The sequence below is a fragment of the Pyrus communis genome, chromosome 7 (genome assembly GCF_963583255.1).
Source record: "Pyrus communis chromosome 7, drPyrComm1.1, whole genome shotgun sequence".
Lineage (NCBI taxonomy): Eukaryota > Viridiplantae > Streptophyta > Magnoliopsida > Rosales > Rosaceae > Pyrus > Pyrus communis.
This window is the reverse complement of record NC_084809.1, coordinates 14913860-14985948: the sequence shown is the minus strand read 5'-3', so window position 1 is coordinate 14985948 and position 72089 is coordinate 14913860. Positions and strand designations below refer to the sequence as shown.

Here is a 72089-nt window from a genome sequence, read left to right as displayed (position 1 = left end):
CATGGTCTAAAATCTCTCATATTAATCATGCTTACAACTATGCTAACCTCTAATTTACAAATATAATTCTTTGTACTATCACAAAGACATGGTGGATACATCTTTGTAATAATATTCATTCCTAGTTTTGGATCAAAGATGGATTGATACAAAGCACATTGTAATTGTAATTGTAACTTTTTCATGGACTGTGATGCTCTGCTCAGAATCTCATTTTGCATATCCGGTGACATTATCCTTAATTTTCCTTTTGAAATTTCTTCTAATAGAATATCATCTACTATTAAGTCTAAAGATAAATTCCTAAGAAAATCTTCATATCTTTCTTGTTTTTCTTTATCACTCAGATGTTGATGCTGCTCATTATTTTGATATTGCTCCATTTCAATATCTTATTCTAAGAGCTCAATCTTAATCTCTCTTTCTTCTATGGGTTCATTAGCCTCTTGTTCTATGAGTTCAATAACCTTTCTTTCTTTATTCTTATGTTGATCAGTTTCTAAACCTATTTTCAATTCTCTTTTCAAGATGTCACTTGCCTTTTGCTGCATTCTAAGAGTTTGGAGTTCTTGGTTCATTTTGGTAAACTTGCTAAGTAATGTCTCATGGTCTCTAAAAAGGGCTTGAAGGTTGTGTTCAAGAGAATGAATATGATGTTGGTTTTGATGGAAATTAAAATTAAAACCATCAAACTCTTGTTCTAGGCCTCTAATTAATTTTTTATGGCATAACCTCATGCTTGGCTGTTTGATTTGAACATTCCAAAAATTATTTAAGAGAACATGTTGCCTATCAATGAGTCTTGGTACCCTTGGCATATACCATAAAGTTGGATATCTGATTCCTTCAACAATAGTGCCATTAAAGTTAAAGGTAGGTATTGGTGGTGATGTTGGTCTACTTATGCTATTTTGGAATCTACTTAATGGTGAAGGTCCATGATGCATCATTATGCTATTGAAATGTGCTCTTCTAACTTGTGGTCTTGTGCTATTTGAGGATAATGGTCCACGATATTCTATTCTTGTTCAATAAATTAGTCTTGATAAGATATGAGCTAATGTATTGTCACTGCCTTTATTAGTATGTATCTTATTATAATGAGAAACTATATTGTGACAATTTGTTCTAATTGTAAATGCTTCATTATGTAAAAATAAAGAAAATGCCTCAAGTGAGTTAATTATTCCTAAAATTTCTAAATCTGTTGATGGTAATCTTGATTGTACATCACTAAATTTTCCTGATGAATACCTACAAACTTGTTCGTTAGACTTTCGTGACTCCTTATACTTTTTATGGTATAGTATACGTGCCTATCTAATGATGAAACATCTATTTCAACTATTTTGTAACTATCATCTAATGGTAATGATAATGGGTTAAGTTTAGTAATTTCTTCCTTTATATTTTGAACTAATTTAATATCTTCACTATTAAAATACTTTTGTCATGTTTTGCTAGTTTTACTATGTAATATTGCTATTTTTCTTCCTAAATCAGGGATAAAATTTCTTTCATAATTTGACAATCCTAAAAATGCTTTTAACTGTTTTTTATCTTCTAACTTACTTAGAAATTCTAAAATTTTTTTAGCTATATGATCTTGTAATTGTATTGTACCTGACTTAATATACAATCCTAAAAATTCTATATCTTGCTTTTCTAGTGTTATTTTATTTTTGCTAATCACAATTCCATTGTTGATAAATTATTGCAAAACTATCTCTAAATGTTTCCTATGTTCATTTCTATTTTTACTATGTACTAAAATATCATCTACATAAACACTACAAAAATGATCATATTTCTTGAAAATTTAATCCATCTTTCTTTGAAAGATCGATGGAGCATTTTTAAGTCCGAATGACATAACAAGCCACTCAAAATGTCATTCTAGACAAATAAAAGCTGCCAACTCAATTGGTTCTTCTGTTAATCGTATTTGCCAAAATCCTGATTTACAATCAAATTTACTAAAATATTCACTCTCTTGAATTTCATTTATAAGCTCATTTTTATTTGGTAGCATATAGCTATCTTCATATGTATCATCATTTAATCTCTTATAATTATAAACTATTCTAGCATTACCTCTCCTTTGCTTTGAATGTTTTCTCACAATAACTACTGTTGATCTATGTCTAGACTTAGAGGGTATAATTACTTTTAAATTTAACTATTTTATTTGTTGCTCAAACTCTTGTTTATCTAATAAACTACAAGGCATATCAGCTGTCTTAATGGTTAAAGCTGGATTAATTATATCTAATTTTGCTAATATTTTATTTTTACTCCAATGTAATTGTGAGTCTTCACCTATGATTCTAATTTATTGTACTAATTGTAATAATTCTTCTAAACCCTTTGGTCTATCTAACTGTAATATTTCTATACGGGTTCCTTGACACACCCCGACCAAGATCAGGGCGTGCTGGCCATCACACGAAGGTGACGTAACCATGTGCACGTGCGGAAGCTAATAGAGTAGTAATATAAAAGTACGAATAATTAAAACTAGCATACAAAGTACTAAAACAAGTGCTAGTATAAGTGAGATACAAGTTCAGAGCAAGACTATAGCAGTCCAAAAGAAAAGTTGCGACATAAGTACACCCGAAGGTGACCCTACGCTGGTGAGTATCTGTCAGAAATGCCGGACAAGCCCTCTGGGAAACCACCGAAATTGCTAATCAACTAGAACCTGGAGGGGCGCAAAACAAAAGCGTGAGTGGGCAAAAACAAAGCTCTTTGAAAACCATTTAGCAAAATACATTCTAACCCCTCGCCGTAAAACCTGTATACTTCCCAGAAAAATAAACATATATACGTATGTATAAATATGCCAAACATGCTCAAGGGTATATCAATCACGCTCAAGATATGCCATGTCAGACCTCATAATGAAATGCAAGTGCTCAAGTATAAATCACATCAATAGCACAACATCTGGCAGCCGGAGTCACCTAACGTGACCTGTACGGCTGCATATAGAGCTCAAATCTCAAATCAATAACTGAACCTGCCCACGAGTCGGAACCACCTAAAGTGGTCTGTACGACAGGCCTGGGTGTAATACATATATATGCTCTAGTGCTACGATCACGTGAAGATTGTGCGAATAATCGCGGGTCACCTACGAGTCGGAACCACCTAATGTGGTTTGTACGACAGGACTGTGCACCTAACTTGGATCCAAGCTGAGCGTGTGGTGCGAGAGGTGAACATCACGTGAAGGACTGTGCCCTACTCTGGGCGGGAGCACTAACACCGGGGGTGCAGGTTATGAGCTCTCTAATCATCTCAAACCACTACTGAAATGTAAACATGCATACCTCTTACCTGGCACTTACCTGTACGTCCACGGCACCCAATACGCATATATAAATGTATGCCACTACTAATGCATGTGATGGTGCATAAACAATAATAATATGGTGCATGGCATAACATAAATAACCCTTTTTAATCAATTTCTGGGAATATAAATGTATATAGGTATATACGGAAAACAAAAGCCCACTCATTGATAAGTGAAGGGTCGTAGCCCCCCTGCCTCGAGTGCGAACGCTCGTCCTCGGGGTACGTGTCACCTATATGCGAAATAACTATAAAAACGTTAACTTTAAAGCACATAACCAACTTCTCGTAATAACTTCTCATACATTGCTTAAAATGGACAAATGAATATACCAACGTGCTCTACACAACCTCAGGATCACAACCATATTTTTAGAAAAATTTTCCTCCGCCGCATGCGCCCCCACGCGTCGGCCAAGGCACGGCCACACGCGCCGGCCACGCGCAGGCACGTGCGGCGCACACTGACGGCGTCAACTGACGCCGTTAGGAATATTTCGTCAGTTTTGACAGATTCCGTTAACAGCGTCAAGAATATTCCGTCAGATTTGACGGAATATTCCGTCACCTTCTCCGGCAAGCCTCCGGCGACGTCACCGGCGCCGGAAAACTGGAAAAACTTCAAATCGTGTTTTCCCACTCGTTTCTCAACCATTTTTCATGATTCTTGGACCAAAACAAAGCTCTAGACTAGTAGAACATCATTAGACCATTTATAAAGCCTAAAAACTACGCGATCATACCTGTCCACACAATCCAAAACTGGCCAACTTCGACCACGGTGATCCCGACGTCCAAATTTGTCAAACGAGCTACTCCGAGGCTCCTTGGGACACCACCAAGCTACCTACGAGCTTAAAATTTCCAAAAACGTGCTAGATTAAGTTTGCATGAATAGTACCCAAAACGGATTACCTCGAATCAACATGAAAACGGTGAAGTTCTTACCTGAAAATGGTATGGCTGTGCTCTCCTCGACCTCACGAGCTCGAATATGGGTTTAGTTCCCTCGATCTATGGTGTTTTGGGTGGGTTTGGTGTTTGTCCGTACGGTTATGGTGATGGGAAGGGAGAGGGAGACACGGGAGAAAGAGAGACAGGGAGGAGACAGAGGGAAAGGGGAGAGTGACAGTATGTGTGAGTGTGTGTGTGTGTGGTCCAACACATGCCACACCACACAAAACAACCAATAACGTGACAAAAACGAACTAGGAGTAAAGTCGTAATTTCACACGTACGTTAATATGAATTTTGGGACGGGATGTCACAACCTACCCACCTTAATAGAATTTCGTCCCGAAATTCAAAACAACCAAGTAATAACCCCTAGTGGTCAAAGAACAATCTAGGATACAAATCCCTCATCCGATCTTCTGTTTCCCACGTAGCTTCCTCGACTGAATGATTCCTCCACAAAACTTTCACTAAATTCACCGTCTTGTTCCTCAGAACCTTCTCTTTCCAATCGATGATCGTCACCGGTTCTTCGTCATACGTCAAATCTGGATTAATCTCTAACGGTTGAGGAGGTATCACGTGAGCTGGATCAGCAACATAGTGTCGAAGCATAGACACGTGAAAAACGTTATGCACTCTGGCCAACTCTAGAGGCAACTCCAACCTGTAAGCTACCTCACCAACTCGTTCTGTGACCATGTATGGTCCGATGTACCTGGGACTCAACTTCCCCTTCTTTCCAAACCGCACGACACCTTTCCACGGTGAAAGCTTCAGAAATACCCAATCTCCAACCTCATACACTCTGTTTGTAGCATGCCGGTCCGCTAAACTCTTCTGCCTGTCCTGAGCTACTTTCAGGTTAGACTTAATCACCTGAACATTCTGAGTAGTCTCCTCGACAATCTCCGGACCCACTAACACTCTTTCACCAACCTCTGACCAACACAATAGTGTGCGACAAGCTCTGCCATACAATGCCTCAAATGGCGCCATGCCGATGCTCGAATGAAAACTGTTGTTGTAAGCAAATTCCATCAAATCTAACCGCTGGTGCCAAGCATCACCAAACTGCAACACCGAAGCTCGCAGCATATCCTCCAAAGTCTGAATAGTTCTCTCTGACTGTCCGTCTGTCTGTGGATGATACGCCGTACTGTAAAGTAGTCTCGTGCCCAAACCTTCCTGAAAAGCCACCCACAACTTCGACATAAATTGTGGATCACGATCCGAGACAATACTCACTGGGACACCATGATACTTCACAACCTTCGAGATAAACAACTCCGCTAACCGGCTCAAAGAATACTTCTCTCTCACTGGAATGAAATGTGCCGATTTAGTGAGTCGATCAACGGTCACCCAAATGCCGTCAAAGCCATTATGTGTACGCGGGAGCTTGTACACAAAATCCATAGTGATATTTTCCCATTTCCACTCTGGAACGGGAAGCGGCTGCAACAACCCAAACGGCTTCTTCCTTTCTGCTTTAACCTGCTGACACACAGCACACCTACTCACATACTCGGCTATCTCCCTCTTCATACCCGGCCAATAATAAAATGGTCGAATGGTATGATACATTTTAGTAGCTCCTGGATGCATGGCGTAAGCCGAGATATGTGCTTCATCGAGAATCTCTTTCTTCAACTCCATATTATTAGGCACGAACATTCTACCCTCTAGCATCAACATGCCATCTGAATCACGAACTCTGAGGTCTCGCCTCCTTCCTTGTTCTCGAGCTTGAATAAGTTCTTGAGTCTCCTGATCAGTTACCTGAGCTTCAAGCACCCGATCAACTAAGATTGGTCTAACTTGGAAATTAGCAAGTAACGCCACTTCTCGATCTTCTGCTTCTAATCTCACTCCCGTAGCACGCAAGTCAGCCAAAAAAGGAACACGACTAGCGTACAACGCATTAATACGGCCCTGAGACTTCCTGCTAAGTGCATCAGCCACTACGTTCGCACAACCAGGATGATAATCAATCGTGCAATCGTAATCGCTGAGCAACTCCAACCACCTCCGTTGACGAAGATTAAGTTCCTTCTGAGTAAAAAGATACTGAAGACTTTTGTGATCTGTGAAGATCCTACACTTCTCTCCGTAAAGATAGTGTCTCCACAACTTCAACGCAAAGATGATAGCAGCCAACTCCAAATCATGTGTAGAGTAATTCAACTCATGAGGTTTCAACTGCCGCGAAGCATAAGCAATCACCCTACCATGCTGCATCAATACACATCCCAGACCATTCAAGGAAGCATCGCTATAAACCTCAAAATCACCACTATCGTCCGGGAGTGCCAAAACAGGTGCATGAGTGAGACAATGCTTCAACTGCTGGAAACTCTGCTCACACTTATCATCTCACTCAAATTAACATCATTCCTCGTTAATCTCGTCAGTGGCAAGGCAATCACCGAAAAATCCTTAACGAATCTCCGATAATACCCCGCCAACCCAAGGAAACTTCTCACCTCGGTGACGGTTCGCGGTTGCTCCCAACTCTCCACAGCTACAACCTTCTGAGGGTCCACCAAAATACCCTGAGCAGAAATGATGTGCCCCAAAAACGCAACTTGATCTAACCAGAACTGGCACTTGCTAAACTTAGCATACAATTGGTGTTCCCTCAACCTCTTCAACACCAAAGTAAGATGTCGAACATGCTCCGCCTTCGACTTAGAATACACCAAAATATCGTCAATGAAGACAATAACAAATCTATCCAAGTAAGGCTGGAACACCCGATTCATTAAATCCATGAAGGCGGCTGGTGCATTCGTCAACCCAAATGGCATAACCAGAAACTCGTAATGACCATAACGAGTCCTGAACGCCGTCTTAGGGACGTCATCCCTACTAATCTTCAGCTAATAGTAACCAGACCTTAGGTCAATCTTAGAGAACACACAAGCACCTCTCAGCTGATCAAACAAATCATCAATACGAGGTAATGGATAACGGTTTTTAATCGTCACCCGATTCAATTGCCTGTAGTCGATACACAGCCTCAAAGTTCCATCTTTCTTTCTCACAAACAACACTGGAGCGCCCCAAGGCGAAGTACTAGGCTGAATAAACCCCTTATCCACTAATTCCTGTAACTGCACTTTCAATTCCCTTAACTCTGCGGAAGCCATACGATAAGGAGTTAAAGAAATAGGATTAGTACCTAGAAGCAACTCAATAGTGAACTCCACGTCTCGATCTGGGGGTAAACCAGGTAAATCCTCGGGGAAAACATCAGGAAAGTGTCTGACCACTCTCACATCCTCAACTCTGCTAGGAACGGCCTCATCTAGCACCACGTGAGCTAGGTATCCCTGACAACCCTTAGACAACAACTTTTTTGCTCGCAGCGCCGAAATAACGCCATGTCTCACCCCACTCTGCTCACCCATGAAAGTAACCACATGTAGTCCAGGTCGGTGAAAAGTAACTACTTTCCCGTAACAATCAATGTTGGCACGATAGAAATGCAACCAATCCGTGCCCAGAATCACATCAAAGTCCACAATATCTAACGGGATAAGATCGGCTGACAAAACAACACCCTCTACAATCACTGGACATCCTGGGTACACACAATCTACAACACATTTCTCTCCTCTAGGCATAGCGAACTCTAAATCGTACCCTAGAGGTGTGGGGCGAGGTTGCGTCACTTGAGCAAATGTATGAAAAATTACGGAATGTGTAGCTCCACAATCAATTAAGACTCTAGGAAAACAACCAAGAATGTTTAACGTACCCATAATCAAGTCTGGGTTGTTCTGAGCGTCCTGCAGAGAAATATTGTGAAGACGCCCTTGTCCCTGCTGACGCCCGCCGCGGCCTCTGCTCGCCTGAACACCGCGTCCCTGAGCACCACGCCCCTGGCTGGGCTGACCCGACTGTCTCGAAGACCCTGCACTGCTGGTAGCAATCTCACCCTGCTGATACTGTCCTCCCTGATACCACTGAGAACCACCCGCTGGAGCTGGAGGATACGGCATATAACCGCCAGAATACTGAGGATAACCACCCTGGGAATAGGGATCCTGGAGGTACTGATACGGTCCCGGAGCATAAGGGACATCATCACCCTGATAGTGGTAAGCACCACCTCGACCCGTCTGGCCATAGCTACTAGGACCCTGGATCTGCTGGAGCGGTGCAGGTGGTGGCATAAAGGTCTGTTGCGGTTTCTGCTGCTGACCCTGGGGACAATTTTCGCCGCTCTATGTCCCACATGTCCACACGTGAAGCAACCACTGCTACCACGCCTACACTCGCCGAAATGCCGGTTGTTACACCTACGGCAAACTGGGGCTCTGCCTCGACCACCATCGCCCTGCCTCTGGCCTCTAGCGCCACCAGAAAATCTACCTCCACGACCCTGTCCAATGGCACTGAAGCCACCACTCGAAGAACTCGAGCTAGCACCACCCCTCTTGAAGTTCTGAGTCTAGTGAGGCCCGAGCGATGCTTGACCTTTACCCTTGTCATCCTTCTTCTGATTGCCGTCCTTTTCCTCATCAGTGTCGCTCGACATGTTCTCAGAGTCCTCAATCTTCAACAAAATCTCATAGAAATCCTGGTAGAACTCACAGTGTGTGGTAGTCGCCATAGAACGCCACCTCTTCCTGGTGCCCAAACGGAAAAGACGAAGCATCTCTGCTGGATTACCATTAACATCAGGATGGTAGCGGGACAGATCAGTAAACTTGCGATAGTATTCATTCGCCGTCATCTTCCGCTGTTTCAGCTCGGTGAACTCCTGCTTCTTTCGATCGATGTACTCATGGGGCACATACCTCCTCTTGAACAAATCCTTGAAAACGTTCCAATCAGTCCTCTGAGCTGGAGTCAACCTACGAAGCTCCTGCTCCCACCAGGCTGCAGACACCGTATCCAGAAACCATGAGGTCGTCTCGACCCACCTCTCCATAGGAAGGTTCCCCTGATTATGCAACACACAGAAGGTCTTCTCAATGTGTTCCAACCACCGCTCTGCGCCCTCGTGGCCCTCACTACCCTTGAACTTATCCAACTTCAGATTGTACATAGTCTCCAGATGAGTCCTCTGGGGAGGGCGAATAGCTGTCTGAATAGCGGTGACAATAGCTTCCCCATCTGAGTAAAATCAGGGAAACTAGGCTCATCAGAGCGACGTGGTTCCCGACGAGGCGGCATAATTATGACAGAAGACACCAAAACCATTAGAATACTCACAAGGACACAGGACTGCCAAACCTAGGCTCTGATACCAAACTAACACACCCGGACCAAGATCAGGGCGTGCTGGCCATCACACGAAGGTGACGTAATCATGTGCACATGCGGAAGCTAATAGAGTAGTAATATAAAAGTACGAATAATTAAAACTAGCATACAAAGTACTAAAACAAGTGCTAGTATAAGTGAGATACAAGTTCAGAGCAAGACTATAGTAGTCCAAAAGAAAAGTTGCGACATAAGTACACCCGAAGGTGACCCTACGCTGGTGAGTATCTGTCAGAAATGCCGGACAAGCCCTCTGGGAAACCACCGAAACTGCTAATCAACTAGAACTTGGAGGGGCGCAAAACAAAAGCGTGAGTGGGCAAAAACAAAGCTCTTTGAAAACTATTTAGCAAAATACATTCTAACCCTAGCCGTAAAACCTGTATACTTCCCAGAAAAATAAACATATATACGTATGTATAAATATGCCAAACATGCTCAAGGGTATATCAATCACGCTCAAGATATGCCATGTCAGACCTCATAATGAAATGCAAGTGCTCAGGTATAAATCACATCAATAGCACAACATCTGGCAGTCGGAGTCACCTAACGTGACCTGTACGGCTGCATATAGAGCTCGAATCTCAAATCAATAACTGAACCTGCCCACGAGTCGGAACCACCTAAAGTGGTCTGTACGACAGGCCTGGGTGTAATACATATATACGCTCTAGTGCTACGATCACGTGAAGACTGTGCGAATAATCGCGGGTTACCTACGATTCGGAACCACCTAATGTGGTCTGTACGACAGGACTGTGCACCTAACTTGGATCCAAGCTGAGCGTGTAGTGCGAGAGGTGAACATCACGTGAAGGACTGTGCCCTACTCTGGGCGGGAGCACTAACACCGGGGGTGCAGGTTATGAGCTCTCTAATCATCTCAAACCACTACTGAAATGTAAACATGCATACCTCTTACCTGGCACTTACCTGTGCGTCCACGGCACCGAATACGCATATATAAATGTATGCCACTACTAATGCATGTGATGGTGCATAAACAATAATAATATGGTGCATGGCATAACATAAATAACCCTTTTTAATCAATTTCTGGGAATATAAATGTATATAGGTATATATGGAAAACAAAAGCCCACTCATTGATAAGTGGAAGGGTCGTAGCCCCCCTGCCTCGAGTGCGAACCCTCGTCCTCGGGGTACGTGTCACCTATATGCGAAATAACTATAAAAACGTTAACTTTAAAGCACATAACCAACTTCTCGTAATAACTTCTCATACATGCTCTACACAACCTTAGGATCACAACCGTATTTTTAGAAAAATTTTCCTCCGCCGCACGTGCCCCCACGCGCCGGCCAAGGCATGGCCACATACGCCGGCCACGCGCAGGCACGTGCGGCGCACACTAACGGCGTCAACTGACGCCGTTAGGAATATTCCGTCAGTTTTGACAGATTCCGTTAACGGCGTCAGGAATATTCCGTCACCTTCTCCGGCGACGTCGCCGGCGTCGGAAAACTGGAAAAACTTCAAATCGTGTTTTCTCACTCGTTTCTCAACCATTTTTCATGATTCTTGGACCAAAACAAAGCTCTAGACTAGTAGAACAGTGTTAGACCATTTTTAAAGCCTAAAAACTATGCGATCATACCTGTCCACACAATCCAAAACCGGCCAACTTCGACCACGGTGATCCCGACGTCCAAATTTGTCAAACGAGCTACTCCGAGGCTCCTTGGGACACCACCAAGCTACCTACGAGCTTAAAATTTCCAAAAACGTGCTAGATTAAGTTTGCATGAATAGTACCCAAAACGAATTACCTCGAATCGACGTGAAAACGGTGAAGTTCTTACCTGAAAATGGTATGGTTGTGCTCCCCTCGACCTCACGAGGTCGAATATGGGTTTAGTTCCCTCGATCTATGGTGTTTTGGGTGGGTTTGGTGTTTGTCCGTACGGTTATGGTGATGGGAAGGGAGAGGGAGACACGAGAGAGAGAGAGAGACAGGGAGGAGACAGAAGGAAAGGGGAGAGTGACAGTGTGTGTGAGTGTGTGTGTGTGGTCCGGCACATGCCACACCACACAAAACAACCAATAACGTGACAAAAACGAACTAGGGGTAAAGTCGTAATTTCACACGTACGTTAATATGAATTTTGGGATGGGATGTCACATTCCTTCTTCTAAAATCGGATATTCATGTTCATATATTTCTTCATGAAACTCTTCTATATTATTATACTCATCATTTGCTTTTGAGTTTTCTAAATAATAACTATATTGACTGCAAGATTCTTCCATACTTATGCTTTTATATGCTTATGTAGTATTACTTTGATTAGTTATTGTAATATCTCTTTGGAAAAATGTTATGTTAGGATTCATAAATAAGGAACCTTGTAAACTTTTTTAAAAAGTTTAAACCTAAAATAAATAGATATAATCCTACTGGTGAAACAAATGTTCATGGTAAATTAATTTGTTGTTTTTCTACTTTAATAGACTCATTATTAATGTAATGTGTTAAATAAACTGTTCTTTCATCAAACTGTGTTATTCTCACAGGTTTTGCTAATTTTTGTCTATATTTTTGTGGTACTAACTCTTCTCTTATTACACTATTTGTACTTCATGTATCTATCATTATTGTTGTTTGTATTTTGTGTTTTTTTGCTATTTCTATTTCACAATTTATGGTAATTAAAGAACTATTATGAACAATATTTCCTAATATTTCAGTACTTTCTTGTGATTCTGCTTAATTAATGTCTAATAACCTATTACTATAACACTTTTCACACAATATTGATTATGTATTATATATAGTATTTATTTGCAACTAATTTAATACACTTATAACATTTTTCTGGCCAACCTAAATTTATATTTTTATACTCTTCTTCATGTTGTTCTTCTATGAATGCAAACATATACTCTTCTAAATCACTATATGAACTACTTGATTCTTCTGAGTCTCAAGCTATCATATTTATACTTTCTATACTGTAATTACTTTCATTATCACTTAAATCATCTAAACTATATATTGACTGTATATCCTCATCTTCATCTAACTTAAACAACTCTATCAAATGTACCTTATCTCTCGGCTGTTTACCTAATTTTGGACATTTAGGTCTATTGTGTCCAACTTCTCCACATAAATAACATTTGCAACTACTCTTATCTATTGGTGCTTTATATTTTCTAATCCAAGGTCTACCACTTCTTTTCCTAAATTGTTTGAGAATATATTTTCTCTTCTTATATATTCTTGAAGATCTTATGCTAAAATTCTTATGTTGTTTATATGGTTTGTATGACTTATATTTCTTTTTGTATATTTTCTTATGCTTATTTTTCTTATGACAACCATACTTTTATGGTAAATCTATATTTTTACAGCTCGTGTAAATTTGCTTCCTAATTTGTCTCTTAACTTTTATTTGGCTACACTCTTGTCTAAGTATTCATATACATGTTGAATTCTAGGTCCTATTGCAATATCATTTTTCTTTGGATGCTTTTACCATTCATTCCAAATCTTGTCACCTATTGGTCCTTTTATTTTTGTCATATAAGTATCTAATAAGTTAATATCACTAATTCTACATGTTCTTCCTAAATATTTAAAGAAATCTAAAGTATACTCAGTTATATACTATAAATCACAAATTTGTAATTGTTCTAAATTTCTAATTGCTCTTATCTGTTCTTGTTCACTTCTGCCATGTAACCTATTATGATAAAAAAAAAAAAAAATTCTTGCGTAATTAAGGTAACAAAATCATCAATATTAAAATGCGTTTTAGCTACCTGATGCTGTACTGGATTTTGAATTTTCCATGACTAAAAATAATCAAAAACTAAATCATCTAAGTTATGCTCAAAATAATCTAACATATTTTGTGAATTACTAAAATCTAACATTAATGTTGCATGTACACAACCTTTTTCTCATCTCTCAATTGTTCCCTCCCAATCCTGTGGATCTACATTATCTAAGTTCAATATATTACCTGCTATAGCAATTTGTTCTAATCCTCTTAAATATGGACTCTTATTTTTTCTAGGTGGTTTCATCATACTTTCTTCAATGTAATCTATTCCTTCTTGTTCATTATACTAGTCATTTGTTTGTCTCAAAAAGTGTTGATAAGTTCTACCTACATGTTATAGATTTTCTACTCCTGATGTACTATTTTCTTCTGCTAGATTACATTCTACTTTCAACTCTAATAAATTATTATATTCTTTTGATCCTAAAATATGTTCTACTCCTATTTCTAAAATTAATTTTTTCATCTCTTCATCTAAAATTGTAACGACCTGTCCCCAAAAATTACGGTTTTTATAATTTAAAAATGTGAAATTATGAAAATATCATTCGAGGCAAATGCGTTGACTTTGTTTGACCTCGTGTCACGTAAGATCCATTTTCTTGATGTATCTTCGTAGTACTCATCACAACGAACGCATGAAGAATAATCAAATTTGGAGTTATAACGAAAGAGTTATTAGCAAACGAAGTTGAGGGCAAAATGGTCATTTAACCATAAATATGGAAGGCTCCAAATTTTGCTAGAACAGTCAGATGATGCTAAGTGTGTGGCTATGATGGAAAGAAGAGAAGAGAAATGAGGGAAAGGAATGAGAGAAGAGACCAATCTAGATAGGAGAAATGAGGGAAATGAGAGAGAGGGAGAAGGGTAGACAACCTGGGTCCCCTCGGCCTGTTTCTCTTTTTGCGACCCGAACCGACGGAAACAATGGTTTCTAATCTTTTCTCCAGCCAAATTCAGGAAAATTACAAGGAATTATCACTTGGAAACAAATCCCCGACCTTCCCTCTCCCATTTTCACCCAAAAATCGATGGAAATTGGCCTCGAATTTGGGTAAAATGCATCGATGGGATTCATGGGTGCATGGTGGCGATTGACCATTTCTGCAAGCACCACCATTGACCACCATTATAGTTTGACTCCTCATGAGCCTAGGAACAAAGCCTAAACAAGTTTGGGGATGGCAGAGCTGCGAATTTGACAAATCAAGGTTCACTCATTTCTAGGGTTTCCGGCAGATCGAGGCATTTTCAGACCACTTCTCGGTCTAATTAGACTTCAGCCCACGTATGAAAGTTGTTCCTCTCATTGAGATCTTCATTCCTGTAACATTTGGGAATTTTTGGAGTTGTTGAATTTTTCGACGAGCCAGGGTTGCCGGTTGCCACATGCGGCGGTGCGTTGGGGATGAACCCGAGATCCCTTTTTAGGTTTCTCGACATGCCGAATCCGAATGCACTATCCATTTTCCCAAATTCTATCGTGTAGGTAGATTTTTACTAAATGGTTTGAAATTGTGTTTAGGTGCGTTAATGGGAAGTGACTTTATCCTTGCTAGTTCGAGCGGCTATCAGGCAATGGAATACCTATGAGTGGACCCCTTCCAAACTTAATATTTTTATAAAATATTAGCCTAGCATGCATTTCACATTTCATGATTTGAATATGTTTTATATTATACTTTACAAACTACTATTTTATGGTTTATGAAATATTTATGATTTATCGAATTTATGTTTTACGAAATGTTATGAAACATTGGATTCTCATATACGAAATTCTATGGCTTATGAATATGATTTATTTTACGGATTTATGAGTATGTGCTATTATGGATTAATGAGATAAGGCTTTGAGCTTTGAGCTCCAGATTTGATATGAGTTTTTGAGATATGTTTTTGGTGCTTATCTAGTGGGTTATCATACAACACATCCACACAACACGGGTATGTAGATGTCTATGGCCATAGGACACAGTTGAGGATATCTATGTATATATATTTCTTCTCCTGTGTAACCTGGAGTCGTACAGCTTCACCTTCAGGTGATGGGGCCTACCATGTTGCTTCACTAGCGTAACCTAATGTCGTACAGCTTCACCTTCGAATGATGGATAGGTACTACCTTTAGGTGAATGAGGAGTGAGATATTTATGCCATACCCCCAGCTTCACTGCCGAAAGCAGTGTTGGACAGCTTCACTAGCCACGACTAGTGTCGGTGTGTGATGTTTATATTTCCTTCTCTGATGCAACCCGAAGTCGTACAGCTTCACCTTCGAGTGATAGGGCCTGCCATGTTTCTTCACTGGCGTAACCTAGTGTCGTATAGCTTCACCTTTGGTGATAGACAGGTGCTGCCAGGGCCGGCCCTGAGGGGGTGCAAGTGGTGTCACCGTACGGGGCCTCCAAATCGGAAAGGCCCCCGATTTTTCAATTTTGCATGCATATACCTATATATATTAGTATGTGTAGAATATTACAAACTTGAGTCTTAGTGTAAATGGTATTATTGCTCATTTACATAGGCCTAGGGGATGGGTTCGAAACTTGTCTCCATCCTTTTTTTAGTTTAATTTTTATTAAATGCATAAGCTTCCACAAAATAATATAAAAATTCCACACAATAACATGAAAATTTGAACCCTGACCCTCTAAATAGTTAAGGAAAAACAATACACCACCTTTCCACTTGTTGATATGTTAAATTTGTTTATGCTATTAAAATTTATAAAATCTCAATTGAAAACTAAAAATTATTTTTTTTGAAGAAAAAAAATTAAAAAAAAATTAAATCTTTTGTACTTTTTAGGACCTCCAGTTCATTTTCGTACAAGGTCTCTGAAATCTCAGGGCTAGCCTTAGGTACTGTCTTCGGGTGACCATGATAACCCTAGAGAGTACAGTATTGATAAGATTTATGGATTTTCCTTTGGGCGATGACTGTGACAACTCGTCCCGAATTATTTGTACCGTACTAAAATGCCCTTGGACGTATTTGGTGTTGTGGGGTGTTGTTTTGTTGTTTTTGGTGTTGACTCTACAGGACACACACACCCATACCACTCTCATGTCTCTCTCTTTCTGTCACGAACACTCTCTCTCTCTCTCTCTCTTTTCTTCTTCTTCGTACGGACCATTTCGAAGAACACCATCTAGGCACGCATCGAAGGTTTGAAGGTGCGTTTTGGACTCTTAGCAAGCTCAGGAACTCATCCATACCATTTGTTGGACGTGAAACCCTCGAAAATCTGAAAACCAGATAATCCCGATTCTGTGCACTGTTCATGCATGCATGATCGTGAAGTTTTTAGGAGTTTTTAAGGTCACAAGGAGCTTTAGGAGGTCCTCACAAAGCTCGGGGAAGAAAGTTGAAGCGTTTTGGACGTCAGGAAGCTCAGTTTCAGTGAGTTGCAGGTTTGGTCAGAATATCATGGGTTTTTCCGGTGAGATTCTGTTGGTTTTAGGGCTCCAAATTGGTAAGGTTTTGTTCTACTTGTTGTAAGCTTCATTTTGGTACCAATTTTATGGAATTTGGTTGAGAAATGAAGAAGATATGAAGTTTTGAAAATTTTCCCAATTTCCGGCAACGCTGATGGCGGTGGCTCCGGCGAGACTCACCGGAGAAGACAGGGGAATATTCCATTAAGTTAACGGAATATTCTTAACGGCATCAGGTTAGTTTTAACGGAATATGCTTATTGTTAGACGAAATATTCCCTAAAGCCATTAGGGATTCCGTCAGTGTGCTAGGCACATGCCTGCTCGTGGGCGGCGCGTGGGCGGCGCGTGGGGGCGCGTAAGACGTCAAAAAATTATTTTAAAAATATGGGGATGTTCGTGAGGTTGAGTAGATCATGTTGTATTCATACACCCTATTTGAGCATTGTATGAGAAGTTATTACCTAGTTTTGGTTATATGCTTTAAATTAATGTTTTTATAGTTGTTTCACATATAGGTGAGACCTATCCCAAGGACGAGCACAGTCACTCGAGGCAAGGGGGTTACAACCCTTCCACATACCAGTGAGTGAGCTTTTGGTTTTCCGTATATACCTATATACTGAGGTTTTTCCCAGAAAATGAAATGGAATGTTTATATGTTATAAAATACCATGCTTAGTGTGTGCCTATTTGTTTATGCATTAGTAGTTGCATATATGTATGTTTGGTGCTGCGAACGCACAGGTAAGTGTCAGGTAAGTTATGGTTTATGATGATGATTATAGTTATGTGATATACAGAGATAGCTCATAAACTGCACCCCCGGTGTAAGTACTCCTGCCCAGAGTAGGGCATAGTCCTTCACGTGATGTTCACCTCCTGCACCACGCGCTTATCTTGGATCCAAGTTAGGTGCACAGTCCTGTCGTACAGACCACTTTAGGTGGTTCATACTCGTAGGTGACCCGCGATTATTCGCCCGGTCTTCACGTGATCGTAGCACTGTAGCGTATTTATTTACACTCAGTCCTGTCGTACAGACCACTTTAGGTGGTTCCAACTCGTGTGCAGGTATAGTTAGTGAATTGGGGATTTGAGCTCTAGATTCAGCCGTACAAGTCACGTTATGTGACTTCGACTGACATGTTATTTGCATTGATTGGCATTACCTGGGTTACTTACAGTTTATGTGGAGGCATTCAACATGGCATATTTTTTAGCATGTTTTCGATATATGTGTATTTTCTATTTTCTAGGAAACTATACAGGTTTTACGGCGAGGGGTTAGAACTTTTGATAATGAAATGATTTTAAAAAGCTTTGTTTTTGCCCACTCACATTTTCTGTTTTGCGCTCCTCTAGGTTTTAGTTTGGATTGTTCTTTTGGTGGCTCACGAGGAATTCACGGCATATCTGACAAATTATCACCAATATAGGACCCCCATTTGGGTGTGTTTAGTTAGTATTTGTTCCTCTGGACTGCACTAGGTTTTCTGTGCTCTGAATATTGTTTTTAACACTTACGCTTGCACATGTATGTTAACTACTCTGTATGTAGTTTGATTTTTATTTGTTCGTACTTTTATTACTATTCTTAGCTTCTGCACTGTGCATATGGTTACGTCACTCTCACGTGACGACCAGCATGCCCCGATTTCGGTCAGGGTGTGTCAATGATTGTACCGTTATTGAGCATGGTTTTACTCATACTTGTTTTACGAATGATTTCACGGCATGCTAGTGTTTTTTGAAAAACCTCAAAATAGGGGGTTAGTATGTTCAGAAAGAAAATAGTTTTCTTATTATTAGTATTATTATAAACTTGGTCCACTCACCTTTTCTATTTTGCACTCTCTTAGGATTTAGATTTGAGGCACACGATCTTGGCATAAGGGAACTTCCTCTTAGGCATCTTCAAGCCTCCTCTGTGTAGGTTCTATTCCTCTGTTCATACCTTTCCATAATAAATCTTTTACCTTATTCTTAATTAGTTGTATGCTTTGAACACGTTCCTGCATTAGTATATTTCTTTCTAATTACATATTTTAATTTACAAACATGTTTAAAATGGCTTCGTCATCCTCGGGCGTCGACCAGCACATGCCTATCCTAGTATCTAAGGATATCGAGATCGGGATGTGTCAGAAATTCTATGTAGTCTTAAATCATATGTCTTATATTTTTTTTAAGTATTGTTCTTCATCTAGATGCTCAATATCTTCTATAAGCTTATCTACCATATGATCAAAATTTTGCTCAACTAAATTAATATCTAAATTATCAAAAGCCATATGAATACTCTCATTTTTTTATCTCACTCTCATATCTTCTATATTTTCTAATTTCTTATAATTGCTAAATCTAATTGTTGCTTCTCCTGTACTAGTTTTATATTTTTGTGCCCTATCTGGTTTTCTATTTCAACGGGTTTTGCTTCTATCATATTTACATGTTCACTACCAAATGTTTGAACTAAATTTTGAAATTCTAAATTAGACATATGATTATAATATCAGAAGCTTTGCCAATATACATTAAGTTAATACACAAATTTTTATGTTCTCCTTTCATATTATAATTTTTTGTTCTTATGCTTACTTTAATATATTTACTAAATTCATTTATTATCATAACATAATTTGGAATGCATCCTATGACTGCTAAGTTTGAACTTAAGTCTACTTCAGCTGTTATTATTGCTGTTTGTTGGTGATTATCCCATCTATCATCATATATGTATACTAATGCTTTTGTGCCTGCTTGTGCTCTAGTTAATCATGCTATTCTAATTAATATTGTTCCTATGTGAATCTAACTAAAATGTAATTTTCTTAAATGAGTAACTGCTTCTTTACTAAGGAAATTAAGTGTAACTTCCTTATTAATATAGCTAACTTCATGTTGACTGATGCTACTTACAATTCTACTTCTATTTTCAAATAAACCTAATTGGTACAAATTATATTTATTTCTCTGTGTTCTCTCAAGTCATCTTCTGATGAATTCTTGTGCTTCTTCTTCATTTGCGTAAATATCTTTAGTTCTAACTACTTTTCTTTTTCTCCTAAAGAGTTCGATTTTTTGTTATCAAAAGGATTTATCTTAGGTCTTCTAATTAGGGGTGGGCAAACGGGTATAGGAACCGTGGGTCAGGCCGAGTAATCAAGGTCCGGGGTAGGTCCAAAAACTATAAATACAAAACAGGACGGGGTGTGGTGGGTACAGGTAAATAACGGGGTGGGGCGGTTCTAGAAATTGGAAAAAACTGGCCCCCGGCCTGGACCGTTGATTTCTTACCTCGATTTCCTACGTTGATTTAACCCCCTCTCTCTCTCTCTCTCTCTCTCTCTTTCTCTCATTCTTGTCCGACACTCCCAAGGCTTCATTCCATTCTCAGACTCAATTCACTCAACTCTCCCCTCTTTAGATCTCTCATCCTTGAATCTCCTTTCCTCTCTCGCTGCCACCATCATCATCAGACCTCGATCTCTCCTCCTAATTTGTTCCTATCTTCCTCTCTCCGTCCATTGCCATCATCATCAAGCCTCAATCTCTGACAACACTTTGTTCAGCACTAATCTCTGGCAACGCTTTGTGGTGCGCCAACGACAAGGTCGTCGATGAGTTCGTGATGGAGCAGCCAATCCCACCTGCCTGTTCGCTTTGTCGTCGGTGAGCTAGGGTACCGGGACGTAAGGTGATGTTCATCACAAGAAGAGTACTTTGACGTCCTCACCAAAACTGGCTAGAAGGCTGGCATTTCCAAGCCCAGGGAAGCAAAGCTAGTAATTTTTTTAATTGATTTAATTATTTTCTTGTAATTTCTGGAAAACAAATGGAATATATTGTGGAAGGAAATGATATGGATTAGGCAAAGTAAGTGAATCAATTACAATTATCAAGTAAATTGAGCAACTCATTTGACCAATTTCGATAAACTCCAACCCAATAGTTTTCTGTTTTATTAATTTGTATGTATGTAAATGTTCTATTTCTGATTTTTAAGAAATTTGTGTTGATAAGTGATAACCCATTAGTTCTGAATCTTTAGATTCAACTGTATTGTCAACGCCATGTGAATCGAAATCAATCACCATGCCCTTTGTTCTTAGTTTTCCAGTGTCTCCTCTTAGATCTTAATTTTCTGCAAGATTTGGTATCTGGCCCATCTGGGTTTTCATTAATCTGCAGGTTTGGTGGGAAATCTAAGATGAATTTTTTTTTTCCTTTTCTTTTTTTCTGAATTTGTTGTGGAGTTTAGACTTTAGAGCATCTAGTGGTGTTTGACAATCTCGTGCCATCGTCGATCAGAGTTGATAGACACATACCTTGATTTGGGATTGCGAGAGACGAACAAGGGAAATGGGGACTCGTGGACCTGGCCCATAACATCCCATTTCAAATAAGCCTAGTACGGTCTGGTTCCTAACAGAAATTTCATTACCCGGCTCGACCCGCCCCGTTACTATTTACAACCGATACGGTCTGGTTCCTGTCAGTTGGCCCGGCCCAGCCCGTGCCCACCCCTACTTCTAATATGATTATTTGTATTCAGTTAAATTTTCTAATTTTTCTAACAAAGATGGTGGAAGTGATGAAGATGCGTTATGTAAAACTTGATTTATTTCTGTTATTTGTTCTTCAACTTGATCTAATTTTTCAGCTAAACTTAAAACTAATTGGATAATTAAATTATTTTGTCTAATAGGGATATTACTACTGGCTACTAGTGTTGAAAAATCTGTTAAACCTACTGGCTCTTTATCTAGCTTGCTAATTTCTTTCAAAGCTTGAATATATTTTTTATTAGTTTTAGAATCGTTCATTAAACTAATAATCTATCTATTTTATTATGTAACTTATCTACTTGTTCACTCAAATCTTTTTTCACTAATTGAATTTTTTGAACTTCTAATTTTAATTGCTAAACTATTTCTAATAATCTAAGTTCTACTTGCTTAGGCTTACTATCTATGAGGTCAACAAACTATTTTATCTCTCTTGCTAGGAAACCTTTGGATATTTTTATTGTTATCTTCTAACTGAGATGTAATATAATTTAAATTTTGTCTAATTGCGTTTATGGAATTTTTTTGAAAATGCTCTAACAACTGGTTTAACAAATAATTATTCTTATTATTTTCTAATTTTATATTTTCTACTTGGCTAATAATAAAATCTACAATGCTATTGGCTTGTGGATTTTCTTCACTATGAAAAAATATGATTATACTTTTTCAGTGGAAAATAACAAACTAACCTATTTTGGTCTAAGGTTATTTTTCCTTTTTGAGGTTCACTAATTTCTAAATTAAGGTAATATATCTTAAACTACAGTCTATCTTTCTCTAAAGTTAGAGCTAATTGATTTCTTAAAAACTCTCTTTCTTCTCTCAAGTTTGCTAAAGTCTGATCTGTTGCTTTTTTGCTTCAAAAACTTTATGCTGCACTTCTGTGTTATTATATTTACTAATAAATGAAGGGTGTTCAAGATAACCAAGATAAAACTTCTGCTTCTTCAAAGTCTTGCTAATTCTTTTTGAAATATATGCTAATCTTCTTTTTATGCAAGTTATAGTTGGGTGTCTAGGAAATAAATACCTGGTGGTTATGGTTGACAAGGTCTACAGGACAATAATATCTATTGTTCATACAAAATTAAACAAGTATGTGATATCAGCTGTGTTAATAACTTCCGTCCTCAAGGTACTTTACTATTATAATTATACTATTAATATGCTAAACTTGGCTCTGATATCAAATTCGCTAAGCAAAGGACTAGTTATATAGTCGGATGACCATTATAACAACTAGACATAAAACCTTGCACATGGAACTCGACATGTTTCAACATGAAGGCCACTCACAATGCAGATATAAGGCCTTAACGACTGAACTTAGAAGTACCCTGGTTAATGTCCAGTTATTTGTATGGCAAGCATTCAACTATAACAGAGTGCTCAAACAAAGTATGATTATCAGTTTAGCAGGTTAATAATATAACTACAATAGTGTTTCCCTATTTTGGACTAGAAGTTTAATTAAGCAAACACACTAAAGAAAGAAAGAAAGCTTACCAAAGACTTAGAGATTACTTGAATCTGTACACTTGAACTTTTATTGATATATAAAATGTTTACAAAGAGAAGTGTTCACAATGAAGTGTTTACAAAGGATGTTAGGAAGGCTTCAGATGCTTGAGTGTATGAAGATTGAAGTATGGTGTGTATGGTGTCTCCGAATGGGAGGAAAAGCTCCCTTATATACAAATCAATTTCCTAAACGACAAAACAACTTTTCAAAAACCAAACAACTATTTACAACTTTTTAAATAGTGACCTTGCACTGTTTATGAAAAACTATTGGTACCATTGTTTTTCAAAGTGTTGGTTCTTTCATTTCTGATTAAATTGTCTTTTTCTTCTTTTGGCTGTATTTTCTTTGTCATCTTATGTATTTGCTTTGAAGAAGAGCATGTGAACTATGAATATTAGGCCACCTTTGCCTTTTTCTGTTTGAATGTATAAAGGGTAGGATCGATATTTATGAAAACTTTTGTACTAAAGATTAAACACAAAGTTTTTAAGGGCCTTTTGTAGAAAAATAATATGTGGCTGAATTCATTTTCATTGATACGTGAAAGGGTATATATATACAAATAAATTCCTTGAGTAGCAAGGATTCCTCCTACAAGTTAGGAGTACAATTACAATTTAAGTCTAACTACTTTCCTATTTATCTAACACTTCTCCTTAAGTTGGAGAGTGAATGTCAAGAACACCCAACTTGCGTAACATGATTGAAAATTTCTCCTTCCCAAGAGGCTTCGTAAATAGGTCTGCCAACTGATGTGCCGTACTAACATACTTGGTAGTTATAGTGCCATCAACAATCTTATCACGTATAAAATGACAATCCATCTCAATGTGGCGAGTACGCTCATGAAAAACAAGGTTGGTAGCAATATGCAATGCTGCTTGATTGTCACAAAATAGATCAGATGGACCGGTTAATGGAATGTTCAAATCCTTCAATAGGAAGCGCAGCCAAATTATCTCACAACAAGCACCCGACATAGCTCTATATTTCGCTTCAGCAAAAGAAAGTGACACAGTTTTCTGTCGCTTTGTCCGCCATGAAATCAAAGAATTTCCTAAGAAAACGCAGTAGCCAATAGTCGACCGACGAGTAATAGGACAACCCGCCCAATCAGAATCACAAAAAGCAGTCAACTTGATTTGATTGTCAGAACGGAATAGTAAGCCTTGACCTGGAGTAGACTTCAAATAACGAACAACTCGAATTGCAGCATCCATATGAGAAGTACGTGGCTCATGCATAAACCGACTCAGAACATGTACAGGGTAGGTGATATCTGGCCGAGTTATTGTGAGATAAATTAACCGTCCTACTAGACGCCGATACTTTTCAGGATCCTTGATAAGTTCCCCTTTGTCATATAGTTTTGTATCGTCCATAGGAAAGGCAATGGGCCGTGCTCCCAAGAAGCCATAATCTTTGAAAATCTTTAATGCATATTTACGCTGAGAAATATAAATGCCACGTTTGGACCGAGAAACCTCAATACCCATAAAGTACTTTAAATTACCAAGATCCTTAATTTGAAAGTGATTGTGGAGAAAAAGTTTCAGATAATCAATTGCACCTACATCATTGCCTGTTATGACAATATCATCCACATAAATGAGTAAGGCTGTAAAAGAAGTACCTGACTTTTTCGTAAACAATGAATAGTCAGCTTTGGATTGTTGAAACCCAGCAGAAAGAATGGCACTAGTGAACTTGGCAAACCATTGACGAGAAGCCTGCTTGAGATCATAAATAGATTTGTGGAGGCGACACACTAGATTTTCCCCCTGTCGCCGAAGACCAGGAGGATGAGACATATAGATTTCCTCATCTAAATCACCATGTAAGAAAGCATTATTGACGTCGAGTTGATGAAGAGACCAAGAGTGACTAGCAGCAAGGGCAAGAAGACAACGCACAGTGATCATTTTAGCAATAGGAGAGAAAGTGTCATGATAATCGATACCTTCGGCCTGTGTGAAACCTTTGGCAACCAAACGGGCTTTGTAACGCTCAATGGAACCATCAGAATTATGCTTAAGTTTGTACACCCATTTACAATCAATGGGAACTTTGCCGGAGGGTAGAGTAGTCATGGTCCAAGTCTGGTTGGCATGTAGAGCATCTAGTTCCTCGCTCATAGCACGACGCCAGTTAGGATCACTGGCAGCCTCTACGAAAAAAGATGGTTCGACACCCCGACTCACAGAGTAGATATATGAAAGGTGATGTGGGGATAAACGATGGTAAGAAACATAATTACAGAGGAGATGTTGCGTACCTTTGATAGAACTTGGTGGCGAAGACAAGGACGGGTGTGGGGGCAGAATCACCTGCGAGCAAACGTAGTCATTTAAATAAGGTGGGGGTGCATGGGGGTGCATTGGCCTTGGAAAATCATGGTTTCAAAATCGACATGGAAGAAGCATATATGTAAGAGTACATAACTTGACCATGGACTCATCGATCAATGAGTAAATGAACCACCTACACAACTAGTATGAGACTTCTGCATCTTATGCTAAAGCTCTAACTAATCCACCTCCAAAAAATCTAATACTTTTTTTGGTTCACTGTGTATGTTTTTGTTGGAAAGAGAATGATAGTTAAGGATTGTATTCGCAAGGAAAAAGAGGCAGGGAAAGCTGGTAAAGGGTGTGAGCGCTCGATTTTATGTAGAATGAGATTAAAGTTGACAAGGATGGTTCGTCCACAACCTCTAAAGAAACCCAGATTATAAAGGCTAGTTTTGTTATGTCAGTTAATCCATTTCCGTTTAAGTTTGGTTATGAAAACCAACTTTGGGTACATGTGTAAGATATTTATAATTATGGGATTTGAATCCATAATGTTGATGTTTACCACTGGACTTGGTTGAAATCCTGCAATTCGATTTTAGATATATATAAGTGTAAAACTTGTGCTAGGTTGTGATAAGTTATGTGTAAATTTGCAGCAGGTAGTTACTAAACTGTAATTCGATAGGGATGAGTAAAAAATGGAAGAAAATATATAGTAAAGAGAAGATATAGATGCAGAAGATCAATTTGGTGTCGGAAAGGTTGAATTTGTGGTACCAATAATAGATGTTGAGTTGATTGGAAAGGGTATTTGATTCATTGGATGAAGGGTATACATTTTACAACAATTATGCATTTGCAGCTGGGTTTGGGATTCAAGAGCATGGTAGTAAAAAGTCCAGTGATGGTGATTGTTTGGTGATAAAGAATTTGTTTGTTGCAAAGAAGGCAAAAAGAGGGTGGATGTCATTCCTAAACCCAATCGGAAAGGTAGGAGGGGAGATGCTAGAACTGACTACAAGGCAAAACTTACGCTTTATAAAGGAATTAGTTGTGAAAAGTTAACAAAGGACACAACCACCATATGTCAAATGTCTCGCACTTATTCAGATCTCATCATCGAGTTTCGAAGGCAAAGAAGACGATGAATGAACAATGTACGACACATGCAAATATTTTCATAAGTAAACAAGTGGGTTTATTGGAGGTGCAAAGTGGATGAACTGGAAATATTGGTTGCACTTCCAAGGATATGTTTAATGCCTAACAACAATTGTGAGCTCATCTAATCGAGCACGATGTGGAACATAAAAAAGAGGTGCTTGGTGACCATAAGGATGAAAACTATGCATCTCCTATGCAACTTCGTATCCCAATGGAAGCTCAAGTGGACAAATTGTACATTCGATTTTTGTTTGAAAATTTTCAAGCGGAGGAAATAAAGATTGTGACTTGTTTCATGAGCGAGAAGTCAGGAGATGAAAATAAGGCAGTGTATGAAATACTTAAGAGGGTTGTAGAGGTGACAAAGATGAAGAGGTTGATGGGTGATACAATCTTGAATTATGCTAAGTGAAGCTGCAAAGAGATACAGTTTTAGAGAGTTTCTCTTTGCAGCATATATTGACATATTTGAGAATGAAACAAATAGAGTTGTTGCCTCAACACTACATACTAAAAAAGTAGCTTCAAATCAACAAATCCAATATTGTTTTGGACACTGAAGGCAAAGATGCCAACAATTCTACCGTGTCCAAAAAAAGCTCAGTTTTCAAGAAAAACTTTAGATTTGATTGACGAGGCAGTAATGTTAGAGGAATGTAGCAAACTTCTGTAATGCATTTTAAAATCTTTGGATACAAATTTGAACTCTTTAGATGTTGGTAACCGTGGTCAAAAAAGAAAAGAGAGTGAAGACTGAGGTAGGAGTTCTCCAACCGAAGTGATTAAAGATCTAATTCAAGTTAAAAAGGGTGTCGAAACAAGTACAAAAGATAAGCAAAGTCAATATTCGAGACACATTGATGGCAAGAAGAATTGTCCATTACCAAACACAAGGTACGCAACGAAAGCAAAGATCATTTATGCTTTGCCTTGCAATATATTAGTGGTAGTAATATTTAAAACAACTTTGGATTATTTTGTAGTTGTCCAGGTCTTGTCTTACCGCTGTCCAAGAACGCACAGAGGCCACATCGTGTGAGCTGTTCGTGATGTTACCAATGCAAATGAAAATGTTGATCATGTGCCTAATTCGCAGCAACCTCAAAATAGTAATAATGATGTGACCATCGAAAATTTAGGAGTGCTAGACGCTTTTTACAAATATATGCTCAATGACCCATTAAAAACGATTTGAAAAGAATTTGTGGCGGGTCTTTTTTTTATACAAGATGTGTTGAGTTTGCATGGGGACAACTATCGTTTTGTTGTGGCCAAAGTTGGTTGTTTAAGCATATGTATATGTGTGTCCCAACTCTGATGGAAATGTGATACACTAACTGTGACTTGTGATGAATGTATATGAATATTTGTGATACCTTATGAACATTTATGAAAATAATACTTGAATCACTTAATGAACTTTGAAATTATGATATAGTTAAAAAAGTGTGAAAAATGTAAAAAAATAAAATAAAATGATGAAACCTCAATTCTAAGAAGGCAAACTTCACCCTTAAGGATCTTTGAGGGCCTTGTGAGCAGCCTTTTCAAGCATAATCCATTTCGGCTCAACATATACATCATGGGATTCGTCAAATCGAAGCCCCGCAATGAGGCAGAAGTCCTGCTTTTTGAACTGATTCCATTCACAACCTATTAAATAGGGCAATCCCTCAAGGTCTTTAACCCGTTGATTTGCTACTCTAGGTGCGACAACTCATGGACCAATTGGCCACTAAAGGCTAATTCATTCACATGCTCCGAGAGGCCAAAACATGATGCCCTAAAGGTAGCAAGATGTGCCTCATTAAACTTCTCATGTATCAATTCTAGCACATTAGGGTCTTGGGATAGGTTGTTAACCATTTACCTATAGGAATTTTTTTGCTTTGGTTGCTAATTGAACACCATGAGTTGTCATTTCCTGTACACATAACAATACAAACATTGCTTCATAACCTAACAACACACCCAATTTTTCCACAAATTTCACATATATCCATCAATTTCATATAATTTCATCAACAAACATGCATAATTAACCACAAATACTAACTTAATTAATCAGAATTAACATAACAAATTTTAATTCTAGGGTTCCATTTTCAAAACTCACCAATTTTGAATTTGACTTTGGGAAGTCGAATATGATGTTGGTTATCATGCAAGGACTATGAACCCAGCTCGAATCAAGCACACATTGTGTCCTTTCTATGGAATCGACTGGACATCCTTGAACCAAATCGCCTAATTTTCTAAACTGTTGTGTGGAAGTGCATTTTAAAATCTTTAGATACAAAGCTAAACTCTTTGGTTGTTGGTAATAGGCCTGGAAACTCCTGACACGACCTGATAACCTAACACAACACGACACAAAATTAACAGGTGTTCGGGTCAACACAATAACGAATCGGGTCGTTATCAGGTAACCCGATAAGCACCTGTTAAGATAACGGGTTGGTTCGGGTATACATATGAGTAACAAGATACACAATAAGCAAAATATTAATTTAATAATTTTTTAACCCTAAAAAATTAAGGAAAACTAATGAAAATGGCTTGCAAACTTTGAGTTTTAACGATAAGGACAAAATAAAGGGTAAAGTGAATAGTAACAGGTTTGACTTTTTAGTGTAAAAATGTGGTTTTTCGTTAAAGTGAACAGTACCGCGGGCTTTTCGTTAAAACTCCCAAAAAAATACTATGATAATTATAATTATATATATATATATATATTAATTTAACAATTTTATACCCCTAAAAACTATAATAATTATATTTATATATATTTTAAATTAAATTTAAAAAATTGGTGACCATTGGATCGGTTGAGATTTAATCTCAGTTGTCCATTGTGCATTAGGTTGGAGGCTATCCTTCTCTTCTCTCTCATTCACTCTGATCTCTCCAGTCCAAACTTATTCCTGCGCCGTCTCCTTAATCCGCATCTCTCTTGCATATACTTGCACATTTAATATTTTGTAATAGACTAGTAGCGTATGGATGTTTTTTTTATTAGGCTCTTATTTTTTAGTGTAGATGTAGTACTTAAATGACAATTGTGGTTTAATGTTTTGAAGTAATATTTATGTGGCAATGTGTGGTATGTGCAAATTTAAGAAACAAAAATATATTTTTCTTAATGGGTCGAGTCACTTTAGCCATTGGGTAAAGTGACCCGACCTGTTAAGAATCCGTTAAGATAACAGGTGTGACACGACATGACTCGTTAAGATAACAGGTGTTACACGAACACGACAGACACGACCCATTTACCAGGCCTAACTATGGTCGAAAAAGAAAAGAGAGTGAAGACGGACGTAGGAGTTCTCAAACCGAGGTGGTTAAAGATCCAATTCAAGTTAATAAAAAAGGCGTTGAAAGCAAGTATAAAAGAGAAGCAAAGTCAATATCAGAGACGCACCAGTGACAATTGTCCATTACCACAAGGTATGCAACAAAATTAATTATAGCTTATGTTTTGCCTCACAAGATACTCATGGTAGTAATATTTAGGATTATTCTGTAGTTGTCCAGGTTTTGCCCTACCAATGCCGAAGAATGCACAGAGGCCACACCGTGTGAGCTGTCGATGATGTTACCGATGCAAAAGAAAATGCTGACCGTGTGCCTAATTCACAACCAACTCAAAAGTAACAGTAATGTGATCGTCGGAAATTTGGGAATGCTAGACGCTATTTACAAATATATGCTCAATGCCCCATTAAAGACAGTTTGAAAAGTAATTTGCGGCGGGTCTTTTTTTTATACAAAATGTGTTAAGTTTGCATGAGGATAACTATTGTTTTGTTGCAGCCAAAGTTGGTTGTTTTAGCATGTATATGTGTGTCACAACACTGATGAAAATTGTGATGCACTAACTGTGACTTGTGATGAATGTATATGAATATTTGTGATACCTTATGGAAATTTATGAAAATAACACTTGAATCAATTAATGAACCTTGAAATTACAATATACTTTAAAAAGTGGAAAAAATGTAAAAAATGACGAAACCTAAATTCTAAGAAGGCAAACTTCACCCTAAGGATCTTCGGGGGTCTTGTTAGTAGCCTTTACAAACCTAATCCCTTCTGGCTTAACGTATAAATCATGAGGTTCATCAAATCGAAGCCTGGGCAGAAGTCCTGGTTTGTGAATTGAGTCAATTTACAACATATGAAATAGTTCAATCCTTTAAGGTCTTTAACCACTTGACTTGCTACTCTAGAGCGACAACTTATGGACCAATTGGCCACTGAAGGCCAATTCATTCACATGCTCCAAGAGGCCAAAGCAGGATGCCCTAAAGGCAACAAGTTGTGCCTTATTAAACTTCTCACGTATCAATCCTAACACATTGGGCTCTTGGGACAGGTTGTTAACCCTTTTTCGTACAGGAATCTTTTTCTTTGGTTGCTTATTAAACACCATGAGTTGCCATTTTCTGTACACATAACATACAAACATTGAACACAACCAAATTCAACAAGATACACCCTTAATACAACCAAATTCAACAATATACATATACAACAATCTGTCAACAAGTTTTCATTGCTATACATCTACTATGAACAACGCATCATGACTTAAGCATTATCAACTCAATTCATAAAATTAAACAAAATTTCATCAACAAAAATCAATCCCAAGTCAACACTACAACTTCAACAAAACTTAAAGACATCACACTTACACAACATGTCAACATCGCTTCATAACTTCACAACGCACCCAAATTTCCCACAAATTTCACATATATCCATCAATTTCAAATAATTTCATCAACAAACATGCATAATTAACCATGAACACTATTAATTAGAATTAACATAGCAAATTTTCAAAACTCACCAATTTTGAAATTGAATTCAGGAAATCAAATATGATGTTGGTTATCATGCAAGAACTGTGAACCCAGCTCGAATCAAACAAGCATCACATCCTTTTTGTGGAACCAAATGGACACCCTTGAACCAAACGCGCCTAATTTTCTAAACTGTTTTGTGGAACTGTAGTGAGGTTGGAGACGACAAGTATAACACAACTACGACTGTGTTTCGAATGGCAAGGAAATTTTCAAGGTGAAGGAAGTTTGAAATCGCTCGTGGGAGATGGAGAGTTTTGGACATTAAGAAGGTAACTGTCAAGGAAAGGGAGACTTTAAATTCAAAAATTTTAAAACAATTGTTGGGTATCGTTTTGAATTAATGATGAGTTATTTATTAACCGGTTTTACTCTAAACTCATTTTTATGGATTTATTCAACCTTTTAGATTTGATCAAACAAACCTAATTCAATCCACTTATCGAATTCGTCATTGGCGAGATTCGAACGTAATACCAAATTTTGCAATTTTAACCGTCGCTCGAGTGAATATAGGTTTTTGCCGCTAGCTCAACCGCCCGCCCTTGCAAACCGAGAGAGAGAAAGAGAGAGAGCCTTGAGAAGAGCAATCACCGTCCACCCCCAATCTCAAATCAAAACTCCAAATAAATTTTATTCGATTCACAATCACCGAACCCTTCAAAGAAGTAGAAGAAGAAGGGGATTGTTGAATTGTTCAGTCGTTCAATGAGTGGTAGCAGTAATAGTACTGTTAGACCACCAGCAGAAGACGCTTGGCTTCACACTTACAAGTCCTTACTTCCTCAATGGAAATCCATCTCTCACTCCCACCAGGTTCCTTTTCCCTTTCAAAATTTATCAATTTACTTGTTAAATAGCTTTCATGTCTCTGCTATTAATTTAGTTCAATTTTTCAATTTCTGGATTTCAGAAAGTAAATTAATTTCGTGGGTTTTTATTTCTTTTTTTATTTGTTTTTACGGAAAATGATAACTGGGAAATAAATTTTTGTGGAGTAGGGAGACAGTTTGATGGTTTTTGAGATTAAATTCAGTCTTTCGTTTAGAATTAGCACATAAATAAAACCCAGTGAATTCTCAAAAAAATTGTAATTTAATGGCAAAACAAAACCAAGTATTTGTTAAATGTAAACTTCTTGCTTAAAAGAATCTTCTTTCCATTGGGTATTGCTTAAATACGTGCATACACATGTGTAGTAGTGTTTATGTGACTTTGTTCGAGTTGAATTACCTTAGTTATAGTTTTTGTTGATTTATGAGGAATTCTTTTGCAGTCAATAATCCCAATTTCGATATCCAGAGTTAACCAATTCGATGCGGGAAGGCTGGACATTGAAATGTCAGCCATGTTGAAAGAACAGTTGGTTAAGGTCTTCTCCTTAATGAAGGTACCTCTCCTGGTCTTGGCTTATAGTGCTAGTGCTCAAAGCGAGTAACCATGTATAGCTGTTACAGAATCCCTAAACTGTTATTATTTTCATTGGGATTAGCCAGGAATGCTATTTCAATATGAAGCAGAACTTGATGCTTTCCTCGAGTTTCTTATCTGGCGGTTCTCAATTTGGGTAGATAAACCTACTCCAGGAATCGCTCTCATGAATCTGAGGTATAGAGACGAGCGTGCTATGGTAGCAAGAGGAAAAGGTAAGAACTTCTGGAAATTTGTTGCGTATGTTAAGCTGGCTCTAGGTTCTAGACAAAGTTGTGATCAGTTTGGCTAAGGAAGAACCAAAGAAGATGAGCTTTCTGAATAGTCTTGTCTTGGCACTGATTTATATGAGTCATTGTGGCTTAAAAACAATGGTATTTCTTCTTTTGGCATTGGTAAATGGAGTTATATCCTCCTAGACGATTCTGATTTGTTTGGTATGCATGCACTTTGTCCTAGATTGATCCAATGTTGCTGTTTTAGGTGATATACAATAACCAAATAAGTATTGATATTGTTATATTTCTAGAAAAAATTGCTTTTTCTTCCCTATGTTTGTTGTTAACAAATATGATTATACTCTGACAACAGAATAACGAACGTACACCAACTTTATATGATACAGCTGAACGAACATTCTGGACTTTGTTAAAATAGAAGTTTACAATTCCAGATCATTGTCTGATGTAGTAACCAGGCTTTTCCTAAATTAGCCAATCACAAATTGATCTGTGAACAGTTATATTTTGTCTGATGTGTGCAATTTGCTTTTTTTTTTTAATTTTTATTTTAATTTTTATTTTAATTTTAATTTTTATTCAGCTTGTTTAAAGTACATCCTAATTACATGTAGTATTTCTATTTGTTATGCTTACGGTTTTTTCTTCAACTTATTTATAGTCAGAACGGGTTTGGAAGGACCTGGACTTACAGTTGCGCAGAAGCTTTGGTATTGTGTTGCTACTGTTGGTGGTCAATACATATGGGCTCGTTTGCAATCATTTTCTGCTTTCCGTAGGTGGGGCGATTCTGAACAGGTATTGTTTTCTTTTCAATCTTTTCATTGCCCTTCATTACAACGCATGGAGAATTATTGAAATGGGCAAATGAAGCGCTCTGCATTTGTTCAGAGGTCAGTGGCACGAGGAGCATGGATTCTGATACAACGTATAGAAGGACTTTACAAAGCTGCCTCATTTGGCAACTTGCTTTTATTTCTTTACACAGGAAGGTATGGATTTGATACTTGAAAGATGGTTTTCATTGAATCAGTATACTCATGTCTGCATGCTACTTTGAGCCAATTTTTTCAGAGACTGAGGCTGCATTTTGTGGAGAGAATTAGATTTGGGTAGGATAACTCACTAGATTCTAGGCATATGGAAGAAAGAAATGGAGGAACCTTCCAAACTTTGTCCAAGTTGAAGGCTGAATTTGCTTCATGAGTAATCCATCTGCTACCATCAAACTTGGACAAAACATGTAAACCGTTATCCATTTCTTTCTTCAGTATGCCTTGAATCTAGTGACTTATCCTATCCTAGGTTGCACGGACACTCCGAAATGCTGAAGTGTTAGACGCATCGGACACGGTCAAGACACGGCAGGGGCTTTTTTTAAATTTAAAAAACATTTTCACGGTAGTGTTGTAAATACCAAAGCTTATAAAACCTAAAGTTTATAAGTTTGGGGCCGGTTTTGTACATATCGAAACTCCTGTACTCCAAAATTAGAAGTAAGCATTCCATATTTTGATTGAATTTTGTGTATTTTGAATTTTTCATTGACTATTGTCCATTGCAAAGATAATAGAGGTTGATAATTTGATTGGGTGTGCATAATTTGAATTAGATGTTGATTAATTTGATTGGGTGTGTGTTGTTTTTAATATATGTAATATTTATTATAAATTTATTATATTTTAATCCTCGTGTCCTAGCCGTGTCCGTGTCCTTATTTTTTAAGATTTTGCCGTGTCGCCGTGTGTGTGTCCGTGTCTGTGCAACATAGATCCTATCAAGCCAGTCCTTAACAAAGCTTGGAGTATAAGTGCACTACATTTAGAGTTGTTAGTTTATGTTAAAACATATAACTGAACTTGTAGCATCGTATGCAATATTTTTTAATGGAAATCGAAATTTTCTTTACTTCCATTTTATATAGGTCAACATGTTGAAGCTGCATGTGTGATATAATAATGTGAGAATTTTTTCATGTGATGTTCTTAGTGTGATCTAGGAATAACATTTTCCTTGGCAAGCTTGCAGAACTTTTCATATTACAAGTTGGTGATGCAGGTATAGGAATCTAATTGAAAGAGCTTTAAGAGCTAGGCTGGTCTATGGGAGCCCTAATATGAATAGAGCAGTTAGCTTTGAATACATGAACCGCCAGTTAGTATGGAATGAATTCTCGGTATGCCCTTTTTATTTGATTTATCACTTTAATTATTGTGTGAGGTGAGTTTACATTCGTAGTTTGAGGAATTGTCACTCTGAAGCACACCAAGTAATTCTATCTATGATTTGGTAGTAGGGGATTTAGACTCAAAACAGCTGATGTTTAGTTGATACTCGAAAAATTCTAGGATATTTGAAATTTCGTCTCAATACTTATTTTGTCGTTTGGGGTCATTTCACTGTCTCATGCGTTATTTTGCCGTCTGTCGCAAGTGAATAGTGTTAAGGGTTCTTAAGAACGAAGTATATGTGCAGTCTTTCCTTTTGTCGGGTTTGAATCTTTGGTAAAAGGGATTTGTTCTCGATAATTATGATTTTGTGGTTTTTCTATACTGGTGAGCAGTTAAATGTGATATGGTAGACATATGAGAACAGTTCTATTATTTGAAATTATGTTTTCCACATTTCACCAATTAGAATCAGCATAGCATCTGCTTCCCTCTCATTTAATGCATTCATAGAGGGAGACTCAGGGTTCTGTATTGATGGATTTGTATTTAATTAGGGTTGTAGATACTTCTATTTTTCGATATGATAAGTAGTATAAAAAACCATATTATAAAGGATCTTCTCCCAAATGTTTCCTTGCTTAAGAGAAGCTATATTGTCTGTAAGTAAAAAATTAAGCTCGCTCTCTTTTAGTTCCGGGTTAATGGTATTTAGTGGTTTCTAGAGATCATGTGTCAATTTTATCTCTGCCACTGCTCATACTGCACGAGCTTCGGCCTCTTTTTCCTGCCTAGGTTGCATGCGTCTTGGCATGTACTTGCATTGGTATGAAAACAGATACCTACACAAGTACGCTGATTTTTTGTTTGCAATATTTTGTCTATTCTGACAAAGCAAAAACATTTTTAGAGTTCTTTCTGCAAGGAAAGCTCTTGGTTATGTGCTCAATCCTTAATCCTTCTTGCATGGTTTTAAATACACAAACCAAGGATCAAGGTTAACCAAATGTACATATGCAGTCATTCTCCATCTTACAGAGCAAAAACATTTTCAAAGTTTTGGATTTGCGAGGGAAAGTTCTAGATTTTGTACCAATCCTGAATTCATAACCATGACTCATACATCCATGGCATTCTTTTAGATGTTGAAACTAGAGAAGAAAAAAAAACAATATTAATTACTTGCAATGCCTGTTGCAAATGTATCCACTTCCCACACGTGCATGTGTGCGCGGGCTTTTATTTAAATTTTTTGTTGTGCATAATGGTCTTTACAGCTTTGCCTCATGATTTGTTGTTCTGCTGTCCAATTTTGGTTTACTTTATGGAATTTCGGCCATAACATCGGATAGAACTTAATTAGTCCTTGTGCTGATGGCAGGAGATGTTATTGTTACTTCTTCCTCTTCTAAACTCATCCTCTATGAAAAAACTTCTTAGTCCATTTTCCAAAGATAAATCATCAAGTTCAAAAGAGGATGACCTTACTTGCCCCATTTGCCAGGCCAGTCCAACCGTTCCATTTCTCGCTCTTCCATGTGAGCACAGGTGCGTCACTAAATCTGATCCCTCTTTTACTTTTTCTTATTGAAAGAAAGCTACTTTTGAGCGAGGAACAAATTCGTCGGATCAAATGATGATTTACAGTAAAATTTGATATTGATGAAATAATTGTTCATGTTCGGCAGATACTGTTATTACTGCCTTAGGACGCGGTGTGCTGCTGTCCCAGCTTTCAGATGTTCCAGATGCAATGAGCCCGTGGTCGCAATGCAGCGACATGTTAGCGAGCCAAAGCAATGATTCGTTACAATGGAGAAGCAAAGCACTTAATAAGTACAAGGGTACGAAATAATGCTTGAAAGTAGCATTGCTTTATTTTCCTCCTCCTAAGAAAAACCTATGAATTGGGGGGAAAATCAATATGAAATTTAGAAATCATGTTCCTTTTAGAATCATTGATTCATCTATTGATTAGAGAGAGCTTCATTCTTTACCCTTTTGATCCTTGTACGCCCTTGTCTGTTGTACCTTTTTGTATATAATTTATCTGCTTCGAAACTTAATGCTATTCCGTAAAATATGTAATATAATTTCATATGCAATTGGGTTTATAAAAGTCACGAATCTAGTTAATTATGTCGTTTTTAGACTTATTTGCCGCGTATCTGCTTTCAAGATATCCATAAATTGTTTTGTCACGTGTCCAGTGAGTGGAAATATCGTTGTTTTTACGTCGAAACGACGCGCATATTGTTTTCAAATTGTTCGTTTTGTGCTTCGTGTTATCAATTATGTGATATAAATATAAATATAAATATATATATATTTTCAAAATTTAACCGTTAAATTTGGCTTTAATGAAATCCTATGATTGAGATTCAGTGGCATATGATTTAATCTCAACCATAGAATTTCATTAAAGCCAAATCTAATGGTCAATAGAGTGTTTCCATTTTTTTTTTTTAAATGGGGATCCCTTCCCTTAAGGGAAATTTTATTTAAACCTATATAACCTCTTTTTACACCCAACTTAAATTTTAAATGTGAATTATCTTTTCTACTCTATTGCATAATTACTATCAAATACAAGATGAAATTAACAATAAAATTAAAATTTATTAATAAACCCACTCAATAATCAAACCTTATCATCACATCAAACCTTACGATCACATAATATTTATCGTACATTCATTCTAGCTAAACCCTTATAATGCTTTCATAGAGAAAAATATGATCTTCTTGACCAATGGATGATGATTTTAAAGTTGTGAATCCTCCAACTAAGGTATGAATCGATTTATGCAAGTTTTTTTCATTTGATTTCAATTTTTTTAGGATTTAGAAACAATTATAGCCAACACTAGAGATGTAATTTTCTTGGCTTTTGGCTGACAACTACAACATATATTAGTATTATCCAAACCCTTCTACTTGTTTCTGTGAAAGCAGTTAATCTTCTTGGCAAGTAAGATGCGAAAATTGACTAAAACATTGACACACAACAAACTATTTTTATGATTTCTAAACTACACGTTGTCTATTTTATATAACTTAACCATTGAATACAATTTATACCTAGCTCTAATTAATTAAGCTTGAACTTGACAAATGCAAGAGCAAGGATCAAACAGTAGCACCGAGATGACATAGTTATTTAAACTCGACTTAATTGTATATCAGAGTGATGAGTATTGCACCATTTTCAGTATCCACTAGGTTCTTGCCTTTGTATAGTATAGTGGCAAATATGCAACAAAGATTAAGTATGAGACAAATAGGCAAGAGATGTTACTCTCTTTACGCCTTGAATAAGTTCTAGAATATTGATTTCGCGTTTTTATTTTCTAAATGGGGGTAAAAAGAAATTTATATATTGAAGTGGGTTTATGAGGATAATTTAGGTAGTAAAGTTGGGTTTAAAGTGATATTAATAGTTTGATTAAAAGTAATATGAGTTTAGAAAGTAAGTTGGGTGTAGAAAGAGGTTACATGAGTTCAAATAAAATTTCCTTTCCCTTAAAAGGCTTGTGTGTGTGTGTGTGTATCACTTGGACCGTTTTGACTCGCATATTATTTTCAGACGTCCCCAAAGATCTTTCATGGCCACTACTTCGGCCAATATCCCTTCTTTTCTTTGGAAATGGCTGTGGAGTATGCATGTGTTACCAAAAATTAAGTGTTTTATGTGGAAGACACTTCATGAGGCTCTTGCTACCATGGCGAATTTATTTTAAAAAAGATCCTCTTCATCTCCTATATGTCCTATCTGCAACACTCAAGAGGAGACCATTGAGCATCTCCTACTTCTCTGTCCGTGGGTTGAGTTGGTGTGATTTGGAGGAGCTTTGGGTCTAAGGATACAATGTGCGGATGTCACCACCTGGGCAACCTAGCTTTCGATTTGCTTAGAGGCGGCTCCTGGATCGAAGATTGATAAGAGACGCTTGCTGTCTTATATTGCTTTTACATGTTGGCAGATTTGGAAGACCCGACGTAATTTCCTTTTCAATCATCAACCCATTCATCCAGAGAAGGTAGTTTTCAAAATTTCTAATTCTTTTGGGACTTTCATGCATGGTACTCAGTTGCCAGGTAATCGGCCAACCACGGCCCCTAGATCTCTGGTAACTCCGATCACGTGGACTCCTCCAAGCTTGGGGTTTATCAAGCTTAATGTGGATGCTAGTTGGGAAATGACTTTCGAATCGGGTTTTGTTGGGGTGGTTGCATGCAACGAAGCTGGGACTTTTTTGGGTGCTGCTAGGTATAGAGTCAAGGCCAGGAGTGTGGCTATGGCGAAGGCGATGGCTGTTGAATTTGGATGTGAATTTGGTCATCAATTGGGTTGGCATTCTATGGTTCTTGAATCTGATTCCTCCGAAACAGTTTCAGGTTTGCGACACTCACCTTCGAAGGGCAGGTGGGAAGCTTTCCTTCTACTTTAGTAGTGCATTCGATTAGGAGATTCTTTCCATGTTTGTCGCTGGTCTTGGATTCAAAGATCAACCAACAAGGCTACGCACTTTTTGGCGTCGCGGCGGTGTAAGGAAATGAAGAATCATGTTTAGATTAACAGACCTCCATCTTGCCTGGTTCATGTGCTTTGTAATAATGGTTTTCCTTGTCTACACTAAGTCTTTATGAGGGTAGTGTAAGAAGTGACATTTTAGCATTTGATGCGGTGTTGAGATCTTTGTAACTCCTTGCATTACCTATTTGTGGTGTTGTCTTTAGTGCTTGCCTCTCTGTAGGCCTACTTGTATACTTTTGGTTTCTTGCCTTGGATATATTTTAGCCGAACTCTTCCCTCCCCTTAATGTAAAATATACCGTTGTACTAATAAATAAATAAAAGAGACAGTTGAAATTAGAATAGCCCAAGCTGCAATTTTTAGTGTGACCCAAAATTTATCATTAGAATGTGGATTAGTAAACATTTTGGAGGGTGTAAATAAAAACTCCACTCCCTCCTTACAATTTCCTTCACTAGTTTTATACACTTAAATTCCCGAAACTACCCTTCAAAAGGCTCCCAAATTTCAAATCAACCAAGTCTCTTCAGTCCCCTACTCAAAACCCTAACCATGCACTCATCCGCTTTAAACCCACTACACCCCCACCCATTCCTCTTCAGCATCTCGTAAATTCTAACCGTTGATTCCCTCCTAATCCGCGCCAATAACGGCCCTGATCAACCTTATCAGCACCTTATCGCTGTCCCACGGGACCCCGCTCTCTGTCTCCAGATCACAAATCAAACGGTCCATGCCCTCCGCCTTTTCATTTCTCGCCAGCGTCAGTGCCATCTCGGCATAAACGGATAAGGAGGGCGAGGTGGCATTGATCCTGCTGTAGAAGCTCCCGGAAAGCGGCGACGAGGTCGGCTTTGATCAGGCGGGAGAGGGCTTTGGAGACAAGGGCGGGGAATTGGGCTGCGTCGGACCTTCGCGCCCGTTTGAGGGTTTGAACGACTTGGATGGCCTCGATGCTGAGGAGCCGGCCTTTGACCAAAAGTTCACGGTTGTCGCATGGTCCGCACCCTATGGAAACGCAGGTTGTGGTGCGGGTGCGGGTGCGAGGAAGTGGGTTGGGTTCGGGTGCAGAGTCCCCATGGATGTGGGTGGGGAAGGGAAAGCAAAGAGCTGGAAAGTGAAGTGGTAAAAATTGCTTTGGATTTTGATTTGTAATGACGAATTTGCCCTTTTAAAAAGAAAATATAATATGATTTGTTCGTGGAAAAAATATAAAAGAAAAAAAAGAACGCAACTTCGCGTTTTAATATTTTCATGTATAATGACGATTTCGAACCCCGGAAATTTATTAGTTTGGAAAACGGAAATTAGAAAACAAACGTCGACAGCAGGATTCGAACCTGCGCAGGCAAAGCCCAACAGATTTCGAGTCTGTCTCCTTAACCACTCGGACATATCGACGTTCTTGACGAATGCATTCCATTTAACATATTAATTATATTTTTTTATGGTAATTCAAGATATGTATTATACGGGCCTGTGATGGGCCTAGATATTTTAAGCTGAAATGCTATCTTCTGGGTTCTGGCGGGCTTAAGAATTAGGGGACCCTTTGCATGTCCAGTTCTCCTTGGCACTGGAGTTAAAAATTGAAGTCACGGCTTAATCCAACGGTGGAGGAGATGAATTATAAGAACATAATTGGAGATTTGGTGTTTAACTTTCCTTTTTTCCGGCTTATGCTGCAATCCATTTCTCCATGGGCGACATCAATGAGGCCTAAACCTTTGTCTATGCAATAACTTTATCCGTCGCATTGTAACATGGCATGAGTTTTCCCTTTTACTCTCACTCTTTTTGTCGTAGCAAAATGCCCGAAACAACCAACCTTGGACGCAGCCCAACTCGGGAAAACTAATTCGTATTTAGGTGTGTTCTTTGTGCGATTGTGCGTTTATTATTCACTTTCACCAATTAACAAAAGTGCGAGAGAGAATTGAGGTGTGTTTCTTTTCCATATACAGTTGCCTTAGATTTATAGTGGTTCATCACTATTTCAAGTATTGATGTACGTAGTATTTTCTTATGATGGTGCTTTATAATAATATTGCTTAATCTAGGCCCCAAAGATCTACCATGTTGATAAATTCCCAAAAGTCTGGAATATTGATTTTGACATTTCTATATATCCTGATCATAGATTTTCAAATCAAAAAATCCAATCATCATATTTCTAAAAGCTCTACATATATATATATATATATGTGTGTGTGTGTGTGTGTGTATGAATTTTCTTAATCATATAAAGCTCTACATAATTTGAATATATCAGCAAGAAGTAGGTAAAGTGTACTTGGCCATGTGAAAAACTAGCCACCAGACCACTTGTTGATTTGAGCATTACAAAAATGAGAAATATTTTTGTATATATGATAGTTTTTGTGGATGTCAAATTAACACCGTCATGAAAATCGTATGGTGTTTGTAAAATTTGAGGAGAGATGGAAACCAAAATGGTTTCCTGTGAGTCGGTGACCTTCAACAGTTGACATATGCATGCATTTTTTGCATGGAAATAACATCAAAACTGCAGTCCTTTTGTTCAACCTAAAACTAAATTGGTGATTCGCGAAGAGACCCCATCGTGATAGTAATATATGCAATTCTTTAGATTCTTGATGAATACGTCACCTTAATATCGTTGTAGCTTCACAATGTCCATACAATGAATTGAAGATAGACACAATTAAAAATTGACACATGCAATGAATTGATTAGATAATTCATATTTAAAGAGAAACTAATAAAACCGCATATATGTGGTGTTGCTAACTTAGCACATAATTGCCATTAGTTTTGTATTCAACAAATTTTTATTTATTTTATTTTATTGTGACGATATATATATGTGTGTGTGTCTGTATGTGTGTGTGTACACACACACTTGTCGGTGGTTAAATTTAAACTGCCTCATGTTTAATGGACTAAAAAGTTTGAAGAATTTTATTTTCAGCAGTATGACAAAACAGAATTTTTGCAATGGGGAATAATAGAGGGGAATATTGGGGAACATTTTGAATCTCTTGGAATACAGATCTTATCAAGTCTGCAAATTGTGCTCACTGTAGAAATAGTGTGCTGGGAATTGAACCCCACAAGTGTAACACCAAAACAATGTGTCAAATAAATGCAGTCGGGAAAAAGAGACTAATATATCACCATCTTGAAACCCTAGCTAGGGTTTTCAGTTGGGTTTCCTCCAACTTAAGGCCACATTTTAAAGATGGTCCTAGCTTGTTATTCCCTTTGAGACTCACTATCTTATGGCAAGGGCCATCTGGATCTGCTACTCCATGGTGGAGCCAAACCAGCTCCTTTGCCTATTAGTCAAATAAAACGGCTATCAGAAATTCTCTCATTAGAAGGATAACATATTAATTTTTCCAATTGAAGAATGTCATGATTAAATCCTATTAGATAATAAGATTTCTTTGGGTAATATAGGCATATAGTACTGCAAAAGCTGGCTGTCTATGTTGAATTATAATATTAGACCAAACCCTAAAAGAAAAAGGTGCATAAGCTAATCTATAGAATGCAATTGTGCAAAGAAGATTTCAACTAAAACATGATCTGTTACATGCTACTAACAGATTGATATTGATCTATCTTTATAAAAAAAACGAAACCAAATTCTCATCCTTGGTATCGATATGGTAATTGGGGAAATTAATAAGTGATTTTTTTAGTCTTTTCGCTAATGATGTTTAATCAGGTCTAAAAGTTATTGTGAAAATAAACGTATGTAAGTATTATTACGAGTTAGAAGAAAAAACATTACCCTAAATGATCAAGAATAGTGTAGATAAGAGTGAATGTGTATGAAGTGCACTTAGGACTAGGCCAATAAGCTAGTGATTATTCATGGAGGGACCAAGTTTTGTTGTCACTAATTAAAGTGGTATTAATTTGCATCTTTTGTACGTTTGGCGTGGGGAGCAAATGGGGCACCATAGTCCATGCTCAGTCAATTTATTTGCTAATACCTCATAAAGGGCATCATTTCTAGGAAAACTAAATAATTCCTCAACCAATAGGCTGTAACATTTCAACACCGTTGTACAGATGCAGAAGAGATCATAATATACTAGACAAAATAGTGTCATAGGGTTTTTTTTTTTTTTTTTTTTTTGACAAGAATTGTCTGTCCTCCTACTTTCGGTATCCTACCGTGCCTTCTTGTTTGTGTGATCATAATTAAGCCACGTCAATATTTTATTTTACTATTTATTTTTGTCTTATTATCTCTATAAAAAAAATAATATAAAATATTAACGTGGCTTAATCGTGATCACACAAAACAAGAAGGCATAGAAAGACATCGAAAATAGAAGGGCAGAGAATCCTTATCATTTTTTTTTTTTTTTACTATACTCACTACAAGATAAAAGAACAATAGCCACCATTTATTAGTAGTTATTGCTGACGTAATAATGATATTATATACTAATTAATGAAAAAAATATGGCGCTCTTTACCACATATATCTTATTAATAACTTTATCATACTCCAGTAACAACCACTAACTGATGGTGAACTATTGCTTTCTTTTCTTTAAAGATTATAAATTTGGAGCACACACTGTCCAAGAGGATATTTTTCTTAAAACCAATGCGTGTGTGTGTATATATACATATATGTATATATATTCATATGGAAACCTTTAAGGAAAGGGGTTTTCATTATTTATTTATAAAAATGGAGATTAGTAGTGGGGTTCATATCATATTGAACTTTAATGATTTGAACTGTTTATTTTTAAGTTGCACCTCATATATCATTTTTGCAAAATATTAGTTAAATCAGAAATATTTAAAACATCTAATTGGGTTAAAAAAATTAATGAATACTTTGTTATATAAGAAACAATAAAATTTTAGGAGAGTGTTATTGACACTCCAAAAATCTCATTATACACTCCCCACAAGTGTATTTTTCTTTCCTAATATAAAATGTTTGGAGTGTAGAATGAGATTTTTGGAGTGCTAATAACAATTCCTAAATTTTATCTTGATAATTAAAGATGCAAATGATTTCGGATTAAATTAAATTTTTGCAAGGATAATCTATGAAGCGAAACTTACAAAATAGACAATTCAAATCGTTGAATTTCGATATGGAGTGAATCCTAAACATAATCCCTATTTTTTGAAAATAAGAAAGAAAAAGAATTCTTTTACATAAAGGACCGGATATTTATATATAATTTACTGTACCTTTCGTGCATGGAATTGTACATGGAACATATATATTAGTATATTACTGTGTTTTGCTGTGAACTTATTAAACGAGTACGCTTTTTGTTAACTATATATGTATATGTCCCAAAATTAGTTAGACTCTAAAACTGCGACGTATCTATATCTGCATGGACAACATTCTTATTAAGGTTGGCCCGGGTTCATCAATGTAGAAAATATAAACTACGATGGTCTCCGTGAGCTTGAAGAAGTGAGCCACATTATGTCCATCAGGAAGAAAGATATTGAGGCCGCTGCAGAAGCCACTGGAGAAGAAGACGGCAAGGAAAGAATAAAAAATAAAATAAAATTAAAAAAAAAAAAAAGGAACTTTGAGGATTTTTTTTTTTTTTTTTTTGGGGGGCTGGGGGGGGCGCAGATAGAAAATGTTAACTCATGTTTATTTTATTCACACCACAAAGGCCCTACACACACACACACTTGCCGTTACATGTAAGAATCTCTACGTATTAAGAATACAATTGAAACTAGATCACAACATTAATTTCTAAACCTTAGGAGATAATGTTTTCTTGGACAAGAGTACTCCTTCTCTAACAATCAAAACAGATGCAGTTCTTCAAGATCATCTGTGGGATATTCGAATCTAGATATTAGTAGAATATCGCATATCTCGAAAGCAGGAACAACCAAAATATACACCATTGGGTACTGACACCCCAACTAAGCAAATCCAAAATTTTATTCCAAAACGTTTGGATGCTTCTACTTTCATACGGCAGCAACGAGATTTTCCTTTTGCTTGAAAGATCATAACACCCAATGTTTGACTAAAACTGGAAAATGTTGTGGCACACAATTACTTATGTGGGTCTTATATAACAAACATCTACCAACAACTACTAATATATTACGTTTAAAGATAAGGAAATCAAGGTGATTATATATTTATAAGCATGCTGATTAGTATGAGATTTTCTCTAAACCCAATATTGGATGGTTCTGATCTCACTTATCCTCTAGGATGTTACAGCATCTTGTATCTGGGGGCCATGCGCAGTGCGTATTAAAAACTTTATACTTACTATATTACTAAACAAATAGCCGAAAGGTATATATATACCTTCTTTAGGGTTTTATTTATTTATTTAGGGATCCAAAGTTCAACTTTGAGATTATGATTTTGTGGAAGCTGCACTTTTAAGGCTCATTGGGTATATAGTACTGAATTGGAATGGATAACTCTCAAATTTCAAGGTATGTTGAAGTGAAAAATGAACAAATTATGACTAACTAAAGGGTAGAAGATGAATTACTCACAAAGAACACTTATCCCTTCCAATTTGTACGATAAAACTTAGGTGGAGTGAGTTTCTTCATGATATAATCACTTTCTAATCCCCTTCAAACGAAAAACCAGTTTCTTTTACTTACGCATACCTCAAATAGAGAGTTATTCCTTCCAGTTCAATCCTACGTACCGATCGTGTCACATCCCGGCCCGGGTGGGACCACTTCCCGGGCCCGACTCCACTACCGTAGCACGATATTGTCCGCTTTGGGCTTACCATTCCCTCACGGTTTTGTTTTTGGGAACTCACGAGCAACTTCCCAGTGGGTCACCCATCATAGGATTGCTCTAGCCCCCTTCTCGCTTAACTTCGAAGTTCCTACGGAACCCGAAGCCAGTGAGCTCCCAAAAGGCCTCATGCTAGGTAAGGATGAGAATATACATTTAAGGATCACCCCCTGAACGATGTGGGATGTCACAGATCGAGCTATGAAGTGAACGATAGTAATGTGTACCTACCCATTTGCTAATCCAGAGCAGTATATATATGTACAGGCTGGGCACCTAGGCGGCTCGTCGTCAACTGATCCAAATGCAATGTACTAGGCACACATATTCTTTTCACTATAAAACAATGAAAGAGTTAATAAACATTCTATCATGATTACATTTTGATTCGTGGGGCTTAATTAGGATAGGAGGAGTCTCTTTCCCATGGATCACTGTTTTCTTATAAGTGAGAGATATTTTTTTGAAAATCGAATAATGGTAATATAAGGATTAATTTGATTAAAGCAAACTATAGAGTTACAAATGATGTATACGGCATAATATCTACAAGACTCAAAAGACACAATCAATGTTGTAGAATGAAGTTTTTGTTAATTCATATATGATGATTATCTTTTTAAAAACATGAAAACAATATTGCTGCAATAATAATAATAAATATATTTTGACGAAGGATTCAAATTTGAGTGCATAAAGAAAGCACATAACTTTAGCTAAGTTTGCACATGAGAAAAGTGTGTGGGTTAAATAGTTAAAATGTTGTTAGCGTAAATGTTAAGGAAAACAATTTAAATAACAAGAAACTCAACTTTAGCTAATTAGCCCTGTGGTAAAAGTGTGTGGGTTAAATTGTTAAAATGTTACTAGCTAAAATGTTAAAAGGAAAATACTTTAAATAACAAGAGATTCAAGTAGGAGTCAAATTGACACCATAACGTATAGATGTGATTGGTTTCTGTCACTACAACAAAACGCCATTTTAATAACAAGAGGTAAAATTGTAAAAAGTGCAATGGGCTTTGTAATTCAATTGGGCAAGAGCATTCACTCTTACACCGAAGGTTCTGAATTTGAATTTCATCTCTGCCAATATCGCTTGTATAACAAACAAAACAAAAAAAGAAACAAAAACAGAAATAGCAACTAACCTTGTAGATGCGTTTTATCTATGTGTCATAGATGCATTTTTTCTACATGTCGTAACAAATTTAACTTTACTACTCAAATGCTACCTTCCTTCAAGATGTTCTTAGTATATATATAGTGTATTTATAAAAAAAAATAGAAAAATAAAAAAGAAAGGCTTCCAACTTAATAATGTTATCAATAGGCAGTCTTTGGACTCATGACTACTTTTTCACCTTCCGGGACTCACAGTAAACGGTCACCACCGCCATTTACCGTTTACCGCAAAGTTCTACATCCCAATCATGAGCGTTGACTCCCGTCAACGCTAGAAAACGGAACACCGTTTTGTCCCCTAACGACATTACTAGTTGACGTGGCCAACACTGAACCGTCGATCCTTGCGTGTCAGATGTGTTGCACACTCGCGTACCCACTTTTGGATTACGCAATTATTACGGCAGATACGGGCGTGGTAAAAGTAAAGATTCATTCATCAGACACTTCAGAAGCATGAGACTGTAAATGTGATAAGTTAAAGTCACCAACGCCGTCGACGAGAGGGAGGAGAAAGCCGTCATCAGGAAGTTGCAAAAGAGTATTCGGCAATTACCAATTAGGGGATGGTGGCGAGGGAAATGATCGCAGATGTTGAAATTTGTCGATCACTTTCCCAGTTGTGTATTTAGTAAAGCCCTGCCCTGTATTATCCGATTCCGTGCAATATTCACTTTTCTAACTTGCGCTTGTGCGGTCGGTGCACTTTAGTGGGTTGGAATATGGGTATAAACGAATCGGGGTATTTGGGAACAATATCTTAAAGGTTGCCGGGGAGTACGCAGACTTCTGTCGGTGGTCTTGCCTCCAATTAATATTATAAAAATTCCATTAGCTAAAAAATAAATTCAGTTTATGTGGGTTTGTATTTTAATTCTTCCGATGAAATATTTACGAATTTGACGATAATAGTATTTCATATGATTATTATTTTTATTAAATTTAATATAATTATCGTTTTAAAGGTTAGATAGTGATTATATAAAATATATATAAACATGAATTATATCTAATTGTCAGATGATGATTGTGTTAGATATATACAAGCATTGTAGCCTATATATACATGTAATTGATAAATTAATTTATTGAACGTCGTAGTGGTGAATGACAATCGAATTTTAGTGAAGTCTTTTCTTTTTGGCTATTTAGCATCACATATTATTATATCGGTAAAGGATATGGTGAACATCTCATAGAGATAAGGTATAGTATGAGCAATAGCTACACATGTTAATGTATAACAAGTTTTTTACTTTGGCAATTACATTATAACGTGATATTATTATCCACGTACTATAGGTCATAAACATTAAGTTTGGTTTGATACAAAGAATTGGATTGTAACGCATACGACACTATTTTGAAGGTATGTAAACTGAAAAAAAAAATTGCAACAAGTTTGGAGGTAGAAGATAAATTAATCAAGAAGAAAGCTCATCAAATCCCCAAAACGGTAAGAATTGAAAGGGAGATGTAACCTTCATATCTAATTTCCTGAAAATGAAAAACTATTGAACTCTACCTTTATTATGCCTTAAATTTTAAGAATTGTCGATTTCAATCCAATCATCTGTACAAAATGATAAGGTTAAATATCATTATTAGTTATAAAATATACAAATGAATAATACAAGTATTATATTTTGAATAGCATCATGAATTAAATCTAAATTGCCAAAAAAGGAAGTAAACATGAGTGTTTAATTAAAAAGAATTGGTATTATGATGGTCCATTAAAAGAAACCTTTTCTATTTTTAATTAAACAACAAATATATAAAATTACTTTCATCATTGTTGCAAACTGCGATATGAAGAAAAAGGTTCGGAGAGTTTTTAATAAAATGGAAAAGAATAATGCAGCAGCAGAAAGGCTTAAAAGAAGCTTACTTTCTGCCTCAACAAAAACCAGCTTAACCAGACAGACTCTGCCTACTCTCTCTCTCTCTCTCTCTCTCGAACGTCTCCGAGTTCATTCACTTCTCTCACAAAGTCTGATACTTTGAGGTAAAAAATTGGTTGAAAAAACTTGATGTCTAGGCCACTGGAGCATGATTACATAGGCCTAACAGAGACTTCATCTTCTCCAATGGAAAGAAGCTCTGAGAAGATTTCATCTTCCACTTCCTCTGCCCTCTCGTCCACCAGAGCAGAGGAAGAGAAGACCTCTTCCTCCGCCATCAACCTCAAGGAGACTGAGCTCAGGCTTGGCCTGCCTGGGTCCCACTCTCCTGACAGGAAAAAACCATCAGGGCTTGGACTTGGGGTCTCATTTTTTGGGAAAGATTTGGAGGAGAATAACAAGCCAACTGCGTTTTCTCCAAACCCTCCAAAGAACCCTGTGTCAGGGGCAAAAAGGGGATTCTCTGACGCCATTGATGGGTGTTCTGAGAAATGGGTTTTTACCATGAGTAATGGATCTGAGGTTGATGTGGGTAAAGCAGGAGTCTTGGGTTCTCCATTAGCCAAGAAGGAGGTTTCTTCCGTTCCTCTGTCGCCAAAGCCAGCAGCTCAGTTGGAGAAGAAGAACACTCTGGCCTCTGAGCATGCTGCTGCTTCTCCTTCTTGCAAGTAAGCTTTTCTGTTTTTTTTTTTTTTTAACCTTTTTACTCCCTTCTTAATTGTTTGTGTTTGCTGGGTTAATTTTTATTTCTGAGAAATTTGATTCGACAACAATAAAAAGAAACAAAATTTCGTGCCCCTTTTGGTAACTATCTTATTTTTAGTTTGTTATTTTCACTTTTGTGCTTGAAGTACGAGAAAATGGGGAACAAGTAAGCGTAATTGGAGGGAGAAGAAATAATTAAGAGTGAATTAAAACAAAAATATCTCATGTATTTATTCTCTTTATCCAACATAAAAATTAAACTAAAAACTAAAAATCATTATTCTAAAAATCTTAGCTTAGACGTTAAACGGTCGGTCATTGTTCCGATTAATTCTTGAACATTTAAAAATTAAGAAAGAGCGTCTATACCTGTTTAGATGGCCACCTAGACTTCCTAAGCACCTAGCCTAAGTTGGGATTTTCACTTAGATAGAAAATACATAACTTTTATTTTCTATTTTTTTCTTTCAATAAATTTTAAGAGACTTGTTAAATACTTAGAGATGAACACAGATTATATGCGTGTTCACCATGTTTTCATTATGTTTTAATACTTTATAATCTATGTCATTTTGTTTTACAATTTATATTCTAATGAAATTATGTATTTTTTAAGTATAAGTTAACACTTATTTATACAATATATAATAAATTTATTCAATTCCGCCTAATTCGCCTAGACCCCCACCTAACCGCCTATGCGCTAGATCCTAACCCGTCGTCCCACTGCACCTAGTATCTTTTAAAATCTTACTAAAAATTAAACACAATAGTTATTAAATAATCCTCAAATTTTTACTTTCCTCGTTAGGAAGTGACTGGTCTAACTGAGAATATTTGTTTGGTGTCGAGGACAACAATGTTTAATAAGATTTGGACAAAAATCCATCTCTAATATTTGTATATGAACTCATTTGGTCGTTCCCTTAGATTTTTTCTGGGTTTTTTCCCCTGAACTTGTTGTACTTTATTTTTCCTTTTGTGGTTGAAAGTTTTACCATCCCGCAATTTGATTACTAATGTTTTCTGCATCAAGTCTTCAGCATTCAGAATAAAGCGATTCATTTGAAAAATGTTAATTTATCTGCTAATCTTCTCCCTTTGTAATAACTTGTAAGCTTAGCAATTAATTCTTACACTTGTAGCAGGGCACAGGTGGTAGGATGGCCCCCAATTCGATCATTTCGGAAGAATTCCATGGCCTCTAGTCTGGCGAAAAACAACGATGACGCTGCGGGCAAACAAGGGTCCGGGTGCCTTTATGTGAAGGTTAGCATGGACGGCGCTCCATACCTGCGAAAAGTTGACCTTAAAACCTACAACAACTACACTGAACTTTCCATGGCTCTGGAGAAGATGTTTAGCTGCTTCACCATTGGTACTCTTCTCTCTCTTTTTCTCGTGTGCAGGCAGGCATGCACATGCAGACTGAGTTATACCACGACTTAGTTTGGTGTACAACGCCTGTCCAGTACGGTTTGATCCAGAAATTAACTTAAGGTTGGTGTTTTAATAGGCTAGTACCAGAACGAAACTAGCTGCCGAGCAGTGAGACTGCATTAGGGTGTATTAAATGTTTTATACGGTGTTTAAAGTAAATCAGATGCGTTTTTGCTTAACGTTGTGATTATCTGTGATTCAGGGCAGTGCAGTTCTAATGGACTTCCAGAGCGAGATGGTCTGAGTGTGAGTCGATTGATGGATCTTCTCAGTGGTTCTGAATTTGTTCTGACTTTCGAGGACAAGGATGATGACTGGATGCTTGTTGGCGATGTTCCTTGGCAGTACGTTTTTAACTGTTCTGTATGAACACTGTGTTATGGCTAGTTGAACTTAATCGCATGATTAGTGTTCAAAAATTGAAATTATCTAGCTGATTGAATTGCAATTACCTTCAATCAGATACACAACGTGGTTGTTACGTTCCAATTGATCGGGTCTCAATTTTTACCGTCAGTGACTGTTAACATCTTCAGATGGTCGTATGTTCTCATCTGATCAGTGTGTGTGTATGACAGGATGTTCACTGAGACCTGTAGGAGGCTGAGGATCATGAAGGGTTCTGAAGCAATCGGACTAGGTATGTTCCAACTTTGATCATTTGTTGGTTATGACTAGAAGGAATTTGGTGGTATTTTCGCTTCCTTCGATGTTCTAATCTCGGGATTGCTATAAGTCAGATTGTAATTAACCTGACCACTGTTCTTGTTTGCAGCTCCAAGTGCCACGGGGAAGTGCAAGAACCGCAACTAACATGAACCGTACCAGCTGGAAATAGCGTTCTGCAGAGAATCAAAATGGACTCGAAGTCGGGTGCTTGTTGCAGAGTCCGAAATATGTTTGATAGAATCCTAGTTTTTGTTTCTTTGCGGACTGGAAATTTTCCGATTAGTTAGAAAGTTTTCGCTGGAGACGTCCAGATTATGTGTTTGCTGTTGCTGTTTTTCCCTCTTACATGGACCACATATTCTAATTACCGTGTAAATGATATTTGCTGCTTGCAAATCTCTGCCAGTTTCTTCTCTTAAGAACAATTGTACGTATAAGTTCCTCCAATGATTTTTGAAACCGAGTTTTTTTTTTTTTTTAATTGATAGTCGGAAGGGAACTGATTTGGGTTTGTTTGGGAACGATAAGATGGAAGTTCAAATTCCCCTCCCTATAGTTTATAATATAGATTAAATTAGAATGCTGCTCGAATAAAAATATATAAATTAAAAATAAATAAACAAAGTGAATTGAATTTGACATAAGGTTAAGGAACATGCTACTGAAACAAGGAAACTTCGAATTAATTGAATTTATAAGTATTACAACAGACAAGTTAACTGAATCAGTCCCTGGACAGCTGAAAACGAGCCAAATCGGTTCCGCTGTGGCACGATACTAGTACAGAACAATCGTTGCTCGGATTGATTCCACAAATTAACCATTGTCGACCATGAAAGACAAAAAAAACTTCAAAGGAAATACACGAGCCGGAAAGCTATGAGAAAACTGCATGCATATTGCATAATATGAACAAACTACTGAAAGCTAAACATTGTATCTGAATCTAGACAGCTCAAAAATTACTGTTTTGATATCTCAAGGTAAACCATCTGAGTATATCCATTAAATACAGACGTGTCGAGTCTGGTTAAGCCAAGTCGATTGAACAAGCCATATCGGCCATCTTCGACAATAGGAGTTACGGCACGAGCAGGATCGTATCTAGTTTGATGAGTGAGGGACGGACCTGCCACTGGTGGAACCTCCCAGTAAACATCAAGAATTGATTCCACAAACCGGCTATTCTGAAAATGTTCTGAATACGAAATCTTCTTACTACTTTTAGTAAAGTTATCATGCATGTATCCTCTAACACCCCACCATGCTTCACCCGGCCCACAAAGTTCTTCAATATCCACTGCTTTCTCCCAGAACTTCTTCCTTTTTGACCTAATCCTAGCTTCATCACTGTCTTTAAAGCAGCTGTGACCACCTCCTAAAGCACCGAAAAGAAAACTACGAGGATTACTAGTTGGAGCAATACACCATGGTAACAGTTCATAAAGGAATTCCATGGGGAAACAAACCAAAAACTATTATACCAATAAACCGAAGTAAAACACACATTTTGATCAAATGAGTTAAAAGATTTGGCACCACACCGAGTCTTTTACTACAATGGCTTTTAATTTGACAAAACGATCCACCAGTAATTCAATCCATAGTACATTAACTAAAGTTACCTTGGACTTCAGTAGGAAAGAAGGTAAGAATGCATTTCAACAACATAAAGCATATGACGAACAAATAGACTAAAAAAATGAAGGATAACAGAGCATGCACCTCTTATATAGGATTGATCACATATCTGCCGTAAGGAATAATGATCTCCTGTTCCAGTGTCATAATTATCCTCAAATATTATGTGCTGAAAACCAGCTTTCAGAGCCTGCTTTACTCTGCTTGCCAGAGCATATAATAAAAATATGATAAGTCAGCAGCTGGCAATCGACAATTCCAGTGGCCATGCAATAACGAGATGAAGGAGCAAGATTACGTTGAGATATTGTTAGTACCTTTTCAATTCATTCTGATGATCATCGAAAAAAATAAGAACACGACTTAGATCAGTAATCCCATGTTTCTTCATCACTTTTCCCCAATCAACATTTCCAAAATCCACAAAATCTTTTCCGGTAAAGTAAGTGCAGTTTCCATCAACATATGCAGGCCCCTTCTTTAGAAACTTCCCAGGATGCTTGGGTGTGAGGGTAATAATTGGCGTGTCTGGCATCGCTTGTCGCAAAACCCAAGTGGAATGACCCTTGAAGGCGCCACTCTCAATCATTAGATCCGGCTTCAGCCACTGGGCAATGAACCAGAGCCCAAAGCTGTGGTCAAAACCCATCCCGTACATGTTGTTTTTTATTGGTCGGGTTTCGTAAATAGGTACAAACATTTCCAAGCCCTTGATTAAATCCTTAGTTGTCCATTCAACTGCTTTTCCGTGTTTCGATCTGCCTTTTGCCAAGGATAACATTATAAGAATCAAACAAGGGCGTGAACCCAGGGATCTCACAACGAAAACAAGGAATTATAACCAATAAAAGAACTCAAAAATCCCTACATTCACTTCATAAAGAACCCATCATGGTCCACATACTACCGAAATCCATAAAACATTGAGCAATTGTGACTAACATAGGCATTGGTCACCAAATTTAATGCATAAAACCCTAACGTTAATCAGATTTTCTATTATGTAGTCTGGCGAAAAAAAAAAAAAAAAACCCTAACTTTAATTCGATCGTTAACAACTACTACAATTGACTAAAACATATGGAAATGGTTGTAGCATCCACATATCTCATATCGACTAGAATCGAAAGCGAAATATAAAAATTGCAATTCCTTTGAATCATAAACTTATTGAACCTACCCTGAATTTTACTGTGCACTAAGTAAACTTAACAAACCTAAATTTTCCAGCTTTTCTTAGAAACCCAAATGGTTTGAAATTCATTCCAAGCTTCCAAATTTACTCAGCTATCAGAAATTCTACATTTTTCATTTAATTTTAATTAAAAAAAGAAAAAATTATACCAAAACCCTCGATCTGATTTCTACACCAACAGCAAAATTAACTCAGATCGTTCAATTTGTGCCTAAAGAATGGGAATTTTAGAGAAATGAGATCCGACCCGGATATACTTACACCAAGGCACGCCGAGGGATCCGAAATCCGATTCGAGGCCATCGAACCCGAAGAAGCCGGTACGAGAAACCGGGTCGTAAGGCGAGACGCAGACGAATCTCCGGGAGTTGAAGATGAGGGAGAATATTAGAAGGAGGACGAGGGCGAGGACGAGGAGGCAGGGCCAGACGGGTCCGGTTCGAGTCAAGTAGTTGGTGATTCGGGTGGTGAAGAAGGATATGGGCAGGTGCTTCTTGGTCTTGGACTCGTCGGCGACAGCGTCGTTTTCAGCGGCGGATTCGTCCGCGTACGGCGCGTATCGGCGCGAGGAGAGGACGCGCTCGAGCATTTTGGTAGGGGATCTTTGGCTGGAGCTCGACGGAGGGAGTGGCATTGCTTGAAGCGATGAGCTGGGCTTTTCCTGCGCCTTGGAGGAAGAGTGAGTGAGGGAGTGTGCGTTTGATGCAAGTGTGGGTCCCACTTTTCCGGATTGTGATTTACAAAGCGTAACAAGGGTATTATTGGGAAGAAAGATGGATTAATGGATTTGGTAGACCGAAAAAGTGAGTTTGAAATGACAAGAATCATATCTCATAAGTTTTAATAAGTTTTAATATAAACGTCTCGTTTTTTAAGTTTTTAGATTAAACATTTACCTTTCTTTATAAATTTGACGAAACGAAAAAGTTTCTTGCGAAACATAAAATTATCCAAATACCTCTAACATTTCAAATATTGTAAAAACATTGTCTTAATTCAAAATTTTAATTTTGTTTGCATTTATGCGTTCGTAACAACGAGTACCACAAGGATACGCTAACAGAAGGGATTATGTCTCACGATATAAGGGTCAACAAAAGTCTACTATTTAGCTTCAAAGGGCATTTTTGTAAATTCAAATTTTTAAAATTAAAATACCGTAAAATCAGGAATGGATTATTACAATCTACCCCCCTTATGAAAATTTCGTCCCCAAAATTGGCAATAACTTGCTATACATAAAAAAAAAAACTCAAAAGATAGAAAGAAAATATATATATAAGTAAGAAATCAAGTCAGAGCAGTTGCATAAAAGAGAATGTCATTCCATCACGATCAGATTGCAATGTTTCTCTTTCATGCCTCAAAGCTCATACTTTTATTCTCATTTAGTATAATATTATGATATAATGCCTACGTACTAACAAAAGGTCAAATTTTTTTTTTTAATATGTATGTATATATATAATATCATATAATATAATATAATATAATATAATAATAACATAAGGTCAAAAAAAAAAAAATATATATATATATATATAATAACATAAGTTAAAATATTTGCACTGAAATTAAAACCGAAAATGGAAATAACTCTCACCCAAACATTCGTAACGTCACGTACTCCAAGAATATGTGTATGTGTGTGTCATGGGTCCAGCCCCAAAAATAACTAGGTAGGTTCAAAACCTAATTAATAAATACTAATGTAGATGGGCCTACTTGCCCACTTACTTACGAATCCACCGAGTGAGTTATCGATAATACATTTTGTAGCCTGCAATACAAACAATTCATTGTCGTCTCAATAAGCAAGTAAAAAATTTCCAATGATATAAAATTACTATATTGTCCCTCATTGGAAAATGCGCATAAACCGCCTGATTCACGTCTCAATCACATTCACGTACTACCCTCAAGGGCATCAATCCGAGCTGCTAGAAGTGTATTGACATTCATGTACACACGAACTACCGGATCCTGGGGGCGAAGTATATGGAAGATTTGACTGGGACTTACAATTTTCGTAAAACATTTGTTTCATGACTAACGGCAATGATCACTCTTCTGATCGAGTGGTACCCGATCTGAAACATGTACTAGAGGAACCATGACTCTGACTACTACTTTTGAATGACGGTTGCTGTCCCGAACCCCCCACAAAAATTGGCGCCACAATCACCACCCACATTTATACCTTCACCAAGACCCGTATAGAGGAGGAGGGAAGACCAGGAAAAGCTAAAGCAGAGAGTAAGAATAGAAACCTTAACCCTTGTTCAACCTATTTCTCCTACCCATTAAATACTAATAAAGGTCTCTGAGCAGTTAGGTAGGGCACGGGTATCCTCTGATCCTTCTTTTCTGTGTTCAGGTGAAGTTATTTATAACCCTACACAATAAACTCCCATAAAATCAGATGAAAAACCCTAAATCATCTGGTTTTCCCTACTAAAAACCATACCATCCTCTACATACCATTATGTATTTGTTAACCCTACTAATTTTATGCGCTAACATTTACAATATCAAATGAATGCTATAATATATAATCCTATAGAAGATTGATACAAAATGATTAGGATTGAGATATGGCATTTTAAAATGAATTCCCCTCATTCAAACGCCTATCAAGCCATTATGCTTACATTACATTTCTCTGGCGGCAGTTGGCCCCCAACTCCAAGTGTCCCATCCCACTCTAAATTGCAAGTCTGTTGCATTTATAAACATTTACAACACCACCATACTCACCACTAGTGGCTTAGATATTTCACTAACTCACATCACTCCTAATACTATATGCATTTACAATTCATTTCCCCAATATATCCATATCCACCACCTCTTCTTGCATTGACATACACAAATTAGAACTAGAAATGGCCTCCCTAGATTACTCTTCCAACTCTCCCAAAACCCCATCTTTTGCATCCACACCTAAAACACCAACAAATAATAGTACACAAAGTCTCCAGAGCAGGTTTTTCAGAAGCATTTCAACCAAAGATGCCCCATCCTTCTCGAACTTCCCCTATACCCCACCGCACCGCACCAACTCGCCTTCCTCCCGTACCCAAAGCCTCCATGCCTCTCCTACCGCCTCTCCTCTCCACCCTCTCCAATCATCATCTCCCTCCAAAAACCCCGACCTCCTCACCGCCTACCGCTGCATCTCCTCCGTCCTCAAAAAGGATGGTCAGATCTTGTCCGTTGCTGCATCAAATGGCCTAGTTTACACTGGCTCCGCCAGCAACCTCATTAGGGTTTGGAAGCTGCCAGAGTTCACGGAATGTGGGCGGCTCAAGACCAAGGCTTGCATGGTCGTGGCAATGGAGGTGTCCCATGACAAGGTCTATGCAGCTTATGGTGATGGTAAGGTTAGGGTTTGGCAGAGAACGTGGGATGGCGGGTTGAAGCACGTGAGGCTGGCGACAATTCCGAAGACCGGAAGTTATGTTCGGAGCTTATACATCGCCGCCGGGAAAGATAAGATGGTAAGTGAAGCTGTACGATATGTTTTTTGTTTGGTTTTGTATTTATGGCCTTATTGATGGTAGGGCTTGATGAGAAGAGATTTTTTAATGTGACCGGTACACGAATGGTTGTAACTATATTAATGACGCCATATATGTGTGAAAAAGTTAATAACTTAAAAAACAAAATTTATTACCACTTATATATAAACACGAGATGTATCATCCTTGTTCCCATTATAATGAAAAATTTCTCTTTGATGTGTTCGGAGGGTAATAGTTATAATTAATGTGTTTCACGTATGTAGGGGTTTGGAGACACTCTTAACTACTTATAGTTCTTTCGTGTATAGAATTATCTCTTCTACTTGGTAAGGTAGCTGCAGTAAACACGAGGATCATTTTACATCACTAATGCAACTCACTGCTCACCAAATAACATCGGTATATCTCATCTGGTAATTTATCCGTTATAAACAAATGCGGTTTAGAGTGAGTTTAGGTTTGATTAATTGAAACTTTGCTAGATAGTTTGGTTAAGTAACTTAGATATACAAAATTGTTTACTGCAGTAATACTCAATATATATATATATATATATATATATTAGGAAAATGATTTCTCCGTTCCTTTTATATCCCTATACACCAATGTTTGATATTTAGATCGAAGAAAGTATAAACAAATTAATGAATAGAAGGTCACCCAATTTAGTTTGAAACTGGTGACAAAAATAGTTACTAAAATGGAAGGTCACCCGATTAATAATTTTTTGTCACCATTTCTCATTGGCAACATCAATCCTTGTTACCTCAACAACAGCTACTAAATAGTTACTAATTAGAGTGGATGTTGCTCACTTTTCTTTTCTTGTAGTGAATTTCTCGTTCATATATTAGCTAACCATAGTTTTGTTCAGTAATTTCCCATCTCATATTATTGCAAGTAGAACGTTCTACTTATAGATATTTAATCAAAAGATATTCGTAATATCATTATTACAAAATGCTTTTCTATTAAAAATGTTGTTAGGACTGGGCAGTGGGGTAGCACTTTGTTTTAGGCATGTAAAACATGAATTTCATATATGCCAAAGCCACATTTGGGACTTGATTTATTGAGAACCCACAGTTTCTGTTGGTTTTATTTATGACCATTATAACACAAGACAAAATGAAGTTGTGAATTAGATTTGCCAAGAAAGTGGAATCGTATATACTTATTATTTCAAGCTGGAACTTATTGAAAGTTAGCTGAAATTAGCAGATGGAACACGGGGACACTACTCACTACAGTGGAAATAGATATGAATCCACCTATGTGAGTCTTCTAAAGTTATGTGGTCATTAATGTGTGGTCCATTCTGTTACAACGCCTGGAAATTGTATTCAATAATTCTATTTGCACGCTCACTAATAACTGTTGATACACCTTGTAATAAAAATAGACTCTTTTGTTGTTTGTCGGATTCATCTGGTTTGTCAGTATTGTTTATCTAAATAGTATTGCTAAATGCTATTTGTTAGAAAATAAAAATAGCTCTTAAAGTAGTTGGAGAAGTGATTTATGCATACATTTTTTTCTGTCACTACACATGCGCGTTTATTCTAATATTTGAATTAAATAAATGATAATTAAAGGACAAGGATAAACTGGAGTGTGTTGAAAAAGGCAAAGAATATGTAAGAATTATTTCACATGTTGTTAGTATATAAGTGTTAGTACATAGCAGCTCCCCACCTTTAAATAGGTATATATTTGATCGTTGTCGATATTATTACATCATAACATACTTTGTTCTTGGTGATTGTTTTTATAATTCCTACCATTTGCTAAATGGATTGAGTTAAACTTACTTTAATTACTTTTTCAATGAATGTAACAGCATATGGGTGCTATAACATCACTGGCCATCAATGTATCAGAAGACATCCTATACTCAGCTTCCATTGACAGAACAGTCAAAGTATGGAGAATTTCAGACCTAAAATGCATTGAGACCATCAAAGCCCACGCTGGGCCGATCAACGAGATCATCGTCGCTGATGATGGCGTGCTCTACACGGCCTCAGACGATGCCACAGTCCGAGTGTGGCGCCGTAACTTCTGCCGTGGAGACCAGCTTCCTCATTCACTCACTGTAACTTTACCCGCCAAGTATTCCCCCGTCAAAACCCTAACGCTAACCCCAGATGGCGGAGTTTTGTACGGCGGGTGCACTGATGGGTACATACACTATTGGCTCAAGGGTTGGTTCTCCGGCCAATTACAGTATGGGGGTGCACTCCAAGGTCACACCCATGCAGTGATGTGCTTGGCCAGCGTGGCCAACTACGTGGTCAGTGGGTCAGCAGACTCCACAAGTAGGATTTGGTCTAGAGATGATGAAGATGGTCAGCACACTTGCCTGGCAGTGCTCGTAGGGCATAGAGGGCCGATCAGATGTGTCACCGCGTTTTCCGGAAGATTAGGGGATGAGGCCGAGGAGGGTTGCACAATTTGTACTGGAAGTCTTGACGGTGTTCTTAAAGTGTGGCGTGTGACCTGCACTAACAAAATTGCTGATAATTTGTGTTCAGCACAAAGTGAGTGTGAGTATTTTCAGCTGTAGTCGAATAGAGGTGAGCAACTTACATGGTGCTAGGATAGACATTATACCATAGCGTCCGGTATCATGGAAGTTCTTCTCCGTCGAAAGGGGGGACTTCAATTTGGTAGGTAGCCGTAGCCTATAGCTAAACTAACAAACTTGTCGTACTATTGCTACATATATTATATGTACAGAGTTCTGGTGTAGCTACTTTGCTCATGATCGATGTTACATTTATGTAGGAGTGACGTAGTTTGTGCTAATTTTGAAAAGTAAACCAGTACTGTGCTCCTTTGGGCTTTCAATATAAGCAAATATTAGTTGCCCGTTGGATATGCAAATTAAATAAGTTGGGGGTGAAAAAACATTTTGAATCATTGTAATCGGAATCCGTTCAAGCACTTTGGTTCAATATTTATACTAGAAGAGTAATCTTGACAAAAACTACTATTAATTTGTTCAATTAGTGAATTTTGTTCAGTGTGTGGTTTGGCTCATTGTCTGCTATTATATTTGCTTAATTTCTTACGAAAGGAAATAGCCGAGCCGAATCATTTCACTAAGTGGACTTGTTTGAATTGGTTATGCTACTAATTCGAGGCTTAAATTAAACCAATCCGAATCATCATGTTACATTGATTGATCCAGTGTAAATAACCATGATTTAGATCAACCTTTTGATTATTAAATTACAATGATTTACAATCTTCATTATGTGATCCTTACAAATAAATAATGGGATTGGGCTCCTGGGACCTGCTCTATATTTACTTGAAACAAAATTGGTTTTTGGCTACGGTGTATGCATTTAGATAGTTCGTGTACTTCTATGAAGTAAATGCATGTATCGTTGGTCAAAACCAACGTTTACTAACAACATAGCTAGATAACTAGCAAATGGAAAAGATGAGAGATACAAATCATGGTACTGACTGATGATTCACTCTGGCTTCCGAACTTGACAAACTTCGGTTAATAGCTGTTAACTGCAGCTGCAGGGTGCTGATCACGAGTCTCCGGTGACTGCATTTCCAACCTATCGTTTGGATTTTGTTCGAGGCGAGGACTGCGAGGATTATCATGCTCCCTCTTGAAGCACAACTTACAGATGATGCAACAAAGCACACGCAAGCCGAAGAGAATGCCAATGATGGCCAAGGCTGATACAACATAGCTTCCGACGGAACGGTGTTGTTTGCAGCCAAAAAAGAACCCTACACACACCATGGCTGTATGTAATTATTGACTAATTTATATAACATGTACATATATATATATATATATCTGTATATATATCACAGTGAGTTCTTGCTTGTTGAAACTTGAAATTGTTGGAAGGTTTTTAAGTAGTGGTTTGTGGGTGGTATTCTTGCCTTCAACAGAGGCTATTTGATCACTTGTCACTCAAGTATGGAATATGATCTTTGATTTTGAATCATATGAGAAAGGTTAAAGCAGCCGTTCCCTTTTTCATCATTTCCTCATTAAAACTTTAATAATTGCTTTTTCAATTATTGGGAATCAATTAACTACTTGGATCTACACATAAACTTAAATAAATCAAATTAAGTCCGCATGAGCTGCTTTGGTACGGAATCGGATCTCCTCCGGATCCAAAGGAATTGAACCCAAGGATCATATGATCCAGACCGTTGAAATTTGATCCAACGGCCACAAACAGAGAGTCTATCTAAAAGTTATAATAATTGTAGCCGTTAAATTAAATTTCAATGTCCTGGATCATTTGATCCTTGAGCTCAATTCCTTTAGTTCCTGAGGGGATCAGCTTCCTTTTCGTACATTCTTGAAAGCGAATGGTCATGTACTTTATACATTATTATTTTACACAATCAGGACCACTTTTTTTTTTTTTTTTAAACAATCAGGACCACTTTGGCACACACGAATTGGAGTTGATGAAGTAAAGTAGGAGTAGGGTTGCTCATAGCTCTACGATTTCAAAACATGTATTTACCCTCGGAGTTTAAAATTAAAATTCTTTTATAATTATTTTTTATTTTTTTCGACAGAAGCAATAGTGTTTCATTACTAATAACAACCCATTACAAGAGGTTTTCATTGGGAACATGTTCTTCAGTGACCAATTTTTGATCTAGAAATAATTTGTACAAAATGCAAGTGATTTTAAACCCCTATATGGCTACCACATAGACCACACCGCTAGCACTACAAAAAATATGGCCATTGCGCACAATAAATTATTTGTGCCCTATGAGGCCAAAGGGCATCAACATATGTGCCCATAGAACAATAGCAACAATGCAGCAACTAAAACATCATGTGTGCCCTCTATGGGCCTGCCCTTTGTTCATAGGACACCATATGACATTTTGTGCTCAAAGATTGAGCACAAATAGGGGTTCTTTTGTGTCTTAGTTCTGACTACACTGACTTTTCCAAGCCATGTTAGCACCATTTTGTTTTTGTGCCCAATAGGTAAAATATTAGGAAAAAAAAAAAATTTCAAATATTACAAACAAGCTTTTGCAATTTAGTTCTACAAACAATCAATTCATACGAATAATGAAAAAAACAATTCCTAACACATGTTTCCTTCTATGAAAGTAAAGCCAATTCCTAGTACTTATTGTTAATTCATGTTTTCTTCTTGAATAAGCAACTGAATATATGAGGTTGACAGAGCTTACAACAAACTAACCAAAAAGGAGAGCAAAACTGCCTCTGTTCTGATCTGCTCGACTATTGTAACAAGTCAGAATAATAGTAGGCGCCAAGATTATGACAATAATAACTATTCAAAAAATTGACAAGAGGTAAAAAATCTAGATTCACAAAAACTCATCAAATAGTTTTCACAAGCAAAGCTGGTAGCACTAACTACTAAGCTAAACAAACAAGCTCCATACTGACAAACATTGAAACTCACACCAACCTTGAACTCCATGTCCCCATTTCCAAGTTGGTCAGAAAGATTCTGAACAAGGTTCCTGAGCTGCGCATTCTGATCAACTAGTCCATTTATGTCCTTGAAGGTCAACTATTTGCATTGTTATACCCAAAAGATATTAGATACAATCATCCATGACTCTTTCAGCATTAGATTCAGTGTTCATCTCAACAACGTTAACATTGCCATAGTCATTGTATATCACGGCATTTCAAGCTCCAAATATTTAGTGGGAAAAAAGTAAAGCACTTACCATTTAAAATTCTCTCTCCCAATATTTAGTGGGAAAAAGGTGAATCACTCACAAGGTTCACCGAGGAGACGTTGAGTTTCCTGCGGGATCAAATACAGAAAAGCAAAAATGTTAAAAAGGATCACACAAAAAAAAAAGCAAAATTTGTTAAAAAAAAATACACAAAAAAGCTAAAAAGAAAAGATAATTACCCAACTGGAAAAAATATGAGGACCACGAAATCAATGAGGACGACAGCGACGAAATTGATGAGGTTGACGACAACTACCCCTCCTTCCTTCTCCTAACTCACACCCGCCCTTCCTTCACCATTGCCTCCCAACCCTACCCACCTCCGTCCCCTGATCTCTCCATACCAAACCCGGATCCCAACCTGACTCCCGATTCGGACTCTCCATGCACCGATCTTCCCAACCCTTCCTTCACCAACTTTGAGTATTGGGACGAAGGCGAGTCCGAACGCCACTCATTCCTCCGATTACAAGATCTTTTCTTCTGGTGATGATGGGGCTCAAGAGCTACCATGATTTGATTTGGGGAAGGAAGTGAGAGAAAGGGAGTTGGAGAGAGAGAGACGGAGGTGAAAGAATATGAGGGAAGATGACCGGAATACGAAAGTAAGGCCATCTCCAGCCGAGCCCTCTAGCCCTCTTAGGCCATCTCTAACCGAGGGCTGGCCAGAGGGCTCGTTTTAGCCCTCTGGTCCTCCAAGATATAATATTTTAATGAACAGTATAAGGTCATATTTGCCTCCATCTCCAATCGAGGGCATATAGCTCGTTTTAGCCCTGTCACAAAAAACTGTCTCCAACCGAGAAAGGGAGTTGGAGAGAAAGAGACAGAGGTGAAAGAATATGAGGGAAGACGAGCGGAAGAAGAAAGTAAGGCCATCTCCAACCGAGCCCTCTGGCCCTCTTACCATCTTCAACTAAGGGCCAAACATAATTTATTATTTAAATTTAAAAATTACAACAACTTAAATTTAAAAGCTACAACAACTTAAATTAAAAAACTACAACTTATATTTTAAAACTACAACAACTTAAATGTAAAAAGTACAACTTAAATTTAAACTCCATAATCAACATCATCTTCATCATCCGTCATTGTAGGAGTATAGTCAGAGGTAAACAACTGTCGCTGGGTCATAATTTCCTTCTTTTTCATATCAAAATAAGCCTTACTCATTGGAGTGTAATCCGAAGTGTTCATTTGTATACTTCTATCATCCATCTCTTTTTGTATTTGTTTGGCCCGTTCTTCATGCCTACAGTTCCTTTCTTCCACGACAAAGGCATTTTGCTCAGCCATTAATCGCAATGAGGCCGCCACATCTTGTTAAGCGGTGTAATCATCCTTTGCCTTGCCCTTTTCCTTCAACATTTGGGCCTTGTTTCGTCCCATAGCCTTAGGTATGGAACCTCCACCCGAAGACGGATTTTTCACCCTTGTTTCTTGAATGGTAGGAAATCCATCTTCATCCCCATCTACAGCTGATGATTGAGTTCCGAACATTGGTGTATGACCTACTCTATGTTGAGGTAGATCTTCAAATAACACCCACCCTTTACAAATTTCCCAACAACCGTGAAACTCAAAGGGTTTTGAGCTACCCTTCATATACAATTCCTCCGCTTGGTGTATCTAGAAAATATAATTAAAAAAATTAAAGGAAATTAATTTATGAAATTAAATGTAATATAATTAAATATTTAAAATAAATTGTGAAAACATTTACTTCGTCATAATAATTGGCGCTGCTTTCATGTCTACTTGCGGTTACTATCAATGCTTGATGCCATTTATTCAAACTTGGATGAAGATGTTTCTTCCATCTTGAAGAAAAACTCTTATGGTTTCGGGTATTCGGTGGAGTAGTGCCTTTGTAGAACTCATAGTATTTTTTGGACACACAAGTCCAAATACCTTCACTTGTTTGAGAAGTCCCCCTCACACTATCTTCCGAGATCCATCTATAAGCCCTGCAAAGAGCTTCATCTTCTTTTCGGGTCCAAGCCTTACCTTTCATTGCAAATGAGGCCCGAAAATTATTGAAAAAAATTGAAGGAAAGATTATTGGAAGAGGTAAGAAAATAGAATGTGAAGAATTGAAATACAATGAAGTGAGATAATATGGAATGGTGAAAATTATGTAACAAATGGTGTAGGAATGGCTTTGGTATTTATATGAAAAAATGAGATTTTTTTTAAAAATTTTGCCCAAAAAAAAAAAAAAAAAAAAAAAAAAAAAAAAGTTCAAATCCAACGGTAACTGACGTCAGCTAGCCGTTGTGTTTGAAAATGTGACCCCGCTCGGGGCTGGTTAGCTAGCTGGGTTGGGATAATCGGTTAGCCCTTTGGACTTTTTTTGTCCAGTGGGGCCCACGAGCCATTTGGCCCAACCTTCGATTGGAGACGGCTTTCGGGCTATTTTTGGCCCTCTGACCATCTGGACCATTCGGTTTGAGATGGCCTAAGGGAGAAAAATGATAGAGAGTATGAAAAGGCTAAGTGGGGTGTGGGTGAGCCAGCTTTTGAAATTGAGTGGGGTCGAGTGTGGAGAAATTTTTCAGTGTGACAGGTACACGGGGTGGTACACTACATGTCACTATACAAATGGTGAGATATGTGTGTTAAAAAGTTAATAACTTAAAAAATAAAATTTCCCACCACTTATATAAAAATATGTGGTGTGCCCCAGTGTTCCAGTCACAATGAAAAATTTCTCGTAGGTGTGGTATGAAGTAAGGGTGGGCAAACGGGTATAAGAACCGTGGGTCAGGGCAGGTAATCACAGTTCGGGATAGGTACGAGCATGTTCATAATATTTTAGAGAACAAACAGGGCGGGCCGGGCCGGGCTGGGCCTTTTTCATTTACAGGGCAGGCCTAGTCCAGATACTTAGAAAAACGGGTACTCGGATTGACCCGTTTCTAATTATAATGAACCGTAGAAATTGAATGATAACCTATCATCCAATCTCAACCGTTAGTTTCTACCTGAGTCCAAGCCAAGGTTCCATAATCATAGTCACTCTCTTAAGTCTCAGCTACCCTTTTATCCCTTTCTCTCACTCATCTCTTTCCCTCTTGACTCTGTCATAGTGTCACTAGAATGAAGGCCCTGATTGGGGTAAACAGAGACTCATCATCGGACTCAAACTTTGAGTTACTGGCTCCACCTCTACCACCACTTTCAAAGTTCAACAACCCTCAAGAACCAACCCATGCGCTGCCTCCACCTCCTCTATCACTTCTCAACAGCCCCAATTCCTTCGGTAACCTCTGATTCCCATCAATTTTCTATCTTTTAGCTTTCTGTTGTGATGGCTTTTTCTGAGTTGCACATCAAGTGTTTGATGAGACTTTTTTAACTTGGCGTTGACAGTGGCGTTCTACTGCGACTTCTTCAGCTTAGCTTGCTGTTCATGGTTGTCTTTCTTTTCTTCCTTGGGCTTAGGCTTCCGACCCCAAGTTTCATTCTTCTTCACCGGTCTGGCTTGCTGCTGCGACTGAACGTCCATGGCTACTCCGTCGAGTATTTGGTTGCAAGACTCTGAGTCAATCCTTCAACTCATTCTCCTCCCTCTCCCTCGACTCCCTCTCATTCCTCTGCTTCTGCTCTGCCTTTTGTCATTTCTCCCCAATCAAGGTACGCTTAGGGTTTCTACAGATCTCGATTAGTTGAATTGTGAATGATGCATTGCTATGAGTAAATGTTTCTATATTCAAAGTTTGTATCGGAGATTTGATAATGATTAGTGTTTTTTGACAATGTGTGTTTGTTCAGTTCGAAAATTACAGGCCAATGTGGAGGCTAATTCCGACGAGCTCGTGAAGGTTGAGGAACAGATCAGCGCTGTTCCAAAATCGAAAAAAAAAAAAAAAAAAGTAATGAGACCCATAAACCCGTCACGAACTAGCCCGTTTGAAGCGGGTCAGGTTAGGACCAATTCTCGGCCTAGCCCGTTACATTTTAAAATGGGTAGGGTCAGGTTGCTCCAAATTTAGGCCCAGCCCAACCCTAGTAGGAAGACACGAACATTGTGTCTTTAAGACCAAATGATTTAAATGTATTAAGCCAAAAGACACAAAAATTATTTTTTGTGTTTGTAAATTAATAAAAAATTATGATTGTTGATATCTATACATAGTGGCACAACTTGTGTGCTCAAATTTTAATAGGCACAAACACACTTTCTTGAAGACACCAATTAATGTGCCCTTTTGTTTAGGAGACACATTTGAGATAGTTTTTGTGTTCTATGACATTTAAAAGCACAAATAGACATATGTGCTCAATGAAATTGAAAAGGGCATAAATCAATTGTGCTCTTAGACCATTTTCTTTGTAGTTTAGAATTAGGAGTTTAGCAGCAGATTTGTAACAAAGACGATAGACGCAACATACCTAGCATCGAAACCCTTTTGTTTAGGAGACACATTTGAGATAGTTTTTGTGTTCTATGACATTTAAAAACACAAATAGACATATGTGCTCAATGAAATTGAAAAGGGCATAAATCAATTGTGCTCTTAGACCATTTTCTTTGTAGTTTAGAATTAGGAGTTTAGCAGCAGATTTGTAACAAAGACGATAGACGCAACATACCTAGCATCGAAACCCTTGCATAAAGCCATCACAACCAACAAGGCCACACAATTGTTGTAGCGACACAAACTAAATTGAAAAACAAAATTAGAGTCTATGACATGACGTGTCTACATTGGAGATGCATGTGCATAATTGGCAAGAGGTGTGGTTAGTAGGGCCATGCTAGCCTACCACTGTAGCCAGGATAAACACACATAGAGGTCTCTGTGTGTGTTGGGGGAGGGGGTGTGGAAGGAAGCCACCATCGTTGTCGTAACGCCATGTGCGCATAAATTTGCAAAAGATTTGATACAATGAGCAACTAATAGTTTCTTTCGGCCGGTGTGGGTCATAATTTTAGTAAGAATAATGGCAATGACATATGGGTGGTAGAGACCTCTGTGTGTTTGTGTTGGGAGAGGAGAAGGATGGTGGCGGTGGTGGGAGGGGTAGAAAGCCACCATCATCGTCGTAACGCCGTGAGCCCATAAACCTGCATAAGATTTGACAGCACAACAAGCAACCAATAATTTCTTCTAGCCAACGTGGGTCGCAGTTTTAGCAAGAATAACGGTAATGACATGGGTGGCAGAGGTCTCTTTCCGTGTGTGTGTGTTGGGGGGGTAGGAAGCCACCATCATCGTTGTAACGCCATGAGCCCATAAACCTACAAAAGATTTGATAGCACAATGAGCAACCAATAGTTTCTTCTAGCCGGTATGGGTAGCAGTTTTAGTAAGAATAACGACAACGACATGAGTGGTAAAGGGTTTGCCAAGCCAAAGCCATTGCCGTTATTGCATTGCCATAGCCCCCCATCACCATGAATCTATAACTTAAAGGTTGCACGATAGTTTCCCAGGGCAAAGCCCTAGGAAAGCCCAATCCATTAGGAGAAACCACGACTTCAAATCTGCACACCAACCATGGCAACACCCTTTATACTTTAGGAGCAACAAAATTAACCCATTTTCATAAAACAAAAAAGGCCAAACTCAACCAAATATAATGAAAGATAGTACATCCGAAGATTTCCTTAAAGACAAAAATCTGGAAGATAGCTATACTAAGTAGTGTTGGAAACAACATAGGAAGAAGTGGAAACAAGAAAGAAGATGACGCGAGAAGGGGTGGATGGTTGGGGCGGCGGGAAGAGTGAAAGCATAGGGGATGAAGGAGATGAAGGGACAGAGGGATAAAAGAGGGGGAGGAGGACATCAGGGAGGAGGAGAAGGAGAGGCTAGGAAGGAGGGTAGGGCTGTTACCGGCCCTAAGTCGGAGAAATGGGTCAACGACTTTGAAAATTCTAGATTTAGGATTTTAGGCGAAGGAGGTGGAGGGTTGAGTAGAGAGAGAAAGTTCCCGGGTTCCTTTCTTTCTTTGACTTCTTCGAACATTGTCTAATAAAAATGAAAAAGGGTACTTTGATCCAAGTTAAAAAATTGGAGCTGCTGTTGGATTTAGCCCAATTTTCCAATTTTTCAACTTTAATTATATTTCTTGACTTATGCATCTTTACTCAAAATTTTAATTTGAATATTTATTATTTAAATTGAAAATCTAACCACCTTCATGGAAAATAGTTAAAAGAAAATTTATATGTCATCATATATGATACCTATACCATAGGTTGATAAGATGCATTTATCCTGTGATATAGGTATCTACGAAAATAAATAAAAATTAATCTACCTATCATCCATGAAAATAGTTCAAAGAAATTTCATCTTCCATACATTTATAAATCCATACTAGTAGATATGATAATATATATACCAAATAGGGGCGGAAACTTAATGAAAATAACGATGAGGGCAATTATACCAAGGGCAATAATGATCAGGATTGAATGAACTGTTAAATGTATAATTCATGGAATTATATGAAATTTGAAGAGGAGGATATCTTGGATTAAAGATGCCATGGAATCAACTATTATAAACAAATAGAAAGAATTGAACAAATGATTGATTAGTGTTTACCTTGAATTTGAGATACTTGATGAATTGACTGTGAGTAAAAATTTTATGCCAATTAAAATCAGTTTTTATGAAAATATTCTTCACAATGAAAATAATGAATTCAAAGTAATGATGCAGATATATTTGAAAATAAGTTTTATTGAAAACTTACTTAGAGACTTTACAATTGATTTACTAACGATTGGGCCAGTAAATGGGAAAATAACTTATGAAAAGGATAATGGTGCACGCAGGCATCCTTGACATTTGAAAATTAAAATGTTTACAAATTTTGAACTGAGATATTGATAGCTAAATATTGCTTCTATTCTTGTATTAGAATACACAAAAGTTTCAACCTCATCCGAATGAAGCTTGAGCCTTCTTTTAATAGATTGGGATGAATGGAATGATTGAGGCCGAGAATCTTGCTGTTTCCTGAGCTGGAGAGTAATGATTAAAGTTGATAACTATTGATTCACGGTGGTATCATTGAAAAATGGAATGATTGTTTGCTTTTACTGTTGATGAATAGTGAAAAAAGTGATTTTACTATTCATGAATAATAAATTATCTGGAATGATTGCTGATAATTGCTACTGCTTTCGGTGCTGGAACTAACACATTTCCTATTGGAATCACATGATGGATGATTGTTTAATCACATAGATTGATTACAATTCACATGGGTCTAGGGAATCCTGAAAATCTGCCCACTTAGCTTTTTGGTTGGATAAATAGGCTAATTGTTGGGAAGATGCATCTGAAAAGTCAGATTCTGAACCTTCGTCATGGAGTAAAGTTGCTTCTGCCATTAGCTATTGGGCCAAATCCTTGAGCTGGGAAGATTTTTCTTTCTTCTTTGAACTTGTTGACTTGGATGATCTGGTTGTTCATTTGAGGGATGGGGATGAACTAATGTCTGATAAAGATTGTTCTGGAATAGTCGGCAATGCCATTGTTGGTTGTGCTGGAATAGCTGGAATTGTTAAGATAACCGGAGTTGGAGTGATGGGAAATTCTGAGATGACCAAATTGATGATCTTCTGATGGTTGAACTTATCCCACTATTTGACCGATCTTGAGCGGTAGACTTCTGTTATTTCAACTTCAT

The 72089-nt window shown here is 37.6% G+C and overlaps 5 protein-coding genes, 1 non-coding gene and 1 pseudogene across 8 annotated transcripts; 3 read left to right on the top strand and 4 right to left on the bottom strand.

Moving 5' to 3' along the window:
* Positions 1-8773: 8773 nt before the first annotated feature.
* LOC137740615 (uncharacterized) lies at positions 8774-9373 on the bottom strand. Its single transcript, XM_068480455.1, has one exon. It carries the CDS (start codon positions 9371-9373, stop codon positions 8774-8776), a length of 600 nt encoding a protein of 199 aa, XP_068336556.1.
* A 22395-nt stretch (positions 9374-31768) lies between these two features.
* On the top strand, positions 31769-37252 carry LOC137740044 (peroxisome biogenesis protein 2-like). 2 transcript variants are annotated; one of them, XM_068479832.1, is made up of 8 exons: positions 31769-32091; positions 32578-32665; positions 32768-32921; positions 33607-33743; positions 33837-33937; positions 35004-35121; positions 36495-36661; positions 36802-37252. In XM_068479832.1, the coding sequence occupies exons 2-8, from the start codon at positions 32615-32617 to the stop codon at positions 36914-36916; spliced, it is 843 nt and encodes a 280-aa protein (XP_068335933.1). In that variant the 5' UTR covers positions 31769-32091; positions 32578-32614; the 3' UTR covers positions 36917-37252. The 2 variants fall into 2 exon arrangements, with proteins under 2 accessions (XP_068335933.1, XP_068335932.1); XM_068479831.1 differs by having other exon boundaries at positions 31773-32091; positions 32552-32665.
* A 2858-nt stretch (positions 37253-40110) lies between these two features.
* On the bottom strand, positions 40111-41045 carry LOC137740614 (protein THYLAKOID ASSEMBLY 8, chloroplastic-like; annotated as a pseudogene).
* Positions 40970-41051, bottom strand: TRNAS-CGA (transfer RNA serine (anticodon CGA)). Its single transcript has one exon. It is a non-coding gene; the product is annotated as a tRNA-Ser (tRNA).
* Positions 41052-49487: 8436 nt separating this feature from the next.
* Positions 49488-52825, top strand: LOC137739996 (auxin-responsive protein IAA21-like). Of its 2 annotated transcripts, none has more exons than XM_068479775.1 (5): positions 49488-50188; positions 51371-51603; positions 51868-52009; positions 52244-52305; positions 52441-52825. In XM_068479775.1, the coding sequence occupies exons 1-5, from the start codon at positions 49650-49652 to the stop codon at positions 52476-52478; spliced, it is 1014 nt and encodes a 337-aa protein (XP_068335876.1). In that variant the 5' UTR covers positions 49488-49649; the 3' UTR covers positions 52479-52825. The 2 variants fall into 2 exon arrangements, with proteins under 2 accessions (XP_068335876.1, XP_068335877.1); XM_068479776.1 differs by having other exon boundaries at positions 51374-51603; positions 52441-52821.
* A 171-nt stretch (positions 52826-52996) lies between these two features.
* On the bottom strand, positions 52997-55883 carry LOC137740120 (uncharacterized). Its single transcript, XM_068479928.1, has 4 exons — positions 55432-55883; positions 54293-54737; positions 54060-54175; positions 52997-53712 (listed from the first exon to the last, which is right to left on the bottom strand). The coding sequence occupies exons 1-4, from the start codon at positions 55802-55804 to the stop codon at positions 53297-53299; spliced, it is 1350 nt and encodes a 449-aa protein (XP_068336029.1). The 5' UTR covers positions 55805-55883; the 3' UTR covers positions 52997-53296.
* Positions 55884-58055: 2172 nt separating this feature from the next.
* LOC137738899 (protein JINGUBANG-like) lies at positions 58056-61530 on the top strand. The gene is made up of 2 exons (XM_068478369.1): positions 58056-58670; positions 60535-61530. Exons 1-2 carry the CDS (start codon positions 58056-58058, stop codon positions 61258-61260), a joined length of 1341 nt encoding a protein of 446 aa, XP_068334470.1. The 3' UTR covers positions 61261-61530.
* The last annotated feature ends 10559 nt before the right edge of the window (positions 61531-72089 follow it).

Excerpts from the sequence above, each read along its gene's own strand:
- LOC137740615 (XM_068480455.1), bottom strand. The coding sequence starts at position 9,373 with ATGTACAATCTGAAGTTGGATAAGTTCAAGGGTAGTGAGGGCCACGAG.
- LOC137740044 (XM_068479831.1), top strand. The coding sequence starts at position 31,984 with ATGAGTGGTAGCAGTAATAGTACTGTTAGACCACCAGCAGAAGACGCT. Across the intron at positions 32,666-32,767 it reads AGGTCTTCTCCTTAATGAAG|CCAGGAATGCTATTTCAATA; the intron begins GTACCTCTCCTG and ends CATTGGGATTAG. Across the intron at positions 32,922-33,606 it reads TATGGTAGCAAGAGGAAAAG|TCAGAACGGGTTTGGAAGGA; the intron begins GTAAGAACTTCT and ends ACTTATTTATAG.
- LOC137739996 (XM_068479775.1), top strand. The coding sequence starts at position 49,650 with ATGTCTAGGCCACTGGAGCATGATTACATAGGCCTAACAGAGACTTCA. Across the intron at positions 50,189-51,370 it reads GCTGCTTCTCCTTCTTGCAA|CAGGGCACAGGTGGTAGGAT; the intron begins GTAAGCTTTTCT and ends TTACACTTGTAG. Across the intron at positions 52,306-52,440 it reads TTCTGAAGCAATCGGACTAG|CTCCAAGTGCCACGGGGAAG; the intron begins GTATGTTCCAAC and ends TCTTGTTTGCAG.
- LOC137740120 (XM_068479928.1), bottom strand. The coding sequence starts at position 55,804 with ATGCCACTCCCTCCGTCGAGCTCCAGCCAAAGATCCCCTACCAAAATG. Across the intron at positions 54,738-55,431 it reads ATCCCTCGGCGTGCCTTGGT|GCAGATCGAAACACGGAAAA; the intron begins GTAAGTATATCC and ends CCTTGGCAAAAG. Across the intron at positions 54,176-54,292 it reads CATCAGAATGAATTGAAAAG|AGTAAAGCAGGCTCTGAAAG; the intron begins GTACTAACAATA and ends TCTGGCAAGCAG.
- LOC137738899 (XM_068478369.1), top strand. The coding sequence starts at position 58,056 with ATGGCCTCCCTAGATTACTCTTCCAACTCTCCCAAAACCCCATCTTTT. Across the intron at positions 58,671-60,534 it reads CCGCCGGGAAAGATAAGATG|CATATGGGTGCTATAACATC; the intron begins GTAAGTGAAGCT and ends TGAATGTAACAG.